Source organism: Rhinoderma darwinii, chromosome 1 (genome assembly GCF_050947455.1).
Source record: "Rhinoderma darwinii isolate aRhiDar2 chromosome 1, aRhiDar2.hap1, whole genome shotgun sequence".
Taxonomy (NCBI): Eukaryota; Metazoa; Chordata; class Amphibia; order Anura; family Rhinodermatidae; genus Rhinoderma; species Rhinoderma darwinii.
In genome coordinates this window covers 406,088,470-406,160,558 of record NC_134687.1, presented here as the reverse complement: position 1 = coordinate 406,160,558, position 72,089 = coordinate 406,088,470, and the positions used below count along the sequence as shown (strand labels likewise).

At 43.0% G+C, this 72,089-nt stretch overlaps 1 protein-coding gene across 2 annotated transcripts; it reads left to right on the top strand.

The window, feature by feature from the left end:
- The first annotated feature begins 32,666 nt into the window (after positions 1-32,666).
- On the top strand, positions 32,667-70,032 carry LOC142654317 (myosin-7). 2 transcript variants are annotated; one of them, XM_075828913.1, is made up of 39 exons: positions 32,667-32,984; positions 33,062-33,269; positions 33,411-33,554; positions 33,871-34,027; positions 36,167-36,194; positions 36,819-36,927; positions 37,988-38,080; positions 39,495-39,558; positions 40,138-40,236; positions 41,160-41,263; positions 46,533-46,671; positions 48,351-48,469; positions 48,644-48,793; positions 50,533-50,703; positions 51,516-51,825; positions 54,208-54,275; positions 55,720-55,807; positions 55,890-56,007; positions 56,090-56,213; positions 56,296-56,432; positions 59,840-60,095; positions 60,469-60,711; positions 61,182-61,358; positions 61,440-61,585; positions 61,739-61,829; positions 61,914-62,303; positions 64,891-65,017; positions 65,798-65,916; positions 66,070-66,266; positions 66,381-66,564; positions 66,676-66,841; positions 66,969-67,093; positions 67,285-67,593; positions 67,788-67,991; positions 68,271-68,396; positions 68,710-68,985; positions 69,303-69,398; positions 69,684-69,818; positions 69,965-70,032. In XM_075828913.1, the coding sequence occupies exons 2-39, from the start codon at positions 33,069-33,071 to the stop codon at positions 69,983-69,985; spliced, it is 5,811 nt and encodes a 1,936-aa protein (XP_075685028.1). In that variant the 5' UTR covers positions 32,667-32,984; positions 33,062-33,068; the 3' UTR covers positions 69,986-70,032. The 2 variants fall into 2 exon arrangements, with proteins under 2 accessions (XP_075685028.1, XP_075685029.1); XM_075828914.1 differs by lacking the exons at positions 32,667-32,984; positions 33,062-33,269; positions 33,411-33,554; positions 33,871-34,027 and adding an exon at positions 34,612-34,822.
- The last annotated feature ends 2,057 nt before the right edge of the window (positions 70,033-72,089 follow it).

Sequence of the window (72,089 nt, the reverse complement as noted above, 5' to 3'; positions counted from 1 at the left end):
TTGTGTTGGTAAAAGGATCTATAGAATTATTAGACTATTATCAAAGATATTTTTATAGATCCTTTTACCAACACACACACATTTTCTAAGATAATATATTTTTAACTAAAATAATAAAATCTTAATTACCATTTATTATATAATAATTGGAAGTCAAATAATTTTTAAACACCACACAGACACATTTTTATCTAACTGTTTGTAATTATTTGTAAAATTATTTGTATTGTATTTATGTTAAGGATCTGCCAGGCACAGCTTCTGTATCCACGCCCATAGGTAATCAGTCTGCACCTGCTTCTATGTCTGTGAGACTGACTCCATCTTCCACCACTCAGGATGGCAGGCTTAGGAGTGGGAGAGCCTATCACAGCCTGGCCAGACGGAGCTAGCTCCCGCCCTCTGTCTATTTATACCTGCCTTTCCTGTTCCTCCTTGCTTGTGATTCTTGTTTTGTTTCCTGGCCCTGCTGCAGCTTCTTTAACCATTTGACCCTGCTTCATATTGACCCTGGCTTACTGACTACTCTCCTGCTCTGCGTTTGGTACCTCGTACACTCCTGGTTTGACTCGGCTTGTTCACTACTCTCCTGCTCTGCGTTTGGTACCTCGTACACTCCTGGTTTGACTCGGCTCGTTCACCACTCTTGTTGCTCACGGTGTTGCCGTGGGCAACTGCCCCTTTTCCCTTGCTTCTGTGTTCCCTTGTCTGTTTGTCTGTCAGGGCACTTATTGAGCGTAGGGACCGTCGCCCAGTTGTACCCCGTCGCCTAGGGCGGGTCGTTGCAAGTAGACAGGGACTGAGTGGCGGGTAGATTAGGGCTCACTTGTCTGTTTCCTTACCCCCACCATTACAATTTATATGTATGTTTATCAGATTTGACCTATATACCTGACCCGGTAGTTCTTACCTCAAACCGACCTTTAACTCGGTTATTTAACCGACACCCCACCCACCTATTAATTTGTATTCTACCTGAGGAAGAAACCGGTCCGGTTTCGAAACAATCTGCTGTTAAACAGTCTGCTGTTGTTTTTTATAACTGCACCAATAAACCTTTTAACTACTCACCTTGTCTCCATCCATGAGACAAATGGATCGTATTCCTCACGGATGACATTCCGACCGGCAGCGCCTGGCAAATACCCGTTCTTTCTTCTTTTTATCCTTTCCATATCACACAGGATAGGCTTAGATACAGGGTCCAAGATGTCAGTTTCCATAAACTCACCCTCCTTGCACCTGTCGGGTCCTCTACGGGTGCAGCACTGAAACCTGATGCCATTCAGCATCACAACATTATGTGTGCCGCGCATACAACTTCCTAGCGCTGAATGGCGTCAGGACCCAGCACTGCGGCCCAAGCCGAACAGAACCCGTTTCTGGAGCAAGAAGGATAAGTATATGGAGATGCTACTGTTGTGACAGGGGCCTGTGTAGCTTACTATGTGGGCCTTCTGTCTTCAGGGCCCGGTCACAGCTGTGACCGCTGCCCTAACCTTAACTGAATTATCAGTAGGGAATACCTGTGTGCCTAGGTAAGCATCTGTGGGCTCACCTAGGCACTGAAGTACTGCCTGTTTGTAGCTGAGAGCGATGATTTGGTGACCGGTCTCACCGCAGTAGAAGCAGAGACATAGATATCTTTTTTTTTTTTTTTTTACATTGATTTTTATTAAATTTTACAAAAGTATGTAAAGACAATGTAATGTATATACAAGGCAAAAAAATGATCGATTGCAAAATCAAAACACAGCAATAGTAAACATGCTAAACTAAAGTGCAACAGTAACGTGCGAAAGTAAAAGTTAGGATACATGAATACAATGTTTTTGGTAACCATAAGTAGTAGTAAAGTAGAAGAAAAATTAAACTCAATATATATCTTTTGTAATATTGTTATGAGCTTTCAAACCAAGGACTCCAATTTGAATGCAAAGCGAATTTTCTATTTTGAGCACTTACATGCATGAGTTCGAACCAACAATTATCATTGATACCTTGGATAATCATTTGTGAAGATGGAACTGTGTTCTCTCTCCAGAATTGGGCAATTTTTACTCTAGTTCCAATGAAGGTATGTAACATTATGTTTCTCTGTTCTTTTAGAAAATGTGCTAAATTTAGGCCTAATAAAGCCATTGTTGGGTCAGGAGAAATTTGAGTTTTACATTTTTGGATAAAATCTAAACCGCCTGTGACCAGACTCTAGAAATGAGGGGACAGTCCCACCAAAGATAAGCAAAAGTTCCTGCATTCGATTTGCATTTCCAGCTGTAATTTGAAAACCTAGGAAAGATTTGGTTCAATTTCACAAGAGTGAGGTACCAACAATGAAACATTTTACATGTGTTTTCTAGGTGATTAATACATTTCGATGCCTTAGGCCCCATGCACACGACAGCAAAAAACCTCCGTTTTTGCGGACGGCAATTGCGGTCCGCAAAAACGGAGCCATTCACTTTCATTGAACACTGACACCTTTCCGTAGCACTACGGAAGGGTGTCAGTGCCGTGGAAATGTTCCGGGAATTATGGAACATGTCCGTTCTTTCGCATTTTGCGGGCCATGCTCCCATACTTTGTATGGGAGCACGGCCCGAAAATGCGGCTGTCAGTCAGCGGCCGGCCGTGGCCGCAATCGCGGGCCGTGATTGCGGGCACGGTCGTGTGCATTGGGCCTTAGAGATATTGGTGTGTGCTTCACGTCATGACTCGTCAGAAATAGGAATATGTAAAATATTCCCCCTGTTAGATCTAGTAAACTCTAGTGGGTCTGTAACGGGGTTATTGAGCAGTTGATAACATCTCGATATTCCTCTGCTGGTATTCTGAGCAGATACTAACCAGCTGTCAAGTATAGGACACTGTTTTTTGGTGGGTGGAGAAAAAGATGTCAGAAGGTGTCTAATTTGTAGAAATTTAAAAAAATCTTGGGAGGAAATCCCATATTTGCATACTTAATCTGAAAAACAGACGAATGTACCATCTTTCCAAAACTGGTCAATGGCCAGAAGGCCTTTAACTTCCAAGATAGAATTGAAAGGTCTTCAATTGTCGTCTCAGGAATATCAGTTGAACTATATAAAAGAAAATTTGACGGGGCGGAGCCTGACTGCGGAGAGTAATGGCAGCTTAGTTCTTCGGCTCCTCACACATACCACCTAGGATCACTGAAATAGCAGGGCACAACGACCGGAATGGTCAAAATTGGCAAGACCGATACAAGGGAACAACAGGGGATGTTGAAAACCCGCAAAGGTCAGGTCAATCTGGACAAATTCTTAGAAATGAAACCGTCTCAGAGCCAGGCCCGCCAACCTAAAATGGCGCCGCACACCATCCCAGAGATGAGACCGGATGACGACTCTGACGAGGACAGCGATCACGAGACTGCTTCTGCTTCTACAGCACCAGATTTCTCGGGCTTACCTTAAGAAAACTATTTTGCAAGCACTTACGCCAATGATGACGGACCTCTCAGACATCAAGGCGGACGTCCGCCATATTGGCAACCGCGTAGAGCATTTGGAGTCCGTGGTCACGGACTCGGTCAGCTTCTGTGACTCATTGAGCCACAAGGTACAACATCAAGAGGTTCAGCTCAATCGTGCGATGACTCTCCTGGAGGATCAGCAAAATAGATGCAGACGAAAGAACGGCAGATTCAAGGGCATTCCTGAATCCTTTGCGTCTGAGGCATTACACGCGGTGGCTATGCAGATATTTGCGGACCTGCTGGGCCAGGAACGAGCTTCCGCCATTGTCATTGAAAGGATTCACAGAGAATTTTGCGCCCAGCACCGAAAGGGTCGGATCCTCCTAGAGACGTTGTCTGTGGATTACTTAGCTTGTAAGATAGCCGGTGTCCACAAAGCTAACAGAGCATGTGCAGATATTATGTTGGAAGGTGTGAAGATTCAACTATTTCAAGATGTGGCGGCATGCACTCTGTCGCAGCGCAGAATGATGCATCCCTTACTACTCAAACTACAAGACATGCGGATCTCATATAATTGGATGTATCCCTTTGGTCTAGCCATATTGAAAATTGGAAGATGCCTGGGAAAAACTGGGTATTGCTCCTCTGGATATTCCTTCTTGGATGCCTGCTCATACTGACCTACGTCTGCCGAATCTACCACAGCTCGCTCCATGGGTGACGACGGGAAAGCTGAGATCTCCTAGGCCCAAGAAAGCTCCAGCAAGAGTTGAAGATAACGACTATACTTGAGTATCATCTTCCTTCCTTGATATTTCATGTGGTTCATTTAATGTCTTTGCATTCTAGTTGCGTAAAAGGAAGGGTATGCCCCAGTTAATTGGGAATTCCCTCATATAATGCATAAGATTTTCTTTTTCGTTATGTTTTCTATTGTGTATTAACAATATGTAACAATGTGTATTTTGATTATAGTGGTTCTTGGTCAGGTATCGGTCCAGGGTAAATGTTTCTCCGTACCCCACGCTCTTTATCACAGTCTTGGTTCAGTAGTGGTTACCCTAATGCTATATACATGATGTGTGTTACCATGATGATTGGTGACATGCTATACTTGAGCCGGGCTCATTTGCTTGCCCCAGGGTCTGAGAGTTGAGGGCTCCCTGATAGAGGTTCGATTCTTGGGCTCTGGCTGCCTTTTTTCTTTGTTATGTATATAAGTTCTTTTTCCATGTGTGTCTTCTGTGTTTCCTTGCTTTCCCACCCTCTTCTATTCATGACAATCATTACAATACTACGGTTGGTGTTGATTCACGGATCTGACAACTCCGCGATATTATGGCAGACATTAATATAGTTACGTATAATGTGAGGGGTTTGAACTCCCCGAATAAGCGGAACCATGTATTGACGCTGTTAAAAAAAGAGAAGGCTTCTATAGTGTTTTTTTCAAGAAACATTTTAAAAAGGGAGGATACCTAACTTGCCAACTCATTACTTTAATAAATGGTTCCACTCTGGTTCGGATAGCTCTGCATCGCGAGGAGTATCTATTGCATTACATAAAGAGATACCTTTCTCTCTTACTTCACAATATTGCTCCACTGATGGTAGAGCGCTTTTTTTAAAAGGACATATTGGTAATACGGTGTATACGCTTGCAAACTTGTATGCTCCTAATAATTCTCAATCGAGATGGTTTGAAAACATCTTAGATGCTTTGACGGTCTTTGCAGAAGGTCCTATTATTTTGGGAGGGGACTCTAATGTTACATTGAATCCACTCAGTGACTCCTCTACTAGTAAGTCTGCGTTATCGTTTGCTGCATTAGGAAGAATTAAAAGGAAATTTCAGGGACTACAGTTAGTTGATGCGTGGCGGACGCTCTATCCCTCGACAAGGGACTTCACCTTTTATTCTCTATCACATCGGTCACACCAGAGATTGGACTATATATTTATTCATTAGGGTCTGATTACAGTACGGGACAGTTGTCCGGCAGCGAGGCAGGGACTTCTAGCATCGTACATAAGTATGATGCTAGGAGCCCGGCTCCCTGCACTGTGTTCGGTCCGGTACTTGCGGCCGAAATACGTCCGTCAATTACGGACGTAATTAGTGTGTGTGTACATACCCTTAGACAAGTTTCTTTTTCCGCAGCAATTTATAACAGCAATATTCTCGCTATATAATGAGATATATGCTCGGATACGGGTTAATGGTTTTTTGTCCCCTCCTTCTCCATAGCGAATGGAACTAGACAGGGTTTCCCACTGTCTCCCACTCTTTTTGTTTTGACTTTTTAGACGCTCCTACAAAGGATTAGGTCTGATTCTCAAATTACAGGTATGCGGATATGGGTGCATACACACTTGGTGGCCGCCTTTGCAGATGACATCCTTCTGGTTGTCACTAACCCACTACAGGCCTTGCCACGACTCCAAAATATTTTTTACGAATATGGGGGTGTCTCTAACTTCAAAATAAACTATAGCAAGTCTGAAATACTTAACATATCATTGTCATCTACTGTTGCACAGCGTTTAAAAAAACAACTCTCCCTTCTCCTGGCCAACTCACTCTATTAAATATCTAGGGGTTCAAATACCTAGTCAGCTACAGGATCTTTAGAAACTAAATTATCAAGCACTTTAAAAAAAATTGTTGACACAACTTCTTACCACATACCCTTTATGTCCTGGATGGGAAGGAAGAACCTCTTACAGACGTATATATTGCCGATTTCTTTTATATGTAATGTCCATGGTCCCGATTCACCTTCCAAAAAGTTTCTTTCTCATAGTGAAACTTCTTTTTTCGTCCTTTTTGTCAAATCAACGTAGGCCACGCTTATCCTATAAAATGCTATCACAGAGGAGGGATGGAGGGGGATTGGGGCTGCCGGATGTGGAGGTGTATTACAGGGCCATTCATTTACAGAGATGGTTTGACTTGATATCATCAGGGGACTTACATTGGTGCTCGTCTGCAGAGACATGGGCTCTGGGGAGGGATTCCTTGCGATTTATTATGGCTACCAGATCAGAAGGTTATAAAATCCATTAACAATCCCCTCTTGAAAGGCACTTTATCGGTTTGGAGTTCCTATAAGCATTCAGCTCATACTTGCCTGACTTCTTCGCCAATAATGCCAGCTTCTCTGATACCTTACACTATAGAATATATGGAATCTGTTCCGTCGCGTGACCATTGCAGATTTGTTAGAGGACAACAAGGGTTTCTTCCCACAACAGGCTTCGATCTCTGGTGTCACCTAATAATTTGAATTTCATGCAAATGGATCATGTCCAACATGTTTGTGCATCTTTCCTCTCCTCTCAAAAAGGGATCAGGGATCTGGGGGACATTGAAAAGCTACTTACTGCCAAATCAGTGACGAAACGCAAATTATCCAAACTGTATTCTATATTGCTTAGCAGCAGTTCACCCGCGACTCCCTCTTTTATTTTGTCTTGGGAAACGGAGCTAAATAGGAAGTTTACTGAGCAAGAGCAAAATGGATTCTGAGATATTCACATGGGTTCTCTAGGTGTATTAAACTGAAAGAAAGTCATTATAAATTGCTTACGAGGTGGTACAAGACGCCGGAGCGTATGTTTCATCTTGGTTTGTCCGCTTCTAAATTGTGTTGGCGATGTCAGGGGGCCACAGCAACATTATCCCACATATGTCGGTTCTTTCCGCTGGTCACAGATTTTTGGAAGAATCTGAGCCAGGAGATTATTGAGATTTGCAATTCTAGTATTTCCTTTTCTATAGAATTGATAGCTTTAGCATTACCTTTGCAGGAATTTAGACCTTCTAAAGCGCATCTAGCTATCCATTTAGTAGCGGCAGCCAAATACTTAATCCCACTTTGCTGGCTACAGACTTCTCCCCTGTCTAAAACACAATGGATCGATAAGGTTCATCAGATTTGTAGTCTGGAGGAGTTGACCAGCTGGCAGGACCATAAGCATACTCAGTTTCTACAGGTATGGAAGCCTTGGCTAGAATATAGGTCCAGAGTGCTCTGATTCTTTTATGTATGTTACTAGGGTTTACTCTACGCATACTTTTTGTGTATTCTGTATACTCCGCCAGATAAGTTTCAATGACTATCCAACTGTATTGTTCAAAATTCCTCCCCTTCTTTCCTTTCCCCCCACTGTCCATACTTTCACTTTTTTATTTTATGTTTGTATACTTTTGTGTACTTGTTTCCTGTGATTGTATTGATATGTAAAGTATCTTCAGTATTTTCAGTAATGTTCATAAGACATTTTAGAGATGCTTACAGGAATGTATGTAAATTCATCATGTTGCACGTGGTGTATTGTTTATTTCTTCTTGTATGTACTCTTATTGAATAAAAAACAGATATGACAAAAAAAATAAATGAAAATTGGACAATTTTGCATTGGCAGCTGATGTTCTTCACACTTGTGCTACTGCTTTAAGGGTGAGTAAATTAGGACGAAAATCCTTCTGAAAAAATAGCATCACTTTTAAGTGGGAAGAAATAGAATGTTTACCTAAGGAAGACATAGATTTCTATGACAAGCTTGTTCATCAGTTGTAGATTTCGTTACCCCAATGTGCATGGGTTCCCCATCAGATTATTGCATCGCATGACATCCTTGCCAGCCCCGACAAGAGTCTCATGGCAGTGGCGGCTGGCAGGGAGAGACGGCACTGGACCATGAAGTGCTAAGTACATCATAGCAGAACTTCCCTCTCCCCAAGAACTGCACTGTTAGAAAAGGGGGAAACTGGCCCATGGTCCTCGAAAGGGCATCAAGGGAAAAACAAACAGCACGCCCTTCTTTTCTGAGTGGCAAAATCCAAAGCCATAATTTGGGGGCCCATGTTGATCTTTGTTATGTTGCTTCCTGTCTTCTAAGTACACTATTTGGACAAATGTATTGGGACACCTACACATTACACCTACAGGACCTTTTACGACATCCCATTCTAAATCCATAGGAATTAGTATGGAGTTTGTCCCCTCTTTCCAGCTAAAACAGCTTTTTTTTTTACTGTTCTGGGAAGGATTTCTGTAAGATTGTGCAGTGTGTGTGGGAATTTTTGGCAATTCATTTAGAAGAGCATTTGTGAGGTTAGACACTGATGTGTGACAAGAGGGCTGGGCTCACAATCTCCATTCTAGTTTATCCCAAAGGTGTTTGATGGGGTTGAGGTCAGGGTTCTGTGTGGCTCAGTCAAGTTCTTCAAGACTAAACTCATCCAACCATGCCTTTATGGACCTTTATTTGTGCGCTGGGGCACAGTTATGCTGGAAAATAAAAGGGCCTTCTCCAAACTGTTTCCACAAAGTTGGAAGCATACAATTGTCCAAAATGTCTTGATATGCAGAAGCATTAAGATTTCCATTCACTGGCGGTAAGGGGCCTAAGCCAGTACCTGAAAAACAACCCCATAGCAGTATCCCTCCTCCACCAAACTTTACAGTTGGCACAATGCAGTCAGGCATTCTCTAAACCCAGACTTGTCCATTAGCCTGCCAGACAGAGAGGCATATTTTGTCACTCCACAGAACACGTCTAAGCTCCTCTCTGTAACTTTATGAAGTTGCTATGGTTCCTAAACGCTTCCACTTTGCAATAATATTACAGTTGACCATGGAATATCTAGGAGGGAAAACATTTCACAAACTGGCTTATTGCAATGGTGGCATCCTATTACAGTGCGACACTCAAATTCCGTGAGCTCACAAATATTTGTAAAGACAGGCTGCATGGCTAGGTGCTGGAATTTATACACCTGAGGCAGTGGGACTGAATGAAACACCTGAATCAGTGATAAAGAGGTGTCCCAATACTTTTGTCCATATAGCATATGCCGCAGATGACAAAGATGTTTCTGTAATATGTAAATATCTACTAAAAGAGTACGTTTACCCTTGTTTAGAGGGTCTATGGGTTACTCCAAAGGCCAATAAAGCACTTATAGATGTTGCCTAACTGAATTTAGTTTAAAGCCAGAGTTACCATGTAAAACAATAGACAAAGATGGTGTATAAAACATTCCTTTATTTGCAGCATTGTCAACAGAGTCAGTTTTTGAAGGCCTTTTTGCAGTTTTTTGGAGGCAGGAGTATCTAGCATTTTGGAGCATGAAGACACTTGTGGAATGTCACCATATTTGGAGGCATGTTCTTTCAAGGATGATGAAAAACTGGAGATGGTGCACTTAGCCTGATGATCATTGTAGTACCTCTGCAGATGTTCTCTTTATTGAAAGGATCGATGGAGGTCCAGAATGATGAGGAAATGTGGAAGAAGCTTTAGATGATATAAAGATGGTAGTCAGTCCAGCCTTACATACCGCAACCAGGGCTGGACTGGTAGCCAAGTAATAAACCTACAGTGGGGCAGAACAGCACGGCTCACGTTTTCTAGGGCTAATAGAATCCATACAGGTTACAAAAACGATCCCTTAGGCTGGGTTCACACGACCTATTTTCAGACGTAAACGAGGCGTATTATGCCTCGTTTTACGTCTGAAAATAGGGCTACAATACGTCGGCAAACATCTGCCCATTCATTTGAATGGGTTTGCCGACGTACTGTGCAGACGACCTGTCATTTACGCGTCGTCGTTTGACAGCCGTCAAACGACGACGCGTAAAAATACAGCCTCGTCAAAAGAAGTGCAGGACACTTCTTTGGACGTTTTTGGAGCCGTTTTCTCATAGACTCCAATGAAAACAGCTCCAAAAACGGACGTAAAAAACGCAGCGAAAAAAACCAAGAAAAACGCCGCGAAAAACGTGAGTTGCTCAAGAAACTTCTGAAAATCAGGGGCTGTTTTCCCTTGAAAACAGCTCCGTATTTTCAGACGTTTTTGGTCACTCCGTGTGCACATACCCTTAGAACAAACAGTCCAATGTGTAAAACATCACTATCCTTCCTTCTGCTTCCTCCAACATAGTCTCATGTGCAAAACATCACTTCCCTCCATTTAGCCCCCTAAAACATACAGTGCCATGTAAGAAAACATCACTCCTCTACCTTCATCTCCCTACAACATACAGTCTCATGTGCAAAACATCACTTCCCTCCCTTCAGCTCTCTCAAACATACAGTCCCATGTAAAAAAAACATCACTTTCCTCCCTTCATCCCCTTCCAACATACAGTCCTATGTGCAAAACATCACTCCTCTCCCTGCAGCTTCCTCCAACATAAAGTCCCATGTAAAAACATAATTCCCCTCTTTTTAGCCCCCTTCAACATACAGTCCCATGTAAAAAAAACACATTATTTCCTTCCCTTCAGCCCCCTCAAACATACAGTCTAATCCTGCAAATCCCCCACTCCTCGCTCTTCACCTGTATACACGTGTAGACAAGCACACTTCTGCTGTTTCCTGTTATAAACAGCACGGTCCCACCTTTTCTCCCAAAAGGCTCTACCCATTTCGGTGACATCATACCTAGCAGGAGCCCAACTGAGACTGCAGGGGTTAGGTGACTGATTGACCCATGCAGAGACTGGTCAGAGAGGGGGGCTCCAGAAGCCTGCCGGGCAGGGGCGTAGCTAAAGGCTCATGGGCCCGGGTGCAAGAATTCAGCTTGGGCCCCCCTACCCCTCCCCAGAACCAACATCATCATCAGACCCCTGCGCGCGCCTATGCCCAGACGCCTTGCCCAACAGCCCCCATAGTATAATGCCCCCACACAGTATAATGCTCCCATAGCTGCCCCCACACAGTATAATGCCCCATAACGTATACTGCCCCCCCATAACAGCCCCATACCGTATAATGCTCCCCATGTCAGCCCCCCATACAGTATAATGCCCCCCCCACAATATCAGCCCCCCCATACAGTATAATGCTCCCCATATCAGCCCCCCATACAGTATAATGCCCCACCCACAATATCAGCCCCCCCATACAGTATAATGCCCCCATATGTGCATAATTACTTACCTATCCCCGTTCCTTCGCCTCCTCCGGTGTGTGGTATGAGTGACTCAGCGCAGGCAGGTGCGATAATGTCGCTACATCCCGCCTGCCTGCGTCGAGCCGCTCAGGGCACAGTGAATGCTGGATCAAGGAGATGTCAGCTCCCTGCTCCAGCATTGATTGGAACTGGGACCTCGGTGAGTGACTCACGAACCCCCAGGGGGACGCGACCCACAGTGTAGGGATGTCACGATACCAAAATTTGGACTTCGATACCGATACTTCGTTTACTTTGCCAACAGTAATAAAAAAAAAAAAAGTTCTTTAGTTTTCTAATGTGAGGCACGAGGTGCGATGATGAATTTTGAATGCCTCACGTTAATAGTAATTAACCCCATCATGTTTCTCAGTCATAATGGGTTAATATGTAAGGTACATGATGGGGTTAATTACTATTAATGTGAGGCACATGGAGGTTAAATTCATCATCGCACCTCGCGTCTCACAATTAGGCCCCATGCACACGACCGTAGATAACCTCCGTTTTTGCGGACCGCAATTGCGGTCTGCAAAAATGGACCCATTCACTTTCATTGAGCGCGGACACATTTCCGTAGCGCTACGGATGGGTGTCCGTGCCGTAGAAATGTTCCGAAAATTATGGAACATGTCCGTCCATTTGCATTTTGCGGGCCGTTCTCCCATACTTTATATGGGAGCACGGCCCAAAAATGTGGGTGGCAGTCGGCGGCCGGCCGTGCCCGCAATCGCAGGCCGTGATTGCGGGCACGGTCGTGTGAATGGGGCCTGAGTGAGAGAAAGCAATTTTTATTTTATTTTTTTACAGAGTACACATCATAAATGATGCAAAAAAATAGTTGTGCAGGTTATTACGGCCGCGCCAATACCGATTATATGTATGTTTTATGTATTGAGACTTATTTTAATGTTTATTGTAAAAAAGGTGAATGTGTATTTTTTTTATTTAACATTACTTTGTATTTACTTTATTTTTAAACTTCAATGTACTGGTCTATAGCTATATGCCAGTACATTAGCCTGTGTACGGATAGTACACAGGCAGTTGTTAGGACATACCTCAGTATGCCCTAACAGGAAATATGGTAAGACAGCCCTGGGGTCCGTCAATAGACCCTGGGCTGTCTGCCCATATATGGTATGTCCCTCAATCGCGTCACAGGAATTCCCCGTGACGCGATCCAGGGGCATCCCCCCTTCTCATTTTCCCCTGAATGCTGCAGTCAGCTTTGATCGCAGCATTCAGGAGAATAGCGGCAGAGATGAGCGGTTTCTCTGATCTCCGCCGTTATAGAGCGGGGCTGCGGCTGTGTAATACAGTCATTGCCCCGCTCTTGACAACAAGTGCACGCGCGGTCAGCATGAGGTGATGCGGCCGGCGCTGCACTAATGAGCGGCGGTGCAGGCACTGAGGACAGAACATGGGGGTGCCATGTTCTGTCTTCAGTGCCGCAGATCATTAGTGCAGCGCCGGCCGCATCGCATCATCCTGACGGCGCGCACATGTCAGGACTCAGGAGCGGGGCAGTGACTGTATCACACAGCCGCAGCCCCGCTCTCAGTCATGTGTACTATTCTGTATTGTGCAGTTTGCGGTGGAGGAGGGGGGGGCTGTTATTTAACGCACCCCCCCCCCTCTCCACCGCAAACAACACAATACATTACAAGGCATCACAACACAACACAATGCATTACATTACAATACATAACATTACACTGCAGCTTACCTGGAGTCCTCCGCACCGACTCTTCTGCTCCGTCTGGAAGCCGTGTCACGTGACAACACGGTCACATGGTACACCATGTGACCGTAGCCAGGAAGTGCCGGCTTCACGGCACAGAAGATTGTTAGGAAACATGCTGTATGGCAACGGGGGCCCGTGGGCCCCCAGACTTAGGGGCCCGGTCGCAACTGCGACCGCTGCGACCCCTATAGCTACGCCACTGCTGCCGGGTATTATTAGGAAAGTGGCCCACTGCAGACAATAGTCCATTTGGCACTTGCCAGAATTGTCCGATAGGCATTCCGGCCCTGACTGCAACCTTGGATGAGATGAGATGAAATGTTTTCTAATGTTTGCACTAGTATAGTCAGATCCTATAAAAGAATGAAACATTTTAAATAAGCAAAAAAATTGAAATGATAAAAACCATTTAAAAAAAAAGAAAACAACACAAAGAAGTGACAAATACATAAATACACAATACAGACCAGACTGTGGCCCCCACACATGAAAGAGTCTTACCACAACCATGAAAATGTTACATGTATTAAGATAGAAAAATAACTATATTAATGTGTTCTTATGTGCCACCCCATCCCCCCTCCACAGGCATCTGGGCCCAGGTGCAACTGACACTTTTGCACCCCCTGCTAGGATGGTGCTTATATGTATATATATATATATATATATACAGCCCCCCTATGAAGATATTGTGTCCCCAAGTACTCTGCACTCTTGGACGCCTTGGCTAACTAATGGTAACTTGTACCTTACTACAGTAAATTTAAAGAAAACTCTTCATTCTTCTTTCTCATCTTTTCTTTATTATATTTTGAAAAAATGAAAATAAAAATTACAATTTAATAAAAGAAAAGAGGACCCATCAGTTCTCCTGACATGTCTGTTTGAAAAAAATATTTGTATTACTCATTTCAGAAGTGTTATACTAAATAAATAAATAAATATATATATATAGACTACCGTTCAAAAGTTTGGGTTCACCCAGACAATTTTGTGTTTTCCATGAAAACTCACACTTATATTTATCAAATGAGTTGCAAAATGACTAGAAAATATAGTCAAGACATTGACAAGGTTAGAAATAATGATTTTTATTTGAAATAATAATTTTCTCCTTCAAACTTTGCTTTCGTCAAAGAATGCTCCATTTGCAGCAATTACAGCATTGCAGACCTTTGGCATTCTAGCTGTTAATTTGCTGATGTAATCCGGAGAAATTTCACCCATGCTACTAGAAGCCCCTCCCACAAGTTGGATTGATGGGCACTTCTTGCGTACCATACGGTCAAGCTGCTCCCACAACAGCTCTATGGGGTTGAGATCTGGTGACTGCGCTGGCCACTCCATTACAGATAGAATACCAGCTGCCTGCTTCTTCCCTAAATAGTTCTTGCATAATTTGGAGGTGTGCTTTGGGTCATTGTCCTGTTGTAGGATGAAATTGGCTCCAATCAAGCTCTGTCCACAGGGTATGGCATGGCGTTGCAAAATGGAGTGATAGCCTTCCTTATTCAAAATCCCTTTTACCTTGTACAAATCTCCCACTTTACCAGCACCAAAGCAACCCCAGACAATCACATTACCTCCACCATGCTTGACAGATGGCGTCAGGCACTCTTCCAGCATCTTTTCAGATGTTCTGCGTCTCACAAATGTTCTTCTGTGTGATCCAAACACCTCAAACTTCGATTCGTCTGTCCATAACACTTTTTTCCAATCTTCCTCTGTCCAATGTCTGTGTGCTTTTGTCCATATTAATCTTTTCCTTTTATTAGCCAGTCTCAGATATGGCTTTTTTTTTGCCACTCTGCCCTGAAGGCCAGCATCCCGGAGTCGCCTCTTTACTGTAGACGTTGACACTGGCGTTTTGCGGGTACTATTTAATGAAGCGGCCAGTTGAGGACCTGTGAGGCGTCTATTTCTCAAACTAGAGACTCTAATGTACTTGTCTTGTTGCTCAGTTGTGCAGCGGGGCCTCCCACTTCTCTTTCTACTCTGGTTAGAGCCTGTTTGTGCTGTCCTCTGAAGGGAGTAGTACACACCATTGTAGGAAATCTTCAGTTTCTTGGCAATTTCTCGCATGGAATAGCCTTAATTTCTAAGAACAAGAATAGACTGTTTAGTTTCACATGAAAGCTCTCTTTTTCTAGCCATTTTGAGAGTTTAATCGAACCCACAAATGTAATGCTCCAGATTCTCAACTAGCTCAAAGGAAGGTCAGTTTTATAGCTCCTCTAAACCGCAAAACTGTTTACAGCGGTGCTAACATAATTGCACAAGTGTTTTCAAGTGTTTTCTAATCATCCATTAGCCTTCTAACACAGTTAGCAAATACAATGTACCATTAGAACACTGGAGTGATGGTTGCTGGAAATAGGCCTCTATACACCTATGTAGATATTGCATTAAAAACCAGACGTTTGCAGCTAGAATAGTCATTCAGCACATTAACAATGTATAGAGTGTATTTCTGATTAATCTAATGTTATCTTCATTGAAAAAAACGGTGCTTTTCTTGCAAAAATAAGGAAATTTCTAAGTGACCCTAAACTTTTGAACAGTAGTGTAATGAAAGGGGTAAGGAAACAGACAAGTGAGCCCTAATCTACCTGCCACTCAGTCCCTGCCTAGGCGACGGGGTACAACTGGGCGACGGTCCCTACGCTCAATAAGTGCCCGACAGACAAACAGACCAGGGTACACAGAAGCAAGGGAAAAGGGGCAGTTGCCCACGGCAACACCGCGAGCAACAAGAGTGGTGAACGAGCCGAGTCAAACCAGGAGTGTACGAGGTACCAAACGCAGAGCAGGGGAGTAGTGAACAAGCCGAGTCAAACCAGGAGTGTACGAGGTACCAAACGCAGAGCAGGAGAGTAGTGAACAAGCCGAGTCAAACCAGGAGTGTACGAGGTACCAAACGCAGAGCAGGAGAGTAATCAGTAAGCCAGGGTCGATATGAAGCAGGGTCAAATGGTTAAAGAAGCTGCAGCAGGGCCAGGAAACAAAACAAGAATCACAAGCAAGGAGGAACAGGAAAGGCAGGTATAAATAGACAGAGGGCGGGAGCTAGCTTCGTCTGGCCAGGCTGTGATAGGCTCTCCCACTCCTAAGCCTGCCATCCTGAGTGGTGGAAGATGGAGTCAGTCTCACAGACATAGAAGCAGGTGCAGGCTGATTACCTATGGGCGTGGATACAGACGCTGTGCCTGGCAGATCCTTAACAGGTAGGGTATTGATATAAATACTAAAACAGACTTGTCCGAAGAGATGACAGGTTCTCTTTAAGAAAGAGTCTTAAATAATATGTTGTGAAAGAATGGCGCCTAAATACAGATACTGTATATACAAGTATGTACAAATATATACAACAGACAAATCACCAACAACACCAAAAACTATTTTCAAAACATAATTAAAATTTATATATGGTAAATATAATGACAATACTATCCCTTCATCCTTAAAACTAAGATTAAAGGGGTATTCCCAGAATCGACAATTATCAACTATCCATAGAATAGGTTATATTTGTCTGATCGCTGAGGGCCACACTGCTGGGAACCCCCACCAATCGCAGAAACCGGGGTCCCGAACCCTGTTCCTTCTCACTTCTTGACCGCATGGAATGGAGCAGCGGTCGAACATGCGAGCTGCCGCTCCATTGAAAGACTGTGGGAATGACTCCGCCTCCTATTATGCCCTGCCTCCGGGCTTAATAGGAGCAGAAGAATGGCAGACCTGGGGGCCTTCATTAGGCCCATAGGTTGGTATGACAACCAGGGACGGCGTCAGCACCCGGCGAACCCGGACAAGTGCCTGGGCCCACTACCCTTGGGGGGCCCACACTGCCGTCGGGTGCTGACGCTGCCATCATGGCTCTTCCAGGAGTGGAATCCCCAGCCAGAGTCTGTCTGGGGATTCTGTTTCTAGAGGGAGCCCCCCTGTCTAGGTGGCGGCGTAACTACTGCTGTGGCAGCCATAGCGGCTGCCACACTGCCAGCGGGATGACGGGGCCCGTGCCACCCGACGTCACGCCCCCCATGCCCAGTGGCCTTGCTTGCAGCCGCTATGGCTGGTACAGTGGTAGTGACACCACATTCAATAGTATCTGCGTCCTTAGGATGCAGATACTATTGTGAACGCTATGGCAGAGCAGGGCGGTGGCTCCCCGCTCTACCAATTACTATGCTACAGACTCCCAGGCAGAGGGCTAGTAGCTAATAGCGCTCTGCCCGGGACTCCGGCTCGGGGGAAGCGATATATGGACAGTGATGTCAGGAGGAGAGAAGGAATCCCAGACAGAGCGCTAGAAGTGGCTCTGCTCCGGGACTCCCTCTCTAGGGAAACCCCTGACATCACTGTCCATATATGGACAGTGCTGTCAGGAGGAGAGGTGTCCCAGGCAGAGGGCTAGAAGCGGCTCTGCTCCGGGACTCCGGCTCTGGGGAAGTCCCAGACATTTCTGTCCATATATGGACAGTGATGTCAGGAGGAGAGCAGTCCCAGGCAGAGGGCTAGAAGCGGCTGTGTGACACTACCAGGGAGGGTGGCTGTGTGGCACTACCAAGAAGGGGGCTGTGTGGCACTACCTGGGAGGTGGGGCTGTGTGGCACTACCTGAGAGGGGGGCTGTGTGGCACTACCAGTAAGGGGGTTGTGTGGCACTACCAGGAAGGGGGCTATGTGGTACTACCAAGAAGGGGGGCTGTGTGGCACTACCTGGGAGGAGGGGGCCATGTGGCACTACCTGGGAGGGGGGCTGTGTGGCACTACCAGGAAGGGGGCTGTATGGCACTACCAGGGAGGGGGCTGTGTGACACTACCAGGAAGGGGGCTATTTGGCACTACCAAGAAGGGGGGCTGTGTGGAACTACCTGGGAGGAGGGGGCTGTGTGGCACTACCTTGGAGGGGGGCTGTGTGGCACTACCAGGAAGGGGGGCTGTGTTGCACTACCTGGGAGGAGGGGGCTGTGTGGCAATACCTGGGAGGGGGGGCTGTGTGACACTACCTGGGAGGGGGGGCTGTGTGGCACTATCTACAGAGGGCACTCAATTTATGGGGGTACAAACTGGGGACCTAACTTCTATATGGGGGCATAAACAGGGCCTAACATCTATATGGGGCATTTGTGCCATTTTACTGCCGCCATGAGTTCCCCTGCAAAGGGGCCTACTAAGTCTGTTTCGCCCAAGGGCCCACATAAACCTGGAGCTGGCCCTGATGACAACCATCGGCACGCCGCGATCACGTTGTAGGTTTTAATGGGCTGTCATCCCCTCTTGCTAACGGCTTAGATGCCACTGTCACTATTGTCACATAAATCATATAAAGGTTGGGACTATGTTTGTTTTTTTTTAAATACAGTTTGCTTCAGATCTCCTGGTTGCCTTCACACATCCAAAGTGTAACATGATAAAATTCTGTATTCCTGCAGATTCCACTAGTGAGCTCTCCCTACTGGTAGCAGAATGAATTACAGCCTTTAGGTGTTTTTTTTTTTACCTGAACTGCTCAGAGGTAGCTTTCCAGGCACTAGGAAATGCCCCCTAAGTGCGCCCCTGCCCATATTGTACCTTCATGTGCCGATTTTACATAAAGACATAGAGAACTTTGTTTTCTCACAGACTCCATGAAAATCTACAAGAAAAAAAAGCACGGCATGCTCCACCATATGTAGTATTATGTAAATTTGCACCATACGAATGTGAAAAACTGCATGTTTTTCAAGCGTTAAAATGGCAGTTTTTATTTTCTGACATTTTGTACATGCATTTTTGTTTTTTAAGTTCTATAGAGAAGCCTATGGAAAAAAAACACCAGAAAGAACACCATACCTAGAGCCTGCTGTGTTTTGAAAAAAATGGCACTGACCCTAAGGCCGGATTCACAGGAGCGTGTGCGTTTTGCGCGCGCAAAAAACGCGGTGTTTTGCACGCGCAAAAGGCACTTAACAGCTCTGTGTGTCATCCCCGTATGATGCGTGGCTGCGTGCTTTTCGCACAGCCGCCATCATTATGACACTCCGTTTGGATGTTTGTAAACAGAAAAGCACGTGGTGCTTTTCTGTTTACATTTTATAGTTTTACAGCTGTTGCGCGAATCACGCGCGTCCCACGGAAGTGCTTCAGTGTTGTGCGCGTGATTTTCACGCACCCATTGACTTCAATGGGTGCGTGATGTGCGAAATACGCACAAAGAACGGACATGTCGTGAGTTTTACGCAGCGGACTCACGCTGCACAAAAATCACGGACTATCTGCACGGCCCCATAGACTTATATAGGTCCGTGCGACGCGCGTGAAAATCACGCGCGTTGGACGGACGTATATCACGTTTGTCTGAATAAGCCCTTAAAATGCTACACAGCAACACAAACCAAAATTCAGTGTATGTAGGCGTTTCCATATTTATTTATAGACTTTAAAGTTACATCAGGTCACTGCTTTTTTTTGGGCAAAATAAAACATGTAAAAAATGCAACAAAAACAGCTCCGAAAATGTGAGTAAATGCTGTGTGTGATTCCAGTTTTAATCTAGAGATTCATATTGCATGTCAACAATAATTAATTGAGTCACATTTCCCACCTATACAAATGAGAGCTTGATATGGTGCCAGTTGTAATCTAGAGTGATTTATAGCGCCATATATACTTACTCACATTGCAGAACTCTATTTCCTCTGATTCATGGAGATCTTCATCAACCAGTAATGACGGATCTGTCATATGGCAACTATCACCACTTATGACGGGATTGGTCTCGCCCTGTACTGATCTACGGCTTGAATTTAAATTAGATGCTCAGTTGTAGTTTTTTTTTGTAGTTTTTTTTTTCCTTTTATCTAACTCATGTGGGATTCTCATGTAAAGCATGATAGGAGATATTGTTTTGTCACCAGTTTTGCATTGGCCAAAGTGCTGCAGGTTTTATTGGACAAACACCATACAAGTATTACGTATTGCTATACACATTACAAAAACGAAGAAGTATAGTACTTAGAAAACACAAAACGTAAATGTTCCTGCGAGTATGAAAGGTGGGTTTGCATATTTTACATGTCTTTTTACCTAAAGAAGACACTTCCCCTAGAGTAGGTATAACCTATTCTTCAGACACACAGCTCTCTGATGAAGGATAATCATATAGAGAAGAATGTTGCTGGCCATGAGTATATGCAAAAAACATGTAAAGTCTTTATTAATAAAAATCAGATAAAAAAATCAGTTCATCAGTGTAATGCCGCCATTAAATAAACGTGTGGGACCAACATGTTTGTCAATGTAAGCAAACAAATGCAGAAGTATTCTGTGTATGGTAATTCAAGTGTGCAACAAATATGGAACGAATGATATATTTCACATATCTGTCAGACTAAAATACACCTAATATACTCATTTAGCACATAACGTTAGTAAAATAACTAAAATGTTGCACATTACAATGCTAGTGTGTGTTATGTCACCTTCAGGCCAGGATCACACATGCAGTTTTGATGCCGTTTTTTGAGCCAAAGCCAGAAATGGATTCAGAATGAAGCGAAGGTATATAGGAAAGACTGATGCATCTCCCTTCTTTTCTGTCCACTAAAAAAAGTCACCAAACCTGCATGTGTGATCCTGACCTTAGGCTGGGTTTTCACGTCGCTGTGAAAATTGTTTTTTTTGCTGTGATTTGCAGCAAAACTGCACCATTTTGCCATTTCGCTCAATCGCGTACATTTTTTAAATTAATTGTGATGTGTAAAAACAGCCTCAGGGTGTGTTCACACAGAGCAGATACGTTGTGTAAAAGTACACAGCGTATCCGCCCTGGAGCCCGCATGTGCGTTTTTTTGCAGCAGAATCTCAGCTTATCCGCTGCAAAAATCGCAACATCTGCTATTTGTTGTGGGTCTTACCTCCCCCTTAAACTCATTGGGGAAAACCCGCAATAGAGAAGCAGCGATTCCTAAGCATAAATTGACAATTTATGAACGTTATTTTCGGCAATTTTTTTAGCAAGCATGTGGATGATATTTGTTCAAATCCAATTCATTCTGCTGCTACTGTATTATGCTGCAGATTTTCCGAAATTAAATCCATTGGGAAACTCTGCAGTGTGTACGCTACATGTGAATATACCATTAAAAACACAATTCCGTGGTGTATGTTAGGCAGGGCCGCCATCAGGAATTTCAGGGCCCCCTACAGCTAAATTTTCTGGGCCCCCCTACCGTGGCACCGCCTGTTAACGGTACTCCGTCCAGCACCATATCATGGTACCCAGGGCCGCCATCAGGGGGGGTATTATGGGTACTGATGTGAGAGGCCCGGCCAAACCTAATTGAAAGGGGGGCCCGGCAACTGCCGCGACTTGCCTTTGGTAGAAAAAAAAAACAGGCCCCTGCAATGGGGCTTGTTTTTTTCACCAAAAGAATGTCGTGAGCTGCGGGCCCCCCTTTCAATTAGGTTTGGCCGGGCCTCTCACATCAGTACCCATAATACCCCCCCTGATGGCGGCCCTGGGTAGCATGGGGGTCGTCATGGGGGCCGTCAAACACTGCCGCCCGTGCGACCGATCGCGCGCACCCGCAAACTCCCGCGCATGCGCACCCGCGAACTGCGCACCGAATTTTGAGGCAGATTTTGACCTGCCCAAACTATCTTGCCGCGTTTTTTGCCCGCGGCGATTGAGGACAGCAGACAAAAAACGCAGGGAAAAATGCATTTTCTGCCTCCCATTGATTTCGATGGGAGGTCAGAGGCGGAACCGCGCCAAGAAAGGACGTGCTGCTTTTTCTTTTTTCCGCGACTGGCTCCCATTGATTTCAGATTAAATCAATGGGAGGCGGTTTTGGAAGTTCTTTGGTGCTGATTCTGACGCAGTGTCCGAGTCAATATCAAGGCCCAAAAACTCTGTGAACTGGGCCTTATTGTTAGGGCTTATTCAGACGAACGTGTAATACATCCGTGCAACGTGCGTGATTTTCACGCGCCTCGCACGGACCTATGTTACTCTACGGGGCCGTGCAGACTGTCAGTGATTTTCATGCAGCGTGAGTCCGTGTGTCCGCTGCGTAAAACTCACGACATGTCCTGTATTTGTGCATTGTTCACGCATCACGCACCCATTGAAGTCAAAGGGTGCGTGAAAATCCCGCCCAGCACTTCCGCAGCCGTATGAACTATGAATGAAAACAGAAAAGCACCGCGTGCTACAAACATACAAACAGAGTGTCATAATGATGGCGGCTGCGCGAAAATCACGCAGCCACGCATCATACGCTGCTGACACACGGAGCTGTTATGGACCTTTTGCATGCGCAAAACGCCACGTTTTTGCGCACGCAAAAAGCACACGCTCGTGTAAATCCGGCCTTAGGGTAGGAACACACTAGGCATGAACACTGCGGATTTTATGCAACACATTTTATTGTGGAAAATCCGCAGCGTATTACAGTCGCAGCAGAGTGAAAATCACTGACAGTCTGCACGGCCCCATAGAGTAACATAGGTCCGTGCGAGGCGCGTGAAAATCACGCACGTTGCACGGATGTATTACACGTTCGTCTGAATAAGCCCTAACAATAAGGCCCAGTTCACAGAGTTTTTGGGCCTTGATATTGACTCGGACACTGCGTCAGAATCAGCACCAAAAAACTTCCAAAACCGCCTCCCATTGATTTAATCTGAAATCAATGGGAGCCAGTCGCGGAAAAAAGGAAAAGCAGCATGTCCTTTCTTGCCGCGGTTCCGCCTCTGACCTGCCATCGAAATCAATGGGAGGCAGAAAATGCATTTTTCGCTGCGTTTTTTGTCTGCTGTCCTCAATCGCAGCGGGCAAAAAACGCAGCAAAAAACGCGGCAAGATAGTGTGGGCAGGTCAAAATCTGCCTCAAAATTCTTTAAGGAATTTTGAGGCAGATTTTTTCGGCCTGCAAAATACTCTGTGTGAACAGGGCCATACATAAACAGCAGTTTGAGACACTTTACTCACCGTGTCAGAAGAGCTGCTCCCACTCCAGTCCTCTTCAGGCGATGTCTTCGGTCCAGATGTCGTCCTTGACCTCCAGGCTCCAGAAAATGGCGGGGATCGTAGAACTCCTGCCACCGCGCAACAACTAGACTCCTCCCCCTCTCCTTACGCAGCTACGCTCTGGAGAAGGAGGACGAGGCGGAGTCAGACGAGGAGGACGACGAGGAGGCGGAGTCGGACGAGGAGGCGGAGGACGAGGAGGCGGAGTCGGGCCAGCAGGTAAGTAAACTGTGCGCCGCTGTCCCTGTGTGGCTGTCCTTCCCCGTAGATCGGACTTGTGTTGCGGGCGCACCGCCTCCCTCTCGGCGGCGCGCCTGGTCGTTCGCGCGTGGGCGCGGTCATGCGCGCGCGGGTGCGAGCTTGCGGTCGTTCGCGCGCGCAAGTGGTGTTTCACGGCGGTGATGAGAGGGGGGCCCGCAGCTCACGGCGGTGTTTGACGAGAGGGGGGCCCGCAGATCACGACATTGTTTTGGTGAAAAGAACAGGCCCCATTGCAGGGGCCTGTTTTTTTCTACCAAAGGCAAGTCGCGGCAGTTGCCGGGCCCCCCTTTCAATTAAGTTTGGCCGTGCCCCCTACACTAGTACCCCTAATACCCCCCTGATGGCGGCCCTGTGTAGCGCGAATCACGCGCGTCACCCGGAAGTGCTTCCGTGTGCCGTGCACGATTTGCACGCACCCAATGACTTCAATGGGTGTGTGCTGCGCGAAACACGGGCAAGTATATGACATGTCGTGAGTTTTACACAGCGCACACACGCTGCGTGAAATTCACTGACAGTCTGAACGGCCCCATTCACTAACATAAGTCCGTGCGACGTAATAAGTATCACGGACGTATAACCCGTTCGTGTGAATAAGGCCTTATATTGTCATTTGTAGTGAATTTTCAGTGCACAATCCGCACCAAAAATAGGAGGCAAGTAAGTGGCTTATTCAGATGTCCATGTTCGGTCTGTGATATACGGAGCGTGTATCGGCCATATTTCCCGGACCGAACACAGTTCAGGGAGCCGGGTTTCTAGCATCACAGTTATCTATGATCATAGTCCCTCCCTTCCCGTGGGAATACTGTCCCCGGTCCCGTACTGAAAGCATCATTACAGTATGGGACAGTATTCCCGCAGAGAGGCAGGGACTCCCAGCAACACTGATAACTATGATGCTAGGAGTCCGGCACCATGAATTGTGGTCAGCCTGTGAGATACAGCCGATACACGCTCCGTATGTCACGGACCGAATGCGGCCGTCTGAATAAGGCCTTAGTCTAGTTACACAGTGCGGTGAAATCCCATTTTTTTGCCACAATTTTTGCAAAAAAACGTGACTTGACCGCACTGTGAGAATATAGCCTAACAGCACTTTTCATGTTTTGTATCTTTTTTTTATGCAATTTTCGTAATTGCGGCACAAATCACGCGGCAAAAAAGCGCTTGGAAAACGAAAAAATACCAAAAAACTTTTTAACCAACTTTATACAATCTACAAATCAGGTCAGGGGGATGGGAATCAGAATGGATAGGGGAACATACTCACCAGCCTGCATGTCCTGTCGGCAGTGTAGAGGAGCTGGGGGGCGGGATCTCCACACGCAGCTTCAGCACATGCTGCATCTTCCCCTCCAGTGAAGCTACAACAGGTATGCAGGGGCTGCCGCGAGTGTTGCTAGGGGAGTGTCGCTAGGGGGGTGCCGCGGGCGTTGCGAGGGGGGCCCGTGAGCGTTGCGAGGGGGGGCCCGTGAGCGTTGCGAGGGGGGGGGGGGCAACAGTCCGAGGGGGGGGGCAACAGTCCGAGGGGGGGGGGCGATGGCAGCCCGGTGGGCCCCTTTTACTTCATCCATGTGGCCGGGCCCCTGACGGGTGTACCAGTAATACCCCCCTGATGGCGGCCCTGATGTTAGGTGTGACATGGTGTTTGCTCGCAACCGTTTTCTGGTCTAGAAGACGTTGCACAAGTTTTATGCTTGACGGACATCTCTGAGCCATTTTCTGAAATACAAACTTAGGGAATTGTCAACTAAGTATAAAAAAATAACATCCAGGCTATATAGAAATATCCCACACTTCTACTGCAAAGTTTTGTCTTTTTTTTATTAAATTACTCCAATGTGTGAACCTGGCCCTAATAATGAATTCTTAGATGATTGGTTTGTTTTATTTATATATTTTTTTGCAAGTTTTGTCTCTATAGTGCTCACAATGTGTGAGAAGTTGAACAGAGCTCTTTACCAGCAGAGATTAAGGATGGATAAGCATATCTGGCCAAAATCCAGACGACATCCCCCTCCTTCTTCTATATCTCTTGTCTGGAGAAGAAGACAGCTGACAACAATTGTTGGATAATAAAGTAGAGGTGACCTTTGCAGACCCACACTGCCTTATAAAGATGTGATATGATGATAAAGGACACTGATACCTCGATATTTATAGAGACCCTCTGCCTGTCTATTAACCTCTTCACCCACACTGTCTGATGTGCTGCCGCAATCTGGCATATGATGACAGCTGTCACTCAACGCTTCTGACATACTGCTGATAATTATATGTCATGAGCAATATTTTCATTTAATCATACCGAATGTCATTGGTGTAAGTCCTAAGCTTGTATATGAGAAAGCGTTTATAATATTTTATGGCTTATGAGGAGGAGGTTGGTGTGAGTCAACAGGATATGCCATAGATGTCTGATAGGTAAGGGGTTCCCACCTCTGGAACCGCTGCTGGTGGCTGCTGCCAGACATGAACTGAATGAAAAGGTGCCCACACAAGTATGCTGCTTTCCCCATTCAAGTCTAAAAGTATTATGGAAACAGCTTCACTTGGTGGAACAGGGGTCAGTGGAATCCCATTCTCCTGATAGGTGGGTGTCACCAAGTGTAATAAAGTTGCACTTAGGAGCTCAGTGCTATCTATCTATCATCTATCTATCTATCTATCTATCTATCTATCTATCTATCTATCTATCTATCTATCTATCTATCTATCTATCTATCTTCTATCTGTGCTCTGTATGGAATATTCTACTAAACTAAGGATATATTTTTTATAAAATACAATTGCTAAGAGGTAACTGGTCAACTAAATGGAAATGAAGGCACAGACTGAGCAATTTTTTTTCAGTGCTAATCTGTTGTTGAAGCGAGAAAAAAATGTCGGCTTTTGTTTCATTGAAGAGGTAATCAATGGAGTTAGATTAAAATGAGATTTGAGATAAATTGTAATAATAAGATAAAAAGGTGGAGTTGGCACATTAGAAGGAGTGGTAATATCTTTTAGAGAAGGTCACAAGTCCACTTACAGTACTCTTCATAAATTGAGTTTTGTATAATCTCTGAGGTGTATGATTCTTGGGTCTCATTCCTCACTCATGTCGTAATGCACCCCTACAGCTACCTTGACGTCAACTGACAAAATATGTAAAATAACTAAAGGGCACCTAAATATAAAATAAGTCATTGTCACGATGGGTGTGTGGACCCACTGGGCCGTACTGCTGTAGTGGGATAGCAGCTGTCCAAGAGGATACCAAGTAAATGTCTATAGTTCAAATAAGGGTACCTGTGGTAATTCAGACAGTAGCGATAGTTAGGCTCGGATGGGACCTTGGCAGCAGGCAGACACCAGGCGCGGTATAATACAGCAAGCATAGTATACGGCACAACACGACTCCAAGTCTATATGGCACAGGAAAAAGGAACTGGAAAACACTAAGGGACCATTTGCAAAGACTAACACGGGTAACACAACAATACTCAGGCAGTGAAGGAAGGGGTAGGGCCGTTCTTATAGTCCAGGGTGATCACGGGCTAATTTAACATACTTTTCAGGTGTGCGCACTGGCCCTTTAAGGCCGGGCACGAGCGTACGCACACACCCTACGGGACTCAGCAGAGTAAAGCGGAAGTGAGCCACTGATCCATGGCTGCAGCCGTCAGGGGTGAGTAATCCCGAAGGTCTGTGGCCATGGGTGTCACAGTATCCCCCCTCTTATGCCCCCTCCTCTTGGGGCCAGAGCGAGAGAGAAAACTCTTCATGAGCGTAGGAGCATTGAGGTTCTCCTCTGGCTCCCAGGACATCCCTTCTGAACCAAACCCCCTCCAATCCACCAAATAAAAAATTCTTCCTCCTACTTTCTTGGTGTCCAGGATCTCCTTAACCTCGAATGTATCCGATGAACCGCTGGGGGCAACTGCAGGACAAGGAGTCTTGGTGTAACGGTTCAGGACCACAGGCTTCAGGAGGGAGACATGGAAGGAGTTGGGGGTAGGAGGCAGCCAAAACTTATAGGAGACAGGGTTGATCTGTTGCAAGATCTCGAAGGGTCCGAGGAACCTGGGAGCAAACTTGTATGACGGCACCCTCAGCCGGATATTCCTAGAGGACAGCCAGACCTTGGTACCCGGAATAAACTGGGGAGGCTCTCTTCTCCTTGCGTCTGCCTTTTGTTTTATGCGGTCGACCGCCAGCAGAATAGAGGATCGGGTTTGCTGCCAGATGTGCAGGAAGTCCCTGAAAGCAGAATCAGCTGCGGGTACCTCGCACGTAACAGACACCGGGAGAGGAATTCGTAGGTGTTGGCCGTAGACGATGAAGAATGGTGTGGTTATTGTGGACTCGCTTGTAGAGAACTCGGCCCAAGGAAGAAGCTGCACCCAGTCATCATGCTATCTAGAGATGAAGTGTCGTAGGTAGTTCTCCATGATCTGATTAATCCTCTTGACTTGACCATTGGACTGGGGATAGTAGGCTTAGGAAAAGTCCAACTTTACCTTGAGGAGTTTACAGAGGGCTCTCCAGAACTTTCAGGTTAACTGATCAGACACGATATGCAGAGGTAAGCCATGCAGGCGGAAGATGTTTTGGATGAAGAGGTTGGCCAGTCGAGAAGCAGAAGGTAGGCCAGTCAGCGGAATGAAATGAGCCATCTTAAAAAATCGGTCCACCACCACCCAGACCGTACTGCATCCAGCAGAGGGAGGCAGGTCCGTGACAAAGTCCATTGCTATATGCTGCCCGGGAGCATTGGGCACAGGCAGCGGCTGGAGCAGGCCAGCAGGTTTGGGGTGCACAACCTTGTTAGGCGCGCACACTGTGGACTCGCTTGTAGAGAACTCAGCCCAAGGAAGAAGCTGCACCCAGTCATCATGCCATCTAGAGATGAAGTGTCGTAGGTAGTTCTCCATGATCTGATTGATCCTTTTGACTTGACCATTGGACTGGGGATAGTAGGCTGAGGAGAAGTCCAACTCTACCTTGAGGAGTTTACAGAGGGCTCTCCAGAACTTTCAGGTTAACTGAACCCCCCGATCAGACATGATATGCAGAAGTAAGCCGTGCAGGCGGAAGATGTTTTGGATGAAGAGGTTGGCCAGTCGAGAAGCAGAAGGTAGGCCAGTCAGCGGAATGAAATGAGCCATCTTAAAAAATCGGTCCACCACCACCCAGACCGTACTGCATCCAGCAGAGGGAGGCAGATCCGTGACAAAGTCCATTGCTATATGCTGCCCGGGAGAGTTGGGCACAGGCAGCGGCTGGAGCAGGCCAGCAGGTTTGGGGTGCACAACCTTGTTAGCCGCGCACACTGTGCAGGATGAGACAAAGTCCATGAGGTTTTTGGGCAGCGTGGGCCAACAGAAATGACGGGCCATCAGGTCTGGGGTTTTACAGGCATCCGCCTGACCTGCCAGTTTGGAGCTGTGTCCCCAGCGGAGAATTCTCCCTATTTGTGCCAGGGGCACAAAAGTCCTCCCAGGAGGGATGTCTCAAACTTGCAGAGGGTTTTGACAGAGACAATGCAGGACAGATTAATAATATGTTGTGGGGACTCCATGGTGTCCTCTGTCTCAAACGACCTGGACAAGGCATCGGCCCTCACATTCTTGTCAGCAGGGCGGTAATAGAGCTCAAACTGGAACTGGACAAAGAACAGCGACCACCTGGCTTGACGGGGGTTCAGCCGTTGGGCTATCTGGAGATAAGTGAGGTTCTTGTGGTCGGTAAATATCAGGATGGGATGAGCTGGGCCCCCTAGTAGATGTCTCCACTCCTCCAGGGCCAACTTGATGGCCAGTAACTCCCGATCCCCAATTGAGTAGTTGCACTCTGCAGAAGAGAAAAGTTTAGAGTAATGGCCACATACCACTGCCTTGCCTTTGGGACCACTCTGGAACAGAAGTGCACCAGCACCAACAGAGGAGGCGCCCCCTTCCAACAAAAATTGTCGGGATACAACAGGATGATGGAGGGCTGAGGCTGACGTGAAGGCACTCTTCAGGCTATTAAATGCAGATTCTGCTTCTGGAGTCCACACCGTGGCGATCATGTCTTTTTTGGTGAGGGTAGAGATTGGAGCTGTCAGTAAGGAGAAGCTTGGGATGAACTGCCGGTAGAAATTGGCGAATTCCAAGAAACGCTGTATGGACCTTAAACCTTGAGGACGTGGCCATTCCAGGACAGCCTTTACCTTCTCAGGATCCATCTTGAGACCTTGATACGAGATGATGTAGCCCAGGAAGGGTAGAGAATTGCTCTTAAACATGCACTTCTCCAGCTTGGCATACAGCAGAACTTGATGGACATGTCTCTGATGAGTCATCGGGTCTGGGGAAAAAATGTAAATGTCATCAAGATAGACCAGGAACCAGTTCAATAGGGCAGTCATGACTGAGGCAGAGGAGGATGGATCTGCCCCAGGCAGTGGTTGAGGCACTTGGGACCCCACTGGAGAACCTCTCCGGAATTCCAGTCCAGAACTGGGGCATGTAGTTGGAGCCAAGGCAGACCCAGCAGCACTGGGTTGACGGCTTTAGGCAGGTCAAGAAACGAGATGAGCTCAAAATGAAGGGCTTCCACTTGGAGCTTCAGCAGTTTGGTCACAGCTACAATCGGGTCGGGCAGAGGCAGTCCGTTCACCGAGGCAACGATCAACGGCCTCTCCAGGGGGGTTGTGGGCAACTGGAGAAGATCCACCAGGTATCTCTGAATGAAGTTAGCTGTGGATCCAGAGTCCAGATAGGCAGAGCCCGGGTGCGTCATTTCACTGGACACTATGGTCACGAGGATGGACAATTTTGCAGAAAGTCCTTCTCCACCCAGAGTTGTCTCTCCAACCAAGCCTAGGCTCTGGGGCTTTTGGGGGCACAGACGCACAAGATGGCTTCCGAGGCCGCAATTCAGATAGAGTCCCAAAGTGCGTCTGCGTTGTTTCTCCTGAAAAGACAACTTGAGATGGTCTATTCTCATAGACTCCTCTGGTGGAACAGCTGATGAGGGCAGCAGGGTTTGCTGAAATGTAGGAGCCGGCCTAGGGAGTCCTCCCTCCCTACGAACCTCCTGGGACCGTTCTCAGATCCTCATGTCAATCCGGGCAGCCAGAAGAATGAGATCATCCAGGGTAGATGGCAGATATCAGGCGGGAAGCTTGTCCTTAATTTCAGGGGACAATCCCTGCCAGACTGTAGCCACCAAGGCCTCGTTATTCCAGGTTAATTTGGCAGCCAGGGTGCGGAACTGAATGGCGTACTCGCTCATGGAGGTGTCTTCCTGGCGAAGGGTCAACAGGGATGTAGCAGTCGATTAAACTTTCCCAGGTTCCTCAAATATAGTACGGAAAGTCTATAAGAACCACTGTAACTCACGGATCTCTGGTCCCTGACGTTCTCAAATGGGATTCGCCAACACCAGGGCTTTGCCAGTGAGGAGAGAGATTATGAAGGCGATCTTTACGCCATCAGAAGGGAAGGCCTCTGCATACAATGTGAAGTGAATCTTGTTCAGAAATCCCCTGCAGGTCCTTGTGTCTCCATCATAGCGATGAGGTAGTGGCAGAGAAAATCGCGAGTTAGCACTGCCAGGAGGTGTGGTAGGAGGAACACCAGAGGTAATAGGAGCAGGTGCTGGAAAGGCTGCAGCTTTCGTGTCCAGCCGATGTGCAATTATGTTCATCGCCTGGAGGAGTTGGCCTTGTCGTGACCGGGGGTCTAGCATATTGACACGCATGACTTGTTACATCGTCATGGTCTTGGGTTGCCCAGCGGGGTCCATGGCCTGAGCGTACTGTCACAATGGGTGTCTGGACCCACTGGGCCATACCGCAGTAGCGGCATAGCAGTTGGCCAACGGGATACCAAGTAAATGTCTATAGTTCGAATAAGGGTACCTGTGGTAATTCAGATGGTAGCGATGGTTAGGCTTGGATGGGACCTTGGCAGCAGGCAGACACCAGGCACAGTGTAACACAGTGGCATAGTATACGGCACAACACGACTCCAACTCTCTATCGCACAGGAACAAGGTAGCACAGGATACAGGTAGCAGGTATGGGAACACTGGGAACTGGAAAACACTAAGGGAACATTTGCAAAGACTAACACGGGTAAACACAACAACGCTCAGGTAATGAAGGAAGGGGCAGGGCCCTTCTTATAGCCCAGGGTGATCATGGGCTAATTTAACATACTTTTCAGGTGCGCGTGCTGGCCCTTTAAGGGACACAGCAGAGTGTAGCGGAAGTGAGCGCTGGCGTCTCCCGAGGAGGAGATGCGGGCCAGCGCTCACTGATCCATGGCTGCTGCTGTCGGGGGGTGAGTAATCCAGACGGTCTGCGGCCATGGGTGTCACAGTCATGATGTTTCTTAAGATTTATTTAACATAGAAATAAGGAAAATTTTTGCAGAATTATATTGGTCTTATAAAAATATAGAAGTTGTTTTCCAGTTTAAAAAAAAATTATGTTTAATGTTATTTAATGTATAATGAAAAGTTATACAAAGTTCCAATATACTTCCTGTATTAATTCCTCACGGTTTTCGGGATCTCTGTTTGTTATTCAGTACGAACATTCATTGTTTACTTCCAGTGGATACAATTCTGTCCATGGTCATGTAATGGACACACAGGTGAACGGCTCGTTACAGTTACAGTATGTGTATCAGATCTGTGTCTTCTAACAATCCCAGCTTCTGTTTATCCATCACATGACCATGGACAGATAAATGTTTCTACCGAATAACAACAAGAGGAGATCTTGAAAACTATGAGAAATTAATGCAGAAAGTATATGGGAAAATTGTACGTTTTAATTATACAAAAAGATAACATTAATTTGCTGAAATACGACAACTCCATTTTCTCTGGGGAACATGCATATGGATGTATGACTAGCAGGCCATTAAGGTGGAGGAGTGAAAAATTAGCTGCTTTTGCCCTAATTTGTTTTAATGAATACTATGATTACATATTAGCAATCATATCAATGGTCTTTTAGATAATATGAACCATTCAATATTTTGTCATAAAGCAACAAAATAAATAATGCATATCAGTTTAAGGAATTTGTGGCATAATGATAATCAACTATTGCGTGGTTTACAATGGAAAATATTACTCACTGTCTGATCTACCAGAAGTATTAACACCTTAACCTGCTAAGTTTCATGAATCGGTTTATAATGGGTTTAGAATCAGACAGATGTCAATTGTTGCTTACTAAGAATGTGGAAGGGCATGGGTTAATCAAGTCTTCTTGTTATCCTGAGATCAGAAAGGCGCTTGGTATGTCACACTAGCAGTGCTTCTCTGTCTCACATGTCCGCCACAGATCCCCTCCACAATTCCAAAAGTATGACGTGAGACCCTCAATTGTTCTTTTGCTATCTGTGGAGGGGTGTGACTCTTAGACAATAGATCCCAAATCTGGATTGGGGGCAGGAAAAGGGACAGGTGTACATATATAAATATGACATGTGCATTTGAAAACATAGAGGGGTAAGTAGAGCTTTCTCCAAAATCGGCATCTACTGTCTGCCTGCTCCTAGGTGAGTACCATTTAGGCATTATTCACATAGACATAGAATCTATGAAGTGCTTATACATGTATTTCCATCTCTTATAGTACAGTCATGGGTGACGCTGTAATGTCAGAATTTGGGGCTGCTGCTCCATTTCTGCGAAAATCTGACAAAGAACGTCTGGAGGCCCAAACCCGTCCCTTTGATCTGAAGAAAGATATTTTTGTTTCTGATGATAAAGAAGAATATGTGAAAGCCAAAGTGACCAGTCGTGATGGAGATAAGATAACAGCAGATACTGAAAATGGGAAGGTAAGTGGCCCTTTAACTATTCTCCTAAGGATGTTATACAAAAAATGATCACTATAGGTGAGATCTAATGGTCTGAATTGGTATGTTTTGTACTTTTGTACTTTTATATTACCTGTATTTACAAATGTGTTTGTATTTCAGACAGTCAATTTAAAAGATAGCCAGCTTATGCAACAAAACCCTCCCAAGTTCGATAAAATTGAGGACATGGCGATGCTGACCTTCCTGAATGAACCAGCCGTTCTGTACAACCTCAAAGAGCGTTATGCAGCCTGGATGATCTATGTGAGTGTCAGTCCTATCACTATCATGGGAAAACTACTCCAGTGTGTGATCTACATGTTTCCTGACCCCATCTTTCCTTGTTATATCACATCTTCTAATACAAGTGCCACATCTGTTATAACACACCAGCGTTACTATCAATCTGATATAAGGTATATCAACGAATCAAAGATTGAGTGTCACCATTTACACCATTTAGAAGTACACACACGATGCACCTTGGCGTCTAACCAGCAATGGCATTACCTTCATTCTCTTTCATCTTCCATGCATGTGATATTGTGATGTTCATATATGTTATTCTGCCTCCTTCTAGACATATTCAGGACTATTCTGTGTGACCGTGAACCCCTACAAGTGGCTTCCCGTGTACAATGCAGAGGTTGTGTCCGCTTATCGTGGGAAGAAGAGGAGTGAAGCTCCACCTCACATCTTCTCCATCTCTGACAATGCTTATCAGTACATGCTGACAGGTCAGATTCTTCTAGTATAATATACAGTATATATATTTAGATGTTTTGAAAAGCAGCTTGCCTCTCTCCCTGCCCTATTGAATAAACATGCATGCTCAGCCGAACATGTGTGTAAGTATATTTTTAGTCGTTGGCCAATGGCTATTTTATGTGTATTGCCAGCTTTAATGAACAATTAATATCACTTCTCAGAAATCACTATATGTTAACTGACCTTTACTTAAGGTGGCTATACACATTAGATTGATGTCAGTCAAACTACCCATTTTAGCAGGATCGCCGACCATCTAATGTGTATGGGGGCCTCCGACTCTAGGTAAACTTAACATACCTGGACACGACAACTATTCATTTTTATTATTTTTTTTCTTTATCTATGCAATATATTTCAAAGAATAAAGACTGGAATTGTACGTATCAAACAGTAGATGGTCATAGTGGCTTAGATTATTCATAGCATAAGTCCAAGGTCCATACGGAGATGTTGCAGGAGGAAAATTTGTACAGGTGCACACTGATTCAACATTTCATTGGACCTCCCTCTTCCTCAGGCATCCCGACCCTCCCACGACAGCAGATATCGAGGGAGAGAAGGCTCGAGCAGTTGAATTTCAACATGCTTGATCCTTTTTTTTCTCAGGAAAGATAAGCAGCTAGACGTGTCTGGCAGTGACGTACTCACCTCTTTCCATTCAGAATACATGTACGCTTGGCCAAACTTAGCGTGCATGTGTAAGGGGAGGTCAGGAGGGATAGCTCTTCGCCGAACGAGCTGTCTAATGCCTGTCCCACAAGGTTAGATGTTGCTGTCATTACATGTCCCTTGGAAAGTTAGGCTAAGTTCACATCTCGTTTTTACTGTACGTCTGACGTGCACGTTTTGACATGAAAAAACAGTGTCAAAAATTGTACCACAGCGTGTATATTGATTTCTATGGTCAGGACGGATGCCCTAATAGTGTAGTTTGTGTATACGTTTTGTTTGCTTACGTTCTATCCTTTTTTTTTCATGTCCTGAAAAACTTAGTCGACTACGCTTTTCTGTACTTTCCCAAAATTTATACCACACGTATGGACGACGTATGCAATCTTAAACCCTACGTTTGCATATGTAAAACGTATACGTTTTTGTCACCATACATGGGAAATCTTGACTTTACAAAGTTTGATTTAGCTCAAGAACAAAAAAACTTATGAGTTTTTAGAAGTAAGAACGGACACAAACGTATAAAAATGTATACAACGTATACTACAAAAAATGTAAGCGTGTGTTACTAATGCATACGTTGTAACTTTAAAAACATATACGTTGCCGTATACCACAAACGTGTGCAGAAAACGAGATGTGAGCTTAGCCTTAGTTGCCTGCTGGAGGAAGAATACACAGTGTTATCCGATTACCTGGTCATATATGCATAGGCTGAGCTGAACAAGTAGGTTAATAGTGAGATTAGACATTTTAGTTGTTAGTTGAAAGATCTTGTGGCTGAGAATGCCTTAGGCTTCGTTCACATCTGTGCTAGGGCTCCGTTCCGACGATCCATCGGAACGGAGCCATGACACACAAAAACGGAAACCGTAGGTTTCCATTTCCATCACCATTATTTTCAATGGTGACGGATCTGGTGCCAATGGTTTCCGATTGTCTCCATTGTGCAAGGGTTCCGTTGTTTTTAAGGAATCAATACTGTAGTCGACTGCACTATTCATCCAGTCAAAACGACGGAACCCTTGCACAACGAAGACAAACGGAAACCATTGGCACCGGATCTGTCACAATTGAAATCAATGGTGATGGAAATGGAAAACTATGGTTTCCGTTTGTGTCCGTCAGGGCTCCGTTCCGACGGAAAGCTCAGATGAAACGTTGGAACGAAGCCCTAGCGCAGATGTGAACGAAGCCTTATTTGGAAATTCTCCGAAAATTTTGGTAGTTAATACTACTGAATGAAAGCGAGGATTGCTGTCACGGCAATTACCATTATTCATCAACTGTCATAACAAATCAATGTGCTTTGATCTTGATCCCTGATTGCTTGGATTATGTAATACATAGCGGACATCTCATGGTTAGATGTTCCTATTTATACAGAGCTATATGTGCCTCAAATTTATCTCTATTTTTTTCAATTTTTTCAGATCGGGAGAATCAGTCTATTCTTATCACGTACGTAATTTTCACCAATAAATATCTGTTGAAAGCTATGTACACCTTTGAAAGGCAATTTTTTTTAAATAAAAAAGTGTATGTGTTAGATGCAACTTTACAAATAGTTTTTATTAAAAATTAGTTTTACTTTTTTAGATACAGCTGCTCTGTATTCTCTATACAGAGCAGCTGTATCTAGCGCTATTCACTGAATCTGTCAGTTCCACGGACCTCACGGGTTCAGTGACAGCGGGTCCTGCGTGTCTCTGACATTCAGCATCCACCTTTAAACTATCACATAGTTAGGTTAGTTAGTTAGTTAGTTAGTTAGTTAAGTAATGAAATTAGATGTGATAGATTACAGGTGGATCCTGGACCAGCTGTCACTGAACCCGTCAGGTCCGTGGAACTAACGGATTTGGAGAATAGCGCTAGCTATTGCTGCTCTGTATAGAAAATACAGAGCAGCTGTATCTAAAAAGTAAAACAAATTTTTAATAAAAAGTATTTGTAAAGTTGTATCAAACACACTGATACACCTTTTTTTTATTTTTAAATTGCCTTTCAAAGGTTTACATAGCCTTTAAGTAAGTCATACGTTTCTCATCATTTCTGAATATGCACATAATTCTTTATTCCTAGTGGAGAATCTGGTGCTGGAAAGACTGTAAATACCAAACGTGTTATCCAATACTTTGCTGTCATTGCTGCAATTGGAGATCGCAAAAAGGATACAGGTCCCACAGGCAAGGTGAGGTTGAAAATGTACTTGTATATATTATGTTACCTATGAGTGTTTTAAGTGCTTGCCATAAAAAAAAAAACCGTTTTTTTTAAATAAAATGCATAGTAAAATCCAGCAGGGAGACCTAAAATGTAATGGTCTAACCCCCTCCCCCCTCAACATATTTTATTATAGTTGCTGCATTGCAGGATATTAATACTCACATTACTTTTTTCAAGGCTTTAGAGGACACCTTAGGCAAGAGGAGTAGTTTGCATTTGCTAGATTCCAGCAAAATCCTATCCAAGCCTTCCCCCTCATCAACATACTGCTGATCTTAGACAACATATTTATCATTCTAGGCATGTCAGCTCTCCGAAATGTCTATTTTAGTATCCCGACATGTCTATTTTAGTAATGAAATAACAATGCTGGATCATTTGTTCTTCGAACTCTGCACTGTTCCAATCCTCTGTTATTCCTCTTGAAAATGTATGAATGAATTAACAGCTGGGTGTTATTATTCCCCTTGTCAAAGGGCATGTCCATACATAGTCTGAGACTGTGAGCACTGATTGGACAGTGTCAGATTGTGGAGGGACACACCCCCAACTGGTAACACCCAGTTGTCAATTTATTCATAAATTTCTAGGGAGAACGGCACAACGGAGAGTAATAAGTTTCATAATAGGTTTCATTTACTTTATATGGCTGATAAACTCCTTTGACACTGCTCAGAGATTTATGTTACTAAAAACCTAATGCAGTATTCTAAACAAGCAGCGATTCACTTGAATTGTTCTCTGGTTAGAATATGGTTTGGTTAGCTATCTATAGAAACCTTCCATTTTGGAAATCAATGGTTGTCCATGATCACATAGTTTACTAATGTGATCTGTTCACATACTGTATATCTATGATTGTTGACTTGATTTCTATTTTAATGTCCTAGTTACCCCAGTCGCTACGGGACATGGCAGGGACAACACAGATTTAGTGTACTGTATAAGTGTGTGTCTATTGTGATCATATGTTATGCATTCAGAGAGCCTATCTTACCATTCTTTCTTCCTTTTCTTATTCTTAGGGTACTCTTGAGGATCAAATCATTCAGGCTAACCCTGCACTGGAAGCTTTTGGCAATGCCAAGACTCTGCGAAATGACAACTCTTCGAGATTTGTATGTACTTCTTTTCATGATGGTCGTTCATGTTTGTCCCTGTAGAACACTTGCTGAAGCAGTTGCTTCCCTTTCTGTCCATGTATAGCCCTCCATTAAACTGACAGTTAAATTTCTATTACTTAGTTACAACCTTTCTTAGATCAATTATACATAAATCATTGCTAAATTATTCAAAACCATCAAATGCCATTCGTCATTAGATAAGCATCTGGTTGTTTTTCAAATGCTGCCATTGTATCTGCCATTACTGCCTCTTGGGATAGGGCATTCTGTAGCTTGATTACTCTAACTGTAAAGAAGCCTTTCCTATATTGATGTCTGAATTACCTTTCCTCCACACATAAAGAATGTCCATTGGTCCTTCGTTAGACTCCTTGGAAAGAACAGATAATATGCTAGTTTTTTGTATTGATCACACATATATTATACATATTAATAAGATCACCTCTGAGGTGTCTTTTTTCCAAGCTGAACAAGCCCATTTTTTCTAATGTTTCATTGTAAGGGACATCCCATTTAATAATCTAGTCGCCCGCCTTGGAACCATATCCAGCTCTCCTATATCCTTGGTACAATGTGGAGCCCAAAACTGAATGCCAAATTCGAGATGTGATTTTACAAGGGAATTATAGAGGGGCAATATTACTTTGGGATCACAGGTTTTTATCTCTCCTATTATACACCATACAATCTTATTTGATTTTGCAGCTGCTGCTTGACATTGAGTACTGCTGCTTAGCTTTCTTGTAACCAGAATACCTAAGTCCCTCTCTTGTTCTGCTACCCCTAGTTTTATTCAATTTAATGTATATGAAGTAATACTATTGCTGCGGCCTAGGTGCATTACTTTACGTTTCTCAACATTAGATTTCATCTGCCACCTTCGTGCCCAGGCTGCCAGCTTATCAAGGTCTATCTATAATATTTTACAATGAAGCTGAGTTTTAAGTTGTCCTAGAAAGTTTTTGTATCATCGGCGAAAACTGACACTTTACTATCAATCCAATCCACAAGGTCATTAATAAAAATATTAAAGAGAATTGGGCCTAACACAGACCCTTGTGATACCTTATTACAAGACGTATGCTGTCATATGCTTCTTTATGGACCTTTAGGGCTGACCAGTAGTATTTTATATATTAACAAGAGCCAAAAGGCAACAGGCTCTGTGCCTTGAATGTACAATTTTATTGTTCATGAGAAGATTTATGGCCGATAATGGGGATACTGTGTAAATCTTGGATGCAACACTTCTCACTTTGGAAACAGTTAATGTAATACCACCAGTTTGTTTGTTTGTTTGTTTGTTTGTTTGTTTGTTTGTTTGTTTGTTTGTTTGTTTGTTTGTTTGCTTGTTTGTTCACTCCTCCTTCTTCCATGTCTTTTTTTTTACTCTCTCCTTCTGCCTCAGGGTAAATTTATCCGGATTCATTTTGGAGCAACTGGAAAGTTGGCATCTGCAGATATAGAGACTTGTAAGAATGACAATATTTACATATTCTATCTCCCTTTGATTTATTATTTTTATTTCAACATGCCCGATCCTTCTTTCCCCTGACTTCTGCCATTGGGATAGGGTCTAGACACCCCCATACACATGAGATAGTTGGCCGATCCTGCCAAAATCAGCATGTTCGGGCAACATTTGTCTGTGTTCACATCCGCACTTCGGCTTCTGTTTTCATTGAGTTATAATGGGGTCTATCTGGATTCTTCAATAGAGCCCCCAATGGAAAAGCGGAATGCAGATATGAACATACCCAAAGTTCTTGCTTATGGGACATTTTTATGCGTTTTTTTTTTGTGGTTTTAGCAGTTTTTGTTAAGAATGACAGAATTTTACTAATATTTTTACAAAACCGACTTCAAAATCGTAACTAAACCCCCAACAATAATGTCAAAATACCTGCATGTGTGAATGTACCCTCGCTGTACTTTGTTATCCATGACTTTAAAAACGACATACATTGTTCTGTCTGATTTCTATATTCCATTTTTTTTCTTCAATTGGTTCCCTCTTTGTTTACCTGCTTCATGCACCATATTCTCTCTAGATCTCCTAGAGAAATCCCGCTGCATCTGCCAACTGAGGTCTGAGAGGGACTACCACATCTTTTACCAGATATTGTCCAACAAAAAGCCAGAGCTCCTGGGTGAGGGTCATTTCTCTATATTTTGGATTCTGCAATTGTTCAGCAACGTAAAATCCTATTACTCATTTGCATGTTAACTCCAGAAGTGATAGACATTACCATTATCATTTACAATCCAACTGGTTTTACCATTGTTACATCTATAGTATATGATCTATGATCAGTTCTAACCAATGGAAATCTGCCCCATTGGTGAGAACAGTTATCATTTTTTCTTTATCATTTTTCTCGGTTGTTAATGATATTGTAGCATTTAGTTGAAAAAACTATTGACCATGGGAACATTGTTTATATCCTTGTAAAATATGTTTTCATGTATGTCTCCTTCCCAACTAGCATTCTACATTTTGTAAAAATCGGAAAGCTCGTCATATCACGGCTAAATGTTTACGTCTATGACCAGCTTCACAATTAACCTAAGGGCTTATTCAGACGAACGTGTAATACGTCCTATGTTAGTCTATGGGGCCGTTCAGACTGTCAGGGATTTTCACGCATCGTATGGCCGCTGCGTAAAACTCACGACATGTCCTATCTTTGGCCCGTTTTTCGCTCGTGTGAATCCGGCCTAACTTAAAGGGTATGTAAACTTCTGAAGGCAATTTTTTTCAATAGATCAATGTTTTATTTCATTTTGAACAACTTTTTAATTGTTTTTTTTTATTAGAAAAATGTTTACTTTTTGAGATACAGCTTCTATCTATGAACTCAGATTTGGTCGATAATAGCTGGATTCTGCTTGTCAGAGAAGCGCAGGACCAGCGTTCACCAAAGCCGTCAGTGCTGCAGACCCAACAAGATACATAAGAACTGTATCTTACTTTTTAGAATTAAGGCTTTTTTAATAGTAGAAGAATACAAAGCAGATAGAAAATGTTATAGTTTAAGACACTTGTAATATATGTTCTTTTTTATATATACAGACATGATGCTAGTCACCAATAACCCCTATGACTATGCGTACATCTCTCAAGGAGAAACCACTGTTGCTTCTATTGATGATGCAGAAGAGCTATTAGCTACTGATGTAAGTAATATGAATTTTTTTCCATGGTTTCACAATATGTAAAATATACAGTCTGATTCCCCATCAATTCACTGTTTGGTACCCTCTTGAGAAATTGGAAAGTGGTTGAATTTATTAGATATTGTATGTTGTGAGACAACCTCTTTAAAGGAAGAACTTGGGGTTCATCATGACCACTATATTTGTAGCACCACTGAAAGTTTCTTAAGATAGAAGAACAAATATTTACTCATCTCCCACTCTACATCAATGTCCTGCGGAGTCCATTTTTCATTCTCACTGCAGGTGGAATACGGAAGGCAACTACTGTTGTAGCCTACAGATCAAAGGTCTGAAGTGGCATTGGAGCCCAGGGAAAAATTAGATTTTTGTTGTGTTCCACATACTGCCCTCAGGGCAAATGGATGGAAGTAAAGATCATTGGAGGTGATCTTTAATAATATGCTCTATGATTTACAGCTAGAATCAGTTTAAAGCCACTTTTATAGAAAAATCGTCATTGAGTATTTGACAGTAAGGGCATACATTAACAGATTATTGACACCCTATATAGTCTTTGATGTATATTTTAGGCCTCATGCACACATTGCAGATTTGGTCAGTATTTTGCATCAGGTTTTTTTTTAAGCCAAAACGAGGACTGGATCCTAAACACAGAGAATGTATGATGAAAAGATTGTTACTTCTAATCTTATATACAGTACATCCACTCCTGATTTTGGGCTTAAAAACGGATACAAAATAGTGCCCAAATCTGCAATGTGTGCATGAGGCCTTAATGTTCAGACTGTCATTATTTATTTTATTGACAATCTAAAATAATAGGGGAATCCTCAATTCTTATGTGTGAGTTATACTAAGTAAATGCATCGCTACAGCCTAGTCTGAACACGCTGGGGTTGTTATGGCCTGTATTGTCCTGTCCTGTTTGTGGAAATAATAAATGGCCTAGCAGCATCACAAGCCACTGAGTGATAAAAGCTAGATGTGCGGTAACACCCTATATAATCTTCGCTCACTGGTAAAGACTTGCTACACTACTTTTAAAAAGGTAACGACATTTTGCTGATTTATTACCTGTATTTTGACTTTGTTCAGAATTATGCAGACACAGTTTTAAGCAAAGTGGTTTTCCAGATACTCCTGGGTAAACAAAAGGGGATTTCCTAGTATCTGGAAACCCCCGGAGCAATTCAGAAGAGAACAAAATAATTATATTGTGTTATCCACTAAAGCACCATAGACCACAAGGGATATTATATAATAACCACCACAGACCTCTTGAGAAAATAGGTATTAAAGGGGTTGTCTGGGCACGGGACGTTTTTTCATACTGAGGACCTATCCACAGTTTAGGTCATCAGTATATGATCGGTGGAGGTCTGACCGTCCACCGATCAGCTGTTCCTGCTGCCTCTGGGCAGCGGTAGTTATGCACTGTATGCAATGGCCGGTGTCGGAAGCATATGGCTCTGTACAGTGCATATCGGCCGTGCTGCAGAACTGCAACTCTGCTCCTATTCACTGGAGCAATCTGCTTCCGGCATAGACATCCGCTGCCTGGAGGCAGCCAGAGCAGCTGATCGGTGCAGGGTGTCGGTCCCCCACCGATCACAGGTCATCAGTATTAAAAAATGTCCCGTGGCCAAAAAATATATAAAAATTCAAATCACCCTCCTTTCCCTAGATCACAAATAAAAATAAATAAATAAAAAGAAACATAAACACATTAGGTACCCCCGCGTCTCAAAATGCCCGAACTATAAAATATTTATCCAATACGGTGGACGCCATAGCGGAAAAAAAGATCAAAATGGCCAAATCAACGTTTTTTTGGCCACTTCAACCCCAAAACAAAATTGAATAAAAAGTGATCGAAATGCCAGACATTCTGCAAAATGGTATAAATAAAAACTACATCTTTCCATGTACAAAAAGACGTGTTACACAGCTCTGTACACAGAAATATAAAAAAGTTACGGAGTCACAATATGGCCATGCAAAAATTTTTTTGTTTCTTTCAAACTTTTACAGTTTTTTTAAAGGTACTAAAACATAACAAAAACTATATAAATTTGGTATCACTGTCATCGTACTGACCCCGCAGAATAAAGGAAATGTGTCATTTTCATCATACAGTGAACACCGTAAAAACTAAACCCATAAGAAAGTGGCGCAACTGCTGTTTTTTTACAATTCCACCCCATTCTCAATTTTTTTCCAGCTTCCCAGTACATCACACGTAATATTAAATAGTGCCATCAGAAAGTACAATTTGTCTTGTAAAAATTAAGCCCTCTTATGGCTGTGTCAACGAAAAAATAAAAAAGTTATGAACTTTTGAAAGTGGGGAGGAAAAAACAAGAACATAAAAACGAAAATTTGTCTGGTCGAGCCACTAAAAATTGATGGCATTTACTCAGCAGTGATTCACAGGTATTGCAGAATTTTCTCCCATTGAAGTGAATGGGAGAAAAGGCTGCAATACCTGTGAATCGCCGCTAAATGCGTGTCGACGATTCAGAGTGAGCAAGAAGAAATGAAGGGGAAGCAGCCCTTTCAACACGAAGTGGCATCAATTTTTAGTGGCTGGAAAACCCCTTTAAGTATAATAGAGGGTGGGGGTAAAAGGAATTTTGCTGTCTCTGACGTGGGCACCAGCACATTTTGAAAACACTTTAAAAATCCCCAAGTTTGCCCCTGATACTATAAGGAAAAGCGTTAATAATATCATTTAAAGTACATTTGTGAAATAATACACATTTCCGGGTGTGATTCTGTATAACAAAATACTGCAGAGCAGGCACCTAGGAACCATATATGTCTTTTATATATTAATATTTGTACATGGACATTTAGAGGGTATGTACACAAATTTATTTTGCCCCAATTCTCTATAATAAGAAAAATTAAGCGTTTTTACAGATTGCCTTAAAAAGAAAATATCCTACCGTTATGGGTCTACAGCTTCTATTGCAGACTTATATGTATCCATGGTTACAGACTACAAACAGTCTGATCATGCAGTCATACTCCCTTCCATCTGTCCTCAACTTCTTGATAACATACTTCCCAAAGTTTAGTACGAAATAGGACACAACGGCAGATAGAGAGCATAACTGCAGTATCAGTCTACATAGGGATTTTTAGAAGTCTGTTACCAGTGACACATAGGTCTGCATAAGAGCTGTAGACATAAAAAGGGTAGGATAATTTTAAGACTATTTGTAAAGTTGCCTAATTTTTTTTTATAGTATATAAGCATTCCCTATAAACAGCAGTGCCTTCCATACATGTACGGCCAAATTTGACTGGGATTCGTTGCTCAACAATTAAATAGACCTTACGCTATGTGTGCTCACTTTCTTAAAGGGGTTGTCCAGGCTGGGGCTGTTTTTTATACTGATGACCTATCCACAGGATAGGTCATGAGTATATGATCGGTGGGGGGCCAACCAGGTCCTCCCAGGTAGTGCCACACAGCCCCCCCCTCCCAGGTAGTGCCACACAGCCCCCATTCCTGGTAGTGCCACACAGACCCCCTCCCTGGTAGTGCCACACCGACCCCCTCCCTGGTAGTGACACATAGCCCCCCTCCCTCCCTCCCTCCCTGGTAGTGACACACAGCCCCCCTCCCTGGTAGTGACACACAGCCCCCCTCTTTGTAGGTATCACCTTTTGGGCTCCCTCTAAAGTGGAATCCCCAGCCAGAGCATTGCTCATTGCTATATGGACAGTGATGTCCGCAGCAGAGCTGAAGTCCCGGGCAGAGCGCTAGTAAAGGCTCAGCTCCGGTATTCCGTCTCTGGGGAAGCCCCTGACATCACTGTCCATATATGGACAGTGATGTCAGGAGCAGAACAGTGTCCATATATGGATAGTGATGTCAGCGGCAACCCCAGAGCCAAAGTCCCGGCAGAGCGCTACTAGAACTCTACTTGGGACACTGCTCTGCTCCTGACATCACTGTCCAAATATGGACAGTGATGTCAGAGGCTTCCCCAGAGACGGAGTCCCGGAGAAGAGCCGCTTCTAGTGCTCTGCCTGGGAACTCCTTCTCTCCTACTGACATCACTGTCCATATATGGACAATGATGTCTAGGGCTTCCCCAGAGCCGGAGTCTATTAGCTATTAGCACTCTGCCTGGGAGTCTGTAGCGTAGTAAATGGCAGAGTGGGGAGATACCTCGCTGCTCTGCCATAGCATTCAATGGTATCTGCATCCTAAGGATGCAGATACTATTGAATGTGGCGTCACTACCACTGTAGCAGCCATAGGTGGCTGCTAGCAAAGCCACTGGGCATGAGGGGGGGACATGATGGCGGGCGTCACGGGCCCCCTCATGCCATGGGCACTGTGGCAACCGCTATGGCTACCACACTGGTATTTACGCTGCCTCCTAGACATAGATCCGTCTAGAAGCAGAATCCCTGGCAAGACTCTGGCTGGGGATTCATCTCCTGGAGGAGCCATGATGGTAGCGTTAGCTGCCGGTGGCCGAGTGGGCCCCCTATGGGTAGTGGGCCCCGGCACTTGCCCAGGTTCGCCGGGTGCTGACGCCGGCCCTGGGTCCAACACCCAGAACCCACACCAATCAGCCGTACTAGCTGCCTCTGGGCGCGGGAAGCTGTGCAGGGTCGGTGCCGAAAGCTGATGGCTCCGACCACTGTATAGCTGCCGTCCTGCAGCTCTGCTTCTATTCAAGTAAATAGGAGCAGAGCTGCAGTAGCCCAGCATGGCCGCTATACAGTGTACAGTGCTATCTGCTTCCGGCACCGACCCTGCATAGCTTCCGGAGGCAGCCAGAACAGTTGATTGGTGTGGGGTCTGGGTGTCGGCCCCCACTGATAATATACTGCTGACCTATCATGTGGATAGGTCATCAGTATAAAAAACAGCCTCAGCCTGGACAACCCCTTTAAGAAAGTGAGCACACATAGTGTAAGGTCTATTTAATTGTTGAGCAACAAGCCTGGACAACCCTTTTAAGGTATTAGCATTTATTCACGCATTGCACTTCTCAGAGAAACCCCAGCAAAAAAATTTAACTGCAACATCTGACTAATCCCTCAGAGATAAAGTCTTTTGAGCGGAACAATCATTAAAGGGCTTTTCCAGTTTTATTTAAATAAACCTATTTATTGTACAGCAAAATTCCTTTAATCTGGCATCTGATAAACCAAAAAGTGTAATAATTGCATATTTACACGCAAAAAAAACACGTACAAGGAGAATTATTATACCATGTTCTGCTTCATCTTAATTCAGAGTGCCTTTGATGTGCTGGGTTTCTCTCAAGATGAGAAAAACTCTATTTACAAGCTAACTGGAGCCATCATGCATTTTGGTAACATGAAATTCAAGCAAAAGCAGAGAGAAGAGCAGGCTGAGCCTGATGGAACGGAAGGTAAATGTACTGAAAGAACATGTAAAGCTATCATTTGTAATAACATCCTACTTACTTTATAATATAACATGGAAGACTGATGCTCATCTACACCTGATATCACCATTTTCTACCTATTTGAATACAGTTTTAAATATCATGTACGACATTACTATAATCCATTTAGCAGATGTCATTAACAGTAGCTTAAACCAATGCATGTTTGCCACTGTCAATGGATTACAATAGCATTTTGGTATAGAGAAATGTAACTATCAAACTAATGAAGCTTTCATAGGTGAAATGCAATTCCTGGGATAATGACAATTTCTTAGCACATTTAACTACTTGGTGATGATCATTTAGTGCTGATTAAGTATATATAAACATATATAAGCAGTATGTGCATGTATAAATAAATAAATATATATATATGTGTGTGTGTGTATAAATATATATATATATATATATATATATATATATATATATATATACATATACACATCTTATGGCGTGTAACATCATGCTTCCAGACTGCCGATCATGAGCTATGTTTCCTAAAGGTAAATACTAAAATTAGCTCCTACCACATATGATGCCCTACTTGGATTTGAAAATGTAACACATCATTATTGTAGTATCACAGAGTGATAACTCTTCATAAAACATAACCATTATTCATATTAAAATACTCTTATGTACGGTAATTCTTTTGAATACTAATACCCCTGACACAACCAGGGTTGAATTAATTAAGCAATCCACAATAATCACCTGGAGTATCCAGAAAATTATTTCTAGATGGCATGGTACCATACACCACCTATGGACAAACTCCAGGGATACAAAAAATTCTATCACACACAATTAGTATAATTTCTAAGCACTAAATATTGCATAAAATGACCACAACAATGACACTTCATAACTGTCCCAACGCGTTTCTTCCCCAACCTAGTTGTTTCATCAGGACAATATTGGACAATTTGTGTGTAATTGGAGACATATAAGGGTATAGATACATATATAATAAATATATACCACATGGTCTGTGATGACTACCTGGGGAGGCGTACATTATTGTGTATTAAATTAAATTTGGATTTAAATACACAAAGCTTAAAGAATGAATCTCTTAACTTTGTCTAAGGCAGATAAGCAATGAACAAGTCACACATGTTTTACCACATTATGCGGGCCTCAAATATGACTTTTGACTTCATCAGAAGACTGTACATCATGCATAGCCAAGAGCAAGAGAAACGATATGCCTGCACCCACACTCACCTGGAGTATTCCTATCCCTTCAACCGCTACTGGTTATATGTAGCACAACCAGCCACCCTAACAGTGTCAACCACTGCCTTCAATCGGTACTACCCATAGCCCCGCTTCCAACAGTATCAGTCACAGAGACTCCTCCAACAGTGCCAGCCATAGGCCCCACTTAACAATGCCAGCCATAGAGTCCCACATAAGTGCCAGAAACAGTACCCTCCGAAAAGCCAGCTAATAAGCCCTTCAGTCCCCCTGTAACAGTGCTAACCAAGCAGCAAATCTCCACTTACAGTACCTCCTCCACGCTCTCAGTTTAACAATGAGCGGCTATGGCAGATCGCTTCTGCAGCATCAGTACCATGTGTTTCATTGGTTTTTAAATATTCAAAGACTGCCCTATGATATAAACTGTGTATTTCTAGAGGCCGATAAGGCTGCCTATCTAATGGGCCTGAATTCCGCTGACCTCCTAAAGGGCTTGTGTCACCCTAGAGTCAAGGTGGGGAATGAATATGTCACCAAAGGACAAAATGTCCAACAGGTGAGTTATACATACTTTCCAATGATATATATTGATATAAATTAAATATTTTAGCATAGGATAATGCAATGGACTCTCAAACTAAAGACCAAAATGTATATATTATTATTATTATTATTATTATTATTATTATTATTATTATATTGATGTAAACTCACCTGAAATGTCTTCTAGTTATATTTTGCCACTGGTGCTCTGGCCAAGTCAGTGTACGAGAAGATGTTTTTGTGGATGGTGGTGAGAATTAACACGACACTGGAGACCAAGCAGCCCAGACAATACTTCATTGGTGTGCTGGACATTGCTGGATTTGAGATCTTTGATGTAAGTAACTGGAAAACCCAAGACATTTTAGAAATAGAAAAATAAATATAAATAAACTACAAAATACACTTTAAAGCAGATCTTCTCACTCCTACAATTCCCTTCCATGCAGCCCCAAATCACAACAATATCTTCACATCACACCCTACATTTTACATATATATAGCAGTTGTCATATCTAAAAAAATAGCATTATCATATATAGTAAGTCATATATTTCTAACATATCTTAAGCATAAAATGAACTAGTGATAAATCATGTTAATGCATATTACTCATAAACCATAAAACACCATTATATTATATAACACTGTGGGGTCGTCATAAATTACATAAACAGTAGACGAGATCTAAAAAGGGCAGAAGATGCCAAATCAAGACAATTAATTAATTAATAAATTAAAGTGGCTCTATCATAATACTATGCTGCCCTATGTAAGAGCAGCATAGTGTGGGGACAGGTCCACTGGACACAAAATTATTGTGCCGTTTGGCTATTAGACCTGATCAAAGCGGACTCATAACTAGAAGTCTTTTCTTTTTTTATGGTCTATTATTCATACGGAGCAATATTTTTTGTACAATTTGACCCAGTAACAGAGGAGATGCTGTCCCTAAACCTAAGGCAGCATAGTTTGATGACAGATACACTTTAATGTTAGGAGTGCTTTGTTCACACTGCCGTAATGGTTCTCTCACATCAGGTTTCTGTTGACCCTGATTTGCAGAATAACATAGTCTGCTGCCTTTTCCTGCCAGGAAAAGAATTCTAATACCTGACAGACACATTATAAGTCAATGGGATCAATTGGGATCTGTTACAAAACAGATCTAAACTTAGTTGTTATTTATTTTCTAAGTCTAGTCAAAATTGAGCCAATGATGCCAGTGTGAACAGAGCTTAAAGGGTTGATCCTATCTTAGAAAGTTAAGACATACCCACAAAATATGCCATAGATGTCTGATCGATGCAGATCTCAGCTCTGTTACCCTGAACCTATGTGAAGAACAGAAGTCCCCCGACCTCTGTCCTACTTGGTGAGGTGGCCAAGGTCATGTGGCATACCGTATTCCTACTAATTTCCACAGTGTTTAACCCATAGCCAAACAATGACACTGAGGCACAACTACATGTGAAAGCACATCGGCGGGTATTACATGCAAAACTGCAGATTTAAAAAAGAAAGAAAGAAAGAAATCCTGGTCCTGCTGTCATCAATTTTTTTTGATGCGGTATGCGTGCTTCCCCACAGTTTGTCTTGGAGAAAACCGTTTGTATTTTGCGGCCCATAAACAATGGATCCGCAAATCACGGACAGTACACAGATGGCATCCGTATGCCGTCCGTGGTTTTCACGTCGCCATTTACTTGAATAAGTAAAAACCGAGCCGCAAAGACGGACAGGAATAGGATCTGATCTGAGTTTTGCGGCCCAATCCCATGGCCCCCACACGTATTCGTGAAAAAAAAGGTAATGTGCATGGGGCCTTAGAAATTAATGGTTTAGCGTGCTATCCATTTAAAAAAAACAAAAAACGAATGGCACACTAACAAAAACAATGGTCGTGTGCATGTAGCCTAATATGCAGCCTTATTAAGCTACTGATAGAAATAGGTATATACAGTATGTAATGCCAGGGACCTTAGTAGACTTAGAAATCTGCAGTATAAATGAATTCAGTTAGGGATATTGAATTATATGATTTCACTTTGAATCTTATTTTCCATGTGTTTCTAGTTTAACAGCTTCGAGCAGCTCTGCATTAATTTCACTAATGAGAAGTTACAGCAGTTCTTCAACCACCACATGTTCGTGCTGGAGCAGGAGGAGTACAAAAAGGAGGGGATTGAATGGGAGTTTATAGACTTTGGCATGGACCTGCAGGCCTGTATTGATCTTATAGAGAAGGTAAGAATCCAAACCATAGAATCATGAAGGTTCATGCTATATCAGTTATATATCTCAAGGTCTACAATGTGTGCCATTTGTATATTTGTCTCCTTTTGTTTCATCTTTACTTCCTTATTATTAGGGCTCTTGCACACGACCGAGTGCCACTCAGGTTGTTTTTCATGGCATCCGAATGGCACCCGATAGTTTTCATGGGCCCATTCACTTAAGTGGGTGAATCGGGTCTGTAAAAACGGACCCGACTTCCAATCAGAGGAAAGATAGAACATGTCCTATCTTTCCACGGATCAGGGACGGGACTTGGGCAGCACACACAGTCGTGTGCAAGAGCCCTTACTCTGTATCTTCTTAAAGGGTAACTAAACATAGTGACATGTCAGAAGTTTTGATCGGTGGGGGACCGTGCACTGAGACCCTCACCGATCGCTAAAATTAAGTGGCAGAAGCGCTCAGGTGGAAAGTCGAGCAAGCAGTTTACGGGCTCAATAGAATGTCTATGAGCCCGTACACCGCTGACTCGGCTTTCCAAGAAAAGCCAGTCAGAAATGAAGCTTCTGCCACTTCGTTTTAGCGATCGGTTTGGGGTCTCAGTGCTCGGTCCCCCACCGATCAAGGACCTATGTCTTTTTTAAACCTTACCTGTTACTATGTTACTTACTTGTTACCATGATATTCTTCACAATCCTATGTGTATTTACCATGACACATATTTACATAAAATTACAGAAACAGCTTAATAAATATACAGTATATGCTATTTCTATAAATAAGTTGCATTTTATATTTTTTGGTTTTACACTTCTCTACAGCCTATGGGTATCATGTCCATCCTTGAAGAGGAGTGTATGTTTCCCAAGGCATCAGATGTTACCTTTAAAGCAAAACTGTACGATAATCACCTGGGCAAGTCCAACAACTTCCAGAAACCAAGGAACATCAAAGGGAAGCCTGAGGCTCACTTTGCTCTTGTCCACTATGCTGGTACTGTGGACTATAACATTAGTGGCTGGCTAGAGAAGAACAAGGACCCATTGAATGAGACTGTGGTGGGGCTGTACCAGAAGTCATCTCTCAAGCTGTTGGCAATTCTTTTTGCCAACTATGCTAGTACTGACTCAGGTATAGAAGAAAGAAATGCAGTCTCGCTATGGCACTATTCAATTTTATGCTTGATTTTTTGCTTGCACAAAATTAATATATAACCTACATAGTCATAAAGTTGGTGGGCATAGTCAGTCAGCATATTGATTGAGAAACTTTTGAAGTCTTGATTTTAGGTGGCTATTTATATTAGTATTAGTTCAGGTCATTAATATTCCATATAGCATACGCAATTGATAGAGGATAACCTCTACCCATGTTCCCTATCAGGGAATATGGAAGTCATAGAAGGGGTTTCCCTGTTCGGGACACTCCTCTATTTGCCAGAGTGGATCGCCACATCCAATAGAAGCTTCCACTCTGAAGGATTCAGCGAGACCATGCATTATAGGATTATTTGTATGGGCACCATGTAATACCACATTTCTTCTGCACATGTGCAGCCACCTGCAGCTTTCTCCAGCGACAACCTACCAGACCCAGCGGGTACTAATTTAGAGTAGGGGTTGTCCAGATTTCTAATTTGTCATAAACCTAGGTAGAGAGATAGGTTTAAAAAAACGAATGGCACCACACAAATATGGTTTGCTAGAGAATACAGCCACTAGATAACCACAATTTCCCTGGAATAAACAAAATATTTTCTACCGGTATATTTAACTTTAATGGCATATTTCTGATGAACAAGATAAGATGGGTACAGTTATATAAATATTTGACACCCCACAGACCTTCATTCACTGCGAATCAGGCTCAAACCCATCCTGTAGATCAGAGCTTCTCACACTGTGAGATGAGCCTCTCCGGTGAAAGACTGCCCAGTTTTTAGTGGGGCGCAGCTGAGAAGGCACCTACTGAAGGAAGCGATTATATACTGCTCGGGCCTTTCTATGGCTGCAACAATTCTGGTTTATATAAACTAGAGAAAAAAAGGAGTCCATTACTATCAATTTTAACAAAAATGGAAAATGTCTTTATTGTAAACAAAATAGAGAATCTAAAAAACAAGTCTATATCTGGATCAACGTTTACATGCACATTGTCAAAAACAAGTACAAAGAGTATACAGTATATCGCATGAGAAATCACATGATTTTTATATCCGGATTAGAGATGTATTCACTCAAGTAGGTACATGTCAGAAGAGAGAGTGAAGAACTCATAGTGAGAGTTTAAGAGTAGTTAAAGTGACAGCTACGGTAGGTATATATAGGACCCAACAAGACCTTGGTAGTACACTTACCCATGCTAAGTGGCGTGGTTACCTCACCTTCTGGGCGCCCCTACCTCACCTTCTGGGTCACGTAACCACGCCACTTAGCATGGGTAAGTGTACTACCAAGGTCTTGTTGGGTCCTATATATACCTACCGTAGCTGTCACTTTAACTACTCTTAAACTCTCACTATGAGTTCTTCACTCTCTCTTCTGACATGTACCTACTTGAGTGAATACATCTCTAATCCGGATATAAAAATCATGTGATTTCTCATGCGATATATACTCTTTTTACATGTTTTTGACAATGTGCATGTAAACGTTGATCCAGATATAGACTTGTTTTTTAGATTCTCTATTTTGTTTACAATAAATAAATTTTCCATTTTTGTTAAAATTGATAGTAATGGACTCCTTTTTTCTCTAGTTTATATATATCATCATTAGAGTCCTTATCTCTAGCAACCTATGTAGGTGGTTGAGACCTCTATTTCCCACCAAAAATGAGTCCTGTGAGACTTTCCGTGTCTAACAATTCTGGTTTAGTAACATAACTGACTCCTTTTGTGCTTATTTTAATGTTATACTAGGTTGAGTAGACAAATTGAAAGATATATTGATGTAATTTTTTTATATTTTGGCCTAGACTAAGGCCACTGGTGAAGCCCAAACATCACCAGTAGAAAAATATTGTGAAGCCCTACTGTAGATAACTTACAAATAGCTAGAAAATAAATAACATGTCTAAAGAAAATCGAACTTTTAACTTTCTAACATCTTAACATTTTCTTGCATTTATAATTTGTTAGGCAAAGTCCAAAAAAGTCGAGCAAATCAGTTATAGTTGACACCTAGTTGTAATGGGACACCTATACAAATCTTAGTAAATAATTCTCAATGTGATGTGCAGTAGGTAAAATACTTAAAGGGTTATATAAGAGTAAAAAAGAAGGGTTCTGCTTTTTTTTTTTTAGAAACAGTGCCCCTTTTGTCCATGTGCTGTGTCTGGTATTGCAGTTTTTTTCTAATCTCAGGCAAACCCTTTAACGCTGTATATAAAAAGGAAGAATGATGCTGACTGTATACTACTTTAACCATTCCAGAAAGATCTAGTGTGTGATGCCAAATGTAATTGTGTCACCAGTTTTCATTTTTGCAACTGCTTTTGTTTAAATGCTCTCAGAACAAGCTAAGGGCAAAGGCAGTAAGAAGAAAGGTTCTTCATTCCAGACAGTGTCCGCTCTGCACCGGGTAGGTGATTTTTTAAATGTTTTTAGTATATCATACGCCCTTCAGGGTATGTGCACACACACTAATTACGTCCGTAATTGACGGACGTATTTCGGCCGCAAGTACCGGACCGAACACAGTGCAGGGAGCCGGGCTCCTAGCATCATAGTTATGTACGATGCTAGGAGTCCCTGCCTCTCCGTGGAACTACTGTCCCGTACTGAAAACATGATTACAGTACGGGACAGTTGTCCTGCAGCGAGGCAGGGACTCCTAGCATCGTACATAAGTATGATGCTAGGAGCCCGGCTCCCTGCACTGAGTTCGGTCCGGGACTTGCGCCCGAAATACGTCCGTCAATTACGGACGTAATTAGTGTGTGTGCACATACCCTTAGGGTATGTTCACACGTAGTCAACAAAAACGTCTGAAAATTCAGAGCTGTTTTCAAGGGAAAACAGACCCTGCTTTTCAGACGTTTTTTTACCAACTCGCATTTTTCGCTGCGTTTTTCGCGCCGTTTTCGCGGCGTTTTTTACGTCCGTTTTTGGAGCTGTTTTCATTGGAGTCTATGAGAAAACAGCTCCAAAAACGTCCAAAGAAGTGTCCTGCACTTCTTTTGACGAGGCTGTATTTTTACGCGTCGTCGTTTGACAGCTGTCAAACGACGATGCGTAAATAACAGGTCGTCTGCACAGTACGTCGGCAAACCCATTCAAATGAATGGGCAGATGTTTGCCGACGTATTGGAGCCGTATTTTCAGACGTAAAACGAGGCATAATACGCCTCGTATACGTCTGAAATTTGGCCGTGTGAACATACCCTTAGGTAATACATTGTTGCATGGTGTATACCCACAACATTTTAAAATAAAATCCAAGACACCTGCCTTTTAACCAATTTATGAAAGCAACATATGAATGAATAGGTTGCATTTGGGAGTTTATAATGACAATAATCATTTAATTATGTCATATAGTACGGAGCCCTGTAGTATAGAGCCGCACAGCCTCAGTGCACTGCCACATAGGGTCAGTCGGACTCTGTGTGTGTGTGTATGATATATATTCCCCCCTAGAAGAAATGCAGTATTACGGCAATGTGCATGAGCCCTTAAAATCTCCCTCTATCCTTCCAGCTGGGGGCTGGAACAATGAAAACCACAGCTCTAATACACCAGTGTGCTTGGTTGTCACTTCCATTCCTGTAAATGGCTATGGGAAGAGCTTGATCAGAATACCTGGCCACAGCACCAAAGATTTAAACAAGTGATAAATATCAATTCTATATGCAACTGGTTTTTGCATCTGTAGATACAAAATTCAATAGACACTTTTTGTAAACCCTGGGGTAAACATTTACGAATATCTGTAACTATATGTTCCCTGATATCAAATCCTAATTTTCTCTGTATTATTAACATAGCCTGTTAAACCGACTCTTTATTTTTTCTAATCACCCCAGGAGAATCTGAATAAGCTGATGACCAATCTTCGCTCTACTCATCCTCATTTTGTTCGCTGTATCATTCCTAATGAATCCAAATCTCCAGGTAATATTAAATTCATGCTATTTCACACAATCATCTCACTTAGAATTTCAGTGTTGAAAAACTGTATATTCACTTACTCTAGGTGTAATTGATAACCGTTTAGTGATGCACCAGCTCCGCTGTAATGGTGTACTGGAAGGCATCCGAATCTGTAGAAAAGGGTACCCTAACCGTATCCTATATGGGGACTTTAGGCAAAGGTAGGATTATGACAACACTGCTTGCATAAGGCACAGTAACAAAATATAATTTCTGATCGGAATAGCTTTACATAATTTTCAGATACCGAATACTGAACCCTGCAGCTATCCCAGAAGGACAGTTCATAGATAGTAGAAAAGGTGCAGAGAAACTCCTTGCCTCACTAGAAATTGATCATACTCAGTACAAGTTTGGACATACTAAGGTAAAGCAGTCATCTTTAAAAAGCCAGCATTGTATTTTAAATATATTTCAACAGTTACATTACAAAATGAATATTTTTGCAGGTCTTCTTCAAGGCAGGTTTGCTAGGACAATTGGAAGAGCTGCGCGATGAGCGACTTTCCAGAATCATTACTCGAATACAAGCACAGTCCAGAGGTGTCCTCTCCAGAATCGAATTTAAGAAATTTTTTGAGCGCAGGTAATACACATATGAAACTATTTTTCAGACATGATGCAAAAACGGAGGGTGGTTATTAATGGTACAAATGCAAGTATTGGGCCCTCTTCTTTTTCATGTATTATCTTTATTAATGCCATTTTAGAGGCCTTATAGAATATAATTTCAATGATTCTAAGCTCTGCAAAGTAATAAACAATGAGGAGGATAATATCATTTTACAGAGGGATTTGGGGAAGCTGGAGGCTTGGACAGAGAAATGGCAGAATAAGTTTAAAGAGAACCTTTCACTTGCCCAAATAAGGGCAGGGCTGCACAAATCCTGGGGCACTTTACATTTTTTTCCTATCCTCCTCAGTTATTTAGATATCGGTGCCATTATATTTGGTGCCCGATATTTAAATAACCCCCTGAACTGTCAATGGGGTGTGTTCAGTGGCGTAACTACCGCCGTAGCAGCAGTAGCGGCTGCTACGGGGCCCGCGGCATGAGGGGGCCCGTGTCGCCCGCCGGCACGGGCTCCCACCATGGCCGCAGGCTCCGCTAGCAGCCGCTATGGCTGCTACAGTGGGACGCCACTGATCACTACGGCAGAGCAGGGAGGTATCTCTCCGCTCTGCCATTAAACAAAAGACATGTATCCCCTATCCACAGGATAGGGGATACATGTGTGATCGCCTGCAGCGATAGGGAGAACGGGGGACTGAAAGTCCCCTGAAGTTCTCCATCACAAACCTCAGACTTCCGGGGTCTGTGTTGGCAGCTCCGGAGAAATGAATGGAGCGCCGGTCCCGCTTGTGCGCATGCGTGACCAGCGCTCCTTTCATTTTTAGTGAGCTGCCGACACAGACGCCGGAAGTCAGAGGTTAGTCATGGAGAACTTGGGGGACTTTCAGTCCCCCGTTCTCCCTATCAATGCCAGCGATCACACATGTATCCCCTATCCTGTGGATAGGGGATACATGTATTTTATTAGGACACACTGTAGGTCGCATTTTTTTTCGCATTTTTTTGGGAGGGGGGACGCTGTATGGCGTTCCCTACAGGGGGGGGATGCTGTATGGCGTTCCCTACAGGGGGGACACTGTATGGCGTTCCCTACAGTGGGGGGGGACGCTGTATGGCGTTCCCTACGGGGGGGACGCTGTATGGCGCTCCCTACAGGGGGGACGCTGTATGGTGTTCCCTACAGGGGGGGCTGTATGGCGTTCCCTTCAGGGGGGGCTGTATGGCGTTCCCTACAGGGGGAGCTGTATGGCGTTCCCTACAGGGGGGGCTGTATGGCGTTCCCTACAGACCCCCCTGTAGGGAACGCCATACAGACTCCCTGTAGGTAACGCCATACAGCCCCCCTGTAGATAACGCCAGACAGCCCCCTCTGTAGGGAACGCCATACAGCCCCCTATAGATAACGCCATACAGTACCCCCTCTAGATAACGCCATACTGTCCCCTCTGTAGATAACGCCATACAGGCCCCCCTGTAGATAGCGCCATACAGTCCCCCTGTAGATAGCGCCATACAGCCCCCCTGTAGATAGTGCCATACAGCCCCCCCCTGTAGATAGTGCCATACAGCCCCCCCTGTAGGGAACGCCATACAGTCCCCCCCAGTAGGGAACGCCATACAGTCCCCCCGTAGATAACGCCATACAGCCCCCCCGCACTATCTACAAGGCGGGGGGGGTTGTGTGACACCCAGGGGAGGGGGGGCCCCAGTCAAAAGTTTGCTATGGGGCCCAGTCTTTCCTAGTTACGCCCCTGGGTGTGTTACTATCGCTGTGAAGCTGCCCAGTCTGCTGCAGACAGTATCACATCAAGAGCTGGAGAGGAGATCGTGTGCGCACGCGCAGCTCCGCCACAACCACTGAACAGAAGAGGAGAAGAAGAATGTAAATTCTTCTTCTGTTCCGTGGCGGCGGGAGTATCGTCAGCAGCGGCGTCGGAGCTGTGCGCGCACACGCTCACACTCCTCAGCTCCCGGCAGAAAAAGACGACAAGACTGGAGAAGTAAGAGTGTGTGCATGCATTCGCGCACAGCACTGACGCCACTGCTGACGATACTCCCGCCGCCGTGGAACAAAAGAAGAATTCACATTCTTCTTCTCCTCTTCTGTTCAGTGGTGGCTGCGGAGGTGCGCGCGCACACGCTCTCCTATCTCCAGCTCTTGCTGTGACACTGTCCGTAGCTTATTGGACAGTGTCACAGAGATAGTAACTCGCCGCCTTGCCAATTATACGCCCCATTGACAGTTCAGGGAGTTAATTAAATATCGGGCGCCAAATATAACGGCACCATTATCTAAATAACGGAGGAGAATAGGGAACACATTTAAAGTGCCCCAGGATTTGTGCAGCCCTGCTTTTACGTGCTGCACTCAGCTGCACATGTATGAGCAGGAGAAGGGTTCTCTTTAATATGGATAATTGTAAGGTTATGCACTTAGGGCTATTATTTTCTTATTAAATAGTAAAACACTGAGTAAAACTGCCCCTGAAAAATACCTGGGGATATTGGTGGAGAGTGAACATAACTTTAGCAACCAGTGCCTGGAAACTGCTGCCAATACAAATAAAATCATGGGATGCATCACAAGCGGTTTAGATGCTCATGACAAGAACATAGTTTTGCCTCTATACAAATCACTAGGCAGACCACAACTGTAATATTGTGTACAATTTTGGGCACCTGTGTATAAGAAGGATTTAGCTGTACTAGAGCGAGTGCAGAGTAGGGTGACCAAGGTATTAAAGGGAATGGGTTGATTGCAGTATCAACACAGGTTATCAAGCTAGCGGTTATTACGTTTAGGAAAAAGATGGCTTAGGAGCGATCTAATTAAAATGTACAAATATATGTATGGACAGTACATAGATATTTTTACCCCTAGGCCTGTAACCTTGATAAAAGGGCAACCTCTATGTTTAGAGGAAAGAAGGTTTAACAATCATCATAGATAAAGATTCTTAACTGTAAGGGCAGTGGGATTTTGGAACTCTCTGCCACAAGATTTAGTGATGGTTGATTCATTGAACATGTTCAAGAAGGGCCTGTTCTTGAAAAATATATATAACAATATTACAACTTATGGGTGCGAGATTTCTGGAGATGGGACTTTGATCCAGGGATTTATTCTGATTGCCAAATTTGGAATTGGGAAGGATTTTTTTCCCCCCTAATATAGGGCAAATAGCACCCACCTCATAGGATTTTTTGCCTTCCTCTGGATCAACATGGTAGTATTATAGGTTAGACTTGATGGACCTGTGTCTTTTTTTCAATCAATTATGCAACATAGCCCTAAAGGATAATGCAGCCTTTCTGCTTTTCCTTTAATGAATGTATTGGTCTGGTAAAGGAGTCTTTAGATTTACTCCTATAAATAAAAATAAAAAACATTGTTTAAAATCTTGCCTTATTTTTTCCAGAGATTCCCTTTTAGTGATCCAGTGGAACATCAGAGCATTCATGGGTGTCAAAAATTGGCCATGGATGAAGCTATACTTCAAGATAAAACCTCTTCTCAAGAGTGCAGAGACAGAGAAAGAAATGCAGAACATGAAGGAAGAGTTTCAGAAGCTCAAAGAAGCCCTGGAAAAATCTGAGACTCGACGCAAAGAGCTAGAGGAAAAGATGGTCTCTTCACTACAAGAGAAGAATGACCTGCAGCTTCAAGTTCAAGCAGTGAGTGTCAATCACCATCTATAAGAAAGTTGGGTGGTATTACTAGAATGCAATCAATTTATGAACAAAAATAGTTTTAAGACAGAGGACTTCAAGGAACACTCCAGGCAAAACTGATACACTGTGATGCACTGTGTTATGTTTAGTGCAGTCGAGGGGGTGGTGCATGACACAAGTATACTGTCATTGAGGTTTTTTAAATCCCTGTGTCATGCACCGCTCCCATAGACCCTGCACTAAGTGTATACTTTTTGGAAGCCATGTATAGAAGATAGACGTCAGTGAGAATTGTGAAGTAGAACAGAGAACATGCAAATCTTTTATCATTAGAATTGATTTTATATGTAAAATGTATGTAACATTGTAAATCCAGGAGCAAGATAACTTGGCAGATGCTGAGGAGAGATGTGAACAACTTATCAAAAACAAGATCCAACTGGAGGCTAAACTAAAAGAGCAGACAGAACGGCTAGAAGATGAAGAGGAGATGAATGCCGAAATGACGGCCAAAAAGAGGAAGCTGGAGGACGAATGTGCTGAGCTCAAGAAGGATATTGATGACCTGGAGCTGACACTAGCCAAAGTAGAGAAGGAGAAGCATGCCACAGAGAACAAGGTAAGACATGCAATACCATAACATACATAACTTTTAGGGCTTGTCCACACACAACGGAATTGCTGCAGAAAATTTCTGCAGCAATTCCATTGAAAAATGCAGACATTCCGCTGTCGCAAAAACGCACCATTTCCTGTGTTTTTTTTACTGCAGAAAATGGTGCGTATTTTGCTGCGTTTTTCCCAATGCTGGGAGATGGTGATATCTCCTCTGAAAAACGCAGCAATTCTGGCCACATTCCGCAGCAGGAATTGACGTGCTGCGGTCAGAAAAATACACACCGCAAGTCAATTTCTGCTTTGAATTTTTACGCAGCGTGTCAGTGAGATTTGTTAAATCTCATCCCCTATGCTGCTACTGTATTCTGCATCCGTTTTTTCCGTCCTAAATTCCGTCCGGAAAAAACGTGGCAATTCCGCAGCGTGTGGACGAGCCCTTAGAATATTCTTGTTTTACTGTTTATTTGACAGGTTAAGAATCTAACTGAAGAGATGGCTGGCTTGGATGAGATAATTGCCAAGTTAACCAAGGAAAAAAAGGCTCTCCAAGAGGCTCATCAACAAGCATTGGATGATCTTCAAGCTGAAGAAGATAAAGTCAATGTTTTGACTAAAGCTAAGGCAAAACTTGAGCAACAGGTTGATGATGTAAGTAACACATTTGGCAAAAAAAAATTAATTCTTTTTAATCATGATTTTACTTAACTAATTATTTTCTAACCTGTACAGCTGGAAGGGTCTTTAGAACAGGAAAAGAAAGTTCGAATGGATCTGGAAAGGGTAAAGAGAAAACTTGAAGGAGATTTGAAATTGTCTCAAGAAAGCTTGATGGATGTTGAAAATGACAAACAACAGCTAGAAGAGAAGTTAAAGAAGTGAGTGATTAAATGTTGTCTAAAATACTAATTGTATGGAAAAAGATGCATAAGCTCATAGTGCTTTGAAAAGAAATTGATTGTTTTGAAATATTAACTGTCTTTTGGACTATTTCAGCTATTGACAAATTTTTGCTTTTCTACTTGTACCAGGAAAGACTTTGAAATGAGCCAGCTCAACACAAGAATTGAAGATGAGCAGAATGTAGGTGTTCAGCTCCAAAAAAAGATGAAGGAACTACAGGTAGCTATAAAATCCACTTAATGTGTATGTATTTGAAGCCATACTGGAAGTAACACTCAACTTCATGTAAACCTCTTTTGCTAGGCTCGTATTGAAGAGTTGGAGGAGGAACTGGAAGCAGAGAGAACAGCAAGGGCTAAAGTAGAAAAGCTTCGCTCTGATCTTTCCAGAGAGTTGGAGGAAATCAGCGAGCGTTTGGAAGAGGCTGGAGGAGCCACCTCAGTACAACTTGAACTCAACAAGAAGCGGGAGGCAGAGTTCCTGAAACTCAGGAGAGATCTAGAAGAGTCCACTCTGCATTCAGAGGCCACAGCTGCTACACTACGAAAGAAGCATGCAGACTCTGTCGTTGAACTCAGTGAGCAGATTGACAACCTTCAGAGGGTTAAACAAAAACTGGAAAAAGAGAAGAGTGAATTTAAACTTGAGCTAGATGATGTGGCATCCAACATGGAACAGGTGGTAAAAGGCAAGGTGAGAATGTGATTAATGTTCTTCACAAACATGTTTGTTTCTTTTAATGTATATGCAGAGATGATCATGGAAAGGGCTGGACTACAAGGAGTACACTCAGAGCATGTACCCCGGGTTCTCTACCACCAAGCTAGCCCAGCATCTTGACTTGGTGTCGCTTATACTGGTGATACACAGCTCTGCCTCAGTGGGGCTGAAGTTGAGCTGTGGCGCCACCAAACTGGGTGCTAACAGCGTCCAGCATTGGTACGCTGTGTGTGCCAGTGCATACAACGTCCTGTCACTGGACGGCGTCAGGATCCTGTGTGCAGCAGTCTACGAAGTAATTTTTTATGGTCTGAACAGGCATCTGAAATAATTTAGGGGTCTGTTCTGGGGTCTGAATCATTCAGGTGGTCTGGTCTGGGGTTTAATAATTTTTGGGGTCTGATCCCCGGTCGGAATAATTTAGGGGTCTGTTCTAGGATTTAAAATAATTTAGATGGTCTGATCTGGGGTCTATAATAATTTAGTGGTCTGGACTGGGGTTTGAATAATTTAGGGGTCTGGTCTGGGGTCTAATTAATTTAGGGAGTCTAAATTAATGTAGGGGGTCTGGGGGCTGAAATAATTTAAGAAGTCTTGTCTGGGGTTTGCTTAATTTAGAGGGTCTGGTCTGAATTTATTTTGGGATTTGGTCTTAGGTCTGAATTTATTTATTGGTCTAGTCTTGGGTCTGATTCAATTTTGTAGTCTGGTCAGCGATTTAGTGCCTCCCATACCCCTAAACTATAGCTCCCATTGTAGTCTGATGATGATCAATTATCAATTGTCAAGTCGGGAGTGGTATTTTCACAGAATTTGTTTTGAGAAATGCTCTGGAGGAGGGGGAGGGTCGCAATTTTAAAGTTTGCTATTTGGCCCAAGATTTTTTTTAGTTATGCCGCTGCTTTCCACTGTATCTACATACTTAGGCACTAGTATTTTGAGAGTATAGTATTTTGGAGCAATGGGCAGCACTGTAGGTACATTAATAGGGGCACCTGGAGCAACAGCAGGCACAGAGTTAAAGTTAGCAGCAGGATGGGGGGCTTGTGTTGCTATAGAGAGAGGGGGTGGCTGCAGAAGCAAGGGGACAAAGATGTCTGGCCAACAAACTCTGCAGTTGTTGGAAGAAGTCGTCATGGAGGTCTGGGCTGTATGGAGAAGAAAGGAAAGTGAACAACCCTCAAACAGAGAAACTTCACCTATAAGTCACTGAATTTAATCGCTATGTATTCTGCCTGTGACTGCGTCATATAAGTACTATAACTATATGGTCACTGTATGGTGGTTTTATTGTTTATATTGATGTTTGTATAGTGGTATGGTAACTGATATACAAGATTAGCAGTTGCCAGTTTCTATAGGGGCTACACTACTCTGTAGAAATGCATGTTGTCCACCATTTTATATTGTATACAGCAAAACACATGCACCAGTCTCTATAGGGTCTGTGCAAATGCATTTTATACACTGACCATTTTATACACTGACTACTCCCTACAGAAACCGGTACATGTGCTGAGCTTTATGTAATGTATGGTGGACAAAAAATGCAAATGCAAATGCATGTACTAGTTTCTATAGGGGCTGGTCTGTGTAGAAATGCATGTATTGTCCTGTCCACCATTTTATGTTACATGGAGCTCAGTACATGTACCAACGTTATATAAAATTATGGACAACAAATGCATTTCTACACAAATTAACCTCTATGGAAATTTTTGGAGGAATTAAGCCTTATAAATTATGGTGGACCGGCACCAGGTTATTTGCCCAGGGGCCTCCACCACCCTGGAGCTGGCCCTGACCAAAGATATATACATTAGAGTAAGTTTTTGTTTATGAGCATATTTAGAAATATTGGCTATAGAGGGTTGGTACAGTACATGACATATAAAGAATTACCTTTATGTGACACAATGAATAGATTAGTATAAGGCCCCATGCACACGACCGTGCCCGCAATCACGGCCCGCGATTGCGGGCACGGCCGGCCGCTGACTGACAGCCGCATTTTCGGGCCGTGCTCCCATACAAAGTATGGGAGCACGGCCCGCAAAATGCGAAAGAACGGACATGTTCCATAATTCCCGGAACATTTCCACGGCACTGACACCCTTCCGTAGTGCTACGGAAAGGTGTCAGTGTTCAATGAAAGTGAATGGCTCCGTTTTTGCGGACCGCAATTGCGGTCCGCAAAAACTGAGGTTTTTTGCTGTCGTGTGCATGGGGCCTAAATGTATGATATTGACTTGGAGTTTGCACTAAAAATTTTATTCATTAGAAGCCTTACAAACTTAGTGTGTTGCACCTAAACCACACAAAAATGCATAACAAAGTCATGGCTTGGTATTCCCAATAGCTGAGCATTTAGTACAAACAGCAGATGACTTTTTCATTCCATTTGCTAGACAAACTGTACCCATATAAATTGTATGCAACAGATTTATATCTTTGGTGGGGAATATATGGGTTTACTCTTTAATTGTTACCTGTCCATTGTTCACATGCCTATATTGCACTGAATTTGCTCACTACCCAAAACCCTTCTTTTTATCTGCAGGCTAACCTAGAGAAATTGTGCCGTACTTTAGAAGATCAAGTGAATGAGTATCGTACAAAGTACGAGGAGACACAGAGAAATGTCAACGAACTTTCCACCCAGCGTGCCAAATTACAGACTGAGACTGGTATACACCACATTCATTTTGTGGCAGTACTCCTAAAGCATCTGTCTCATTTGCCATTTTAGTGAATTCATTTATATTCTACTGATTAATTATTGTGTACAATGTAGTTACTACAAATAGGAGACAGTTTATTGCTCCTACTTACTTTCAAGTTTCCACAATGGTGGATTTACATTGTCAGTATATATTTATTTGGGTTTACCAGTGCAGTAAACAGGTGTGTACTATCTACCTGTACAATCAGAGTGACAATGAATGCTTTCCTGGGTTATACACAGGGTAGGTGAGGTTATTCCCATGTAAGACATTTATGTCATATCCCACTGATAAATGTCTGATAGATCTGGGTCCCACCTCTGGGTCCATGTAAGGAACGGGCATCCCCTGGTGAGGCAGCAACCCCATCCAGGCGGGGATAGTACAGGGGGATAGTACAGGCAGGCAATGAATGAAGAGGTGACCCTATAGAACAGAGTACCCCATAGAAGAGAATACATCTCCATTCTCTGCCCGGATGTAGCAGCCCGCGTCCACCTCATCAGGCGGGACAGGGGTCAGGGGACCACCATTCTCAACATAGCTGCGGTCCCAAAGCTGGGACCCACATCTATTAGACATTTATGCCATATCCCATGGAAATGCATATCTTACATGGGAATAATCCATCAGTACTGCATTCATACATACATTAATTATTTGTAATTGTTTTTTCAGATAGCATTGGATGAATCCTATAGAATAATAAATAATAAAAGCAGTAATTGACTATTACTTCCATAGGTGAGCTATCTCGACGGATGGATGAAAAGGAGTCCCTGGTTTCACAGTTAACGCGTGGTAAACAGACTTACACTCAGCAACTGGAAGATCTAAAGAGACAACTAGAGGAAGAATCCAAGGTGTGTATATTGCAATATATAAAAATTTATGTAGTTGTACTTGAATTGTAGTAAATAAAAATGGTCACAGGAAGTAATGCAATATGAGCCAGTCATGCAATTTTTTGTTCTAGTTTCTTGACAATATTTTATCCCTTCTCCCATCCCTATTAGGCTAAAAATGCTCTAGCTCATGCTTTGCAGTCAGCTCGCCATGACTGTGACCTCCTGCGAGAACAGTATGAAGAAGAGCAGGAAGCCAAGGCAGAGCTGCAAAGAAATCTTTCAAAAGCCAATTCAGAGGTGGCACAGTGGAGAACCAAATATGAGACAGATGCTATCCAAAGGACAGAAGAATTAGAAGAGGCCAAGTATGATATCATTTAAAAATGTCTATCTGAGGGGCATGGTTTTCGCTTTATATCCATATCGAGTCCATATCAATCTGTCCTATATCTTTATGAAGCTTCATATGTCATCTATAGGAAGAAACTGGCACAAAGGCTGCAAGAGTCAGAGGAGGCTGTGGAAGTTGTAAATGCCAAATGTTCATCTTTGGAAAAGACCAAGCACCGTCTACAAAATGAAATTGAGGATCTTATGGTAGACCTTGAGAGGTCAAATGCTGCAGCGGCTGCACTGGACAAGAAGCAGAGGAACTTTGATAAAGTAAATTGGCTAGTGTGTGGGGCTCACAGTACCTGGTAAAGGGATATATTCTGGCTAAAGAAAACTGGAATTATGCTAAGATAGATATTAACCATTGTTTTGTACATGCAGATCCTTATGGAATGGAAGCAAAAATTTGAAGAATCGCAGACAGAACTAGAGTCCTCACAGAAAGAAGCTCGTACCCTTAGTACAGAATTATTCAAATTAAAGAATGCCTATGAAGAGTCTCTAGAACATTTGGAGACCTTTAAAAGGGAGAATAAGAATCTACAAGGTATGAGAAATATCTGCCTGCAGAATATCATACACATTTGGAATACAAGATTTAGAAACTTTAATTTGAGATTTGGGTAATTGAATATAGAAACATTAAAAATTTGTTTTACATTTTTGAACCTCAGAGGAAATCTCAGACCTCACGGAGCAGCTAGGTGAAAGTGGGAAGAGCATCCATGAGCTGGAGAAGATCCGAAAACAACTGGAACAAGAGAAAGTAGAAATACAGTCTGCACTGGAAGAGGCAGAGGTGAAGAAACATTGAATGAAAGTTTATACTGAATATTTTCAGTAAAGTCAGGGGTGCGCCTCAATGTCAAACATTTTTTATTATTAATAGTAATAATTCTCAGATTATTAGAGATAAATATTAATTTCTCAAATTACAAAGTGGAACAGACTTTGGTCTGATGGACTGTTTTCTCTGTTATTCCCTAATAGGCTTCCCTGGAGCATGAGGAGGGGAAGATTCTGCGTATCCAGTTGGAACTGCATCAAGTAAAGACTGACTTTGAGCGCAAGTTGGCTGAAAGGGATGAGGAGATGGAGCAGGCTAAGAGAAATCACCAAAGAGTAGTTGATTCACTGCAGACATCATTGGAAGCTGAAACAAGAAGTCGTAATGAGGCATTGAGAATAAAGAAGAAAATGGAAGGAGATCTGAATGAGATGGAGATTCATCTTAACCAAGCCAATCGTGTAGCAATTGAAGCACAGAAACAAGTCAAGAGCTTGCAAAGCTACCTTAAGGTTTCGTGAACATTGGAATATTTAATTTGCTGCACTCTCTCACTTTCTTTCTTTCTTTCTCTCTCTCTCTCTCTCTTGTCCCTAAATTTCTAAAATTTTACATATTATATAACCAGTAAAATAACCCAATAATTATAAAATGCTTATCAAAGTTTATCTGTTGTACTTGAACTAAATTGTTTGTAATCTTACAGGACACTCAAATCCAACTAGATGATTCCTTGAGAGCATGTGAGGACCTAAAGGAAAACATTGCACTTGTGGAAAGAAGACACACACTACTCCAGGCTGAGCTGGAAGAACTGCGATCCCTGCTGGAACAGACAGAGAGAGGACGCAAGCTTGCAGAGCAAGAGTTGATAGAGACCAGCGAGAGAGTCCAACTTCTGCACTCGCAGGTCAGAAGATGAATGTTAAAAGCTCCATATACTTATTCAGGTTCATCTTCTCTTCATTTCAGTTCCCAGAATAGAATCTCAGACAACACTTCATTTAGTTCCAAATATAGTTGCCGAGTTAGTTCTATAAATGGATTGTTCCATTGCCTTTTGTCTCTCTAACAATAGTCTGACCCTTTGCTCTATGAAAATTTAGAACATGAATGAGCAGTAAGTTCTTATTACATTACTTCAATGTGACCTTCAAATGTCTAATTATGTAGTAAATATCTCAAACAGAACACAAGTCTGATCAACCAGAAGAAGAAGATGGAGTCTGATCTTTCCCAGTTGCAGACAGAGGTGGAGGAAGCAGTTCAGGAATGTCGCAACGCAGAGGAAAAAGCTAAAAAAGCCATTACTGATGTATGTAGTTAAAAATGATGTTTTACTGTTTGGATCTCCATATAATAGGTGAAGATGTACTTGGAAATGCTGTAGTAAAGTATGCTTAACATACATAGTACATAGATATCTGCAAAGATTTGTACATTAATAGGTGAAATCAGCAGACTGTACACATGTAGTGGTCTCAGTCATCAATATTCTGCTCTTTTTCCTTCTGAAGTCTAAAGGCATATATTAGTATCAGACACTGTCTCTATAACCATGGACATACATTTACATAACCAAATATTTGAATAGATACAAACTTTTCTTAAACAATATAACTTTGCAGGCTGCCATGATGGCAGAGGAACTGAAGAAGGAGCAGGACACCAGTGCTCACCTGGAAAGGATGAAGAAGAACATGGAGCAAACTATTAAGGATCTTCAGCAGCGTCTGGATGAGGCTGAGCAGATTGCCATGAAAGGTGGTAAGAAGCAGCTGCAGAAGCTGGAGGCTCGAGTCCGGGAACTGGAAAATGAACTGGAGGCTGAGCAGAAGCGCAACGCAGAGTCTATAAAGGGCATAAGAAAGTATGAGAGACGCATTAAAGAACTCACTTACCAGGTATGGAGTAAAGTTACAGCACCTATATTTCAAGGCTTATAACATAAGAGATAGGTATAAGAAAATCGGGTATAAAAAAAAAAATATATATATATATATATTATCGTATGTAGCTGACAATTATAAGATTTTTTTATAAATAAAGGGGTAATTTAACAAAAACATTAAAAAAAAGTTGGTTCGCCACAAATTAATATTTTTAATGGTGTTTTACTTTTAAGAGTGCTCTACTTATGCACCATAATTTTCCTACTGATGTTCATCTGATTCTACCGCCATTTACATATATGGTGTCTCACATGCTTTCTTATCTGTAGACTGAAGAGGACAGAAAGAATTTGGCTCGTCTTCAGGACCTTGTTGATAAGCTGCAGCTAAAAGTAAAGGCTTATAAGAGACAAGCAGAAGAAGCTGTAAGTGCCTGTCATGATTCTTCTTGCTTCTTATTTTCTGCCTCCCGATCTATGTTTGCTAATTCAATATCATGTAAAGCTACAGGACTGAGTACCTGTATCTTGGTTTAGAACCTTACAATGCACAGGAATCACATACATTTATTACACGTATAATACATGTTGTCAAATAATATACCAAATGGTGCCCATGAAATTTTTCAAAAATACATCCTAGAATTAGAAAGTATGTCCTTGCCCTTTGATCTCTGACTTCGACATGCTTTTCCTTCTTTTCATCTTCAGGAGGAACAAGCGAACACAAACTTGTCTAAGTTCCGTAAGGTCCAACATGAGCTGGATGAAGCTGACGAAAGAGCAGACATTGCAGAGTCTCAAGTCAATAAACTCAGAGCCAAGAGCCGGGATGTTAGTACAAAGGTTAGTGCAGGTGTTAATGGCTACAGAAAAAATATCAGAAAAAAACACAGGTTATGGACAGTAAAACTCTGGGGAAGAATCAGATGAGGTTGACGTAATAGACTATGGTGCACTATTTTAATATATATTTTTCCCTTTTTTTCCAGAAGCCACTAAATGAGGAATAGCCCCAGCAAAATGATCTACTTCTGGATAATACGGTGTCCAAGACCCTGTATTTTATAATATATTCCTTCTTGTAGAATAAATAATTCAAAGAATGTCGTCTCTTCTTTTGTATCATAGAACGCTCGTTGCCGATAATTACCCTGTGTAAACAGGGCAGCGATCTGCAGATGAACGAGCGAACGCTCCATCATCTGCTGATCGTATAGTTTTAAAAAACTAAAATAATATCCTTGTCGGCAGCACATCTCCTTGTGTAAACAGGGAGACGCGCTGCCGACATGATAATAATGTATGGGGACGAACGATTGGAGTAACGACCGCTCGTCCCCATCCATAGCTCCGTGTGACAGGAGCAAGCGAGCGCCGATCAACGATGTCGCGTTGATCTGCGCTCGCTGCATCGGCCAGTGTAATAGGGCCTTAAGCCATGTGCTAGATAAAGAGTATGATAACCATCTTATCTCATATATAAGTCATAATTCATATATACAAACAGCAAGGAAAAGAAAATAATACAGTGCATATGACTATTTAGCCATGTACAAAGATGTTCCCTCTCCGAACAGACACTCTCCAGATATTTCAAAACTACAACTTCCAGCATGCCATGACAGTTGCAGGATCAAAAGTCCCGTGATACCCTATGAAAGCTAGTGCTAAAATTTTACAAATAGTGATCTACTTTTTGAGTCCAGTAAATGCAAAAATAATATTTGCAAAAGACAAACACTAGTCTGGACACGCAAGAAAGCGTCATGTGTCCACAGTTACACTACATTGCTTCCCTTGCAGTTGATAATGAAGACCGCACATATGTACTTTGCACTTTAGTCCACACTGATTCTACATATGTTTTGCAAGGGCCACCTACAGGTTACTTTTGTCTAGAGTTAGACATTCAAGGTCAAATACAATGGTAAATTAAATACTTCAGCCTTACTACAAACCAAGGCCCTGCTAGAGGGTATGGCAGGATTTGTACAACCAGAGGCATAAGTGAAGCTCCTGGGCCCCATTGTAAAATTTTTAATATGGAACCCACCTGCCATGTGCCATTCATAATACTCTTGTCTTCTTATGTGGCATAGGGACCTTTGCCCCCCCCCCCCCCCCTCAGGTACCAGGGCTTGTTGAGACTGGTACTTCTGCCATCTTTATAGCTACAAATTCTCACAAAGTAAGGTGTGAATCAGGTGCAGTGGAGGAAGGTAGGACTCCATGGGCAGTAACTTTGTTCTGAAGAAACTTGTGAAAAACAGTACTCGCCTTGACAATAAAACCAATAACTTTACTCCATTAGGTTAAAATCATCACCTCAAGAGAGGGTAGCAGGAATTAGTCGACTACGCTATTGATTCTGTCAAAACGACGGAACCCTTGCACATCAGAGACAAAAGGAAACCATTGGCACTGGATCCGTCACCATTGAAATCCCCGTTTGTGTCAGTCAAGGATCCGTTCCAACGGAAAGCTCAGACGGAACGTCGGAACGGAGCCCTGACGCAGATGTGAACAAAGCCTTAGAAGCATATCTACTTACTTGTTATTGTTAGCACTTTTGGGGACATCATGCGGTTAATTCTGGCCATAGGACAAGGATAACTTTCCAATTTAGCTATGCATGTTGGATGCCATATGATTTGACCTTTAACACTTTCAGGACCAGACTAATTTTTGTTTTTATGCTTTTGTTTTTTGCTCCCTGCCTTCAAAGAGTCATAACTTTTATATATTTTTCATTGACACAGTCATATGAGGCCTTACTTTTTATGGGACAAATTCTACTTTCTGATGGTACTATTTAATATTATGTGTGATGTACTGGGAAGTCGGTAAAAAAATCAGAATGGGGTGGAATTGGAAAAAACACCATTTTCTTATGGGTTTTGTTTTTACGGTGTTCACTGTACGGTGAAAATGACACATTACTTTTATTCTGCGGGTCAGTCTGATCACGGTGATACCAAATTTATATAGTTTTTGTTATGTTTTAGTACCTTTAAAAAAATGTAAACGTTTGAAAGAAATAAAAAAAACATTTTGCATCGCCATATTGTGACCCCGTAATTTTTTTTATACTTCTGTGTGCAGAGCTGTGTAACA

Excerpts from the sequence above, each read along its gene's own strand:
- LOC142654317 (XM_075828913.1), top strand. The coding sequence starts at position 33,069 with ATGGGTGACGCTGTAATGTCAGAATTTGGGGCTGCTGCTCCATTTCTG. Across the intron at positions 48,794-50,532 it reads CTGGATTTGAGATCTTTGAT|TTTAACAGCTTCGAGCAGCT; the intron begins GTAAGTAACTGG and ends ATGTGTTTCTAG. Across the intron at positions 60,712-61,181 it reads AGCATGCCACAGAGAACAAG|GTTAAGAATCTAACTGAAGA; the intron begins GTAAGACATGCA and ends TTTATTTGACAG.